At 45.5% G+C, this 72089-nt stretch overlaps 1 protein-coding gene across 1 annotated transcript; it reads left to right on the top strand.

The window, feature by feature from the left end:
- Positions 1 to 32551: 32551 nt before the first annotated feature.
- Positions 32552 to 44404, top strand: LOC144694099 (extracellular calcium-sensing receptor-like). The gene is made up of 6 exons (XM_078564458.1): positions 32552 to 32836; positions 36624 to 36999; positions 37075 to 37460; positions 39351 to 39578; positions 40634 to 40757; positions 43503 to 44404. The coding sequence occupies exons 1-6, from the start codon at positions 32579 to 32581 to the stop codon at positions 44402 to 44404; spliced, it is 2274 nt and encodes a 757-aa protein (XP_078420584.1). The 5' UTR covers positions 32552 to 32578.
- Positions 44405 to 72089: the final 27685 nt, after the last annotated feature.

Raw genomic sequence — 72089 nt, 5'->3', positions numbered from 1 at the left:
GTTGCTGCAATCTTCAATGCTGCAACACTGCTCATTCACAGACTGAGGCATTCTGACATCTGGGTCATACAGGAGGGACCCTCGTCCCCTTGAGGAACAGCCTCTCCACCACCTTCCAAAGTCACCTTATTCCCATTTGTGACCACTATCGCCATGGTCTCACATGCCATTGGATTGCCACTGCAGACCCAAAGACTTATTCCATTTTCGGAGGTTTGGGACCTCCTGCACCCTTTCAGCCAGTGCGCCCCACATTACTTTGTCCAGAAGGTCCTCAGCACCTCATCTGTGAACCTCATGGCACTCAACTTAGATGAATGCCACCACGTTACTCATCCCTGCGCCAAGGGGAAATGTTGTCTTCTGCCCACCTGGTCTATGCCCCTCCTTACAGAATGAAGGGCAATAATATGACCTCTCAATCTCCTGAGTTCGGTGGAAAATGACACAACTGTTTGAAATGGTTCCTCAGCCGTGCAACTATCCAGGTAACAATACATCCACATCAGATACCTCTGCACTCTCCCCACCCCTCTGGTTCTTTACAGGCCATGTGCCATTCATGAGGCCATCTAACCAGCCTGTTTACATGTGCGTTTAATGTTTGGGGCCCATCTTGACTCATTTGGACCTCACCAATGTTCTTCCTTTAAGGGTCTTTAAAGTTGAGCTACTTATGAGGGTGGGGGAGGAAGTGATGAAAGGTTGAAGTGAATGTACACTAACTGATGCACTGTCCTTGTTGTTAATTTCAGCATCACCACCAGAGCGACCGCCCATCCTCAACGTAGCCCCCCCCATCACACCTGAGGGGCAACATGTGCAACTTGTGGCACATCATTTCAGCCAGCCAGGCACCAGCGCAGACACACACACCTTGGTGGGGACTTTACCAAGGGCTAGTGTCCCGGGTCACAGTGGAGAGGGCACATCACGATCGCTGGAGGAGATGGTCGGGGCAGAGAGTGCCGATGGCTCCAGCAGCCGGAGGGCTGCAGGGTACCAGGCACATGCTGAGTCCGGCACTGATGATGTGCCTCTGGAGTTGTCCCCATTGCAGCAGCTGCAGGACAGGCGGCAGGAAGTGTGTTTGCATCTGGCAGGGTTGCATGAGGGAATGGTTCAGTTGCTCTCTGCGACGGAGGAGTGTAGGCAGAGTGCACACGAAGAATCCGCCCTCAGGGCAGAACATCAGGATTCCTTCAGTGAGAGACTGGTGACTCTCATGGAGAGGGGCTTCCACCAAATGGATCAAAATATGATTGGGTTACGCTCTGACCTGCAAGCCCTCACAGCGGTACTGGCCACAGGTGGTGTTTCCCATTGTGGGAGATGTTGTGGACACCAAGCGCCGGCACTCGGTGCCCATGCATCTGCGGTGAGCAGGGAGGTAGATTTGGACCTCACGCCAGTGCAGCAGCTGCCTGTCGTCACTGTGAGCTCCTGTCATGGTGCTCCGGATGAGGGCAGCAGCTCCTCCGCCCCTCTGCCAGTCAACGTTGCTTCCGTTGAGGCTGCGACAACTGGGGAGGTGCCAGTTCAGGAACTGGCCACTCCCTCCCAGGCTCCACGGGCCAGAAGACGCCCGCCAAGGTTATCTAGGCCAACAGGACAGCAGAGTCAGCAGGCTGCCTCACAAGCCACTCCGAGCGATGGGGCGGCACCTAGACGTAGCGCCCGGAAACAAAAACATAAGGCACCTTAGGCACTCCCCGGGTATGTCACTGGTGATTTTGTGTTGGCCTTAGAATAGGGACCCCTTTTTGTAACATTCTCGAATAATCATGTGGGCTTTAATTGTGGACAGAATAAAGTCCACCTTTGTCACCATGGCTGAGCGTCTTTTCATTGTGGTGCTTTTTTCATTTTCACATAATTATCATGAGTGTTAGAGTGAAGATTGATGTTTCTGTACTAAGGCCTTATTTGCAGCTGATCAGTTGGAAGTGGTAGCACCTAAGTGCCACGTGTGGAAGTTCCAGGCAATGCTGCTCCTGCTGATCCATGTGTGTGGAGCTAGCTGAAGGTTCTTTGGATTCAAGTGTCCCGGGTGTCCCTGCCTCCTTGGTGTAGTAGCGGGTCAGCGTGCTGCCCCTCATCATCACCCTGTGCTTCCTCATCCTCCGAGGCACTGCTGGATTCATCATGTGCAGCCTCATCCAGGGCGTAAGGGCTTCATCGTCAACTGCATCCTCCCTTTCCAGCGCAAGATTGTGCAGAGCGCAGCATGCTACCACTATCACAGAGACGCGATCTGGGGGGTACTGGAGTGCGACCCCTGAGCGTTCCAGGCAACGGAAGCGCATCTTGAGAAGAACGATGGTTCTCTCCACCACAACCCTTGTGGTGCCCTGGCTCCTATTGTACCGATGCTCAGCTTCTGTTCTTGGACGGAGTACTGGCGTCATGAGCCACCTTCGCAGGGGATAGCCCTTGTCACCCAGCAGCCATCCACTGGAGCACTGAAGAGCCCCGGCACCTGAGAGTGTCTGAGGATGTAGGCGTCATGGGAGCTGCCTGGGAACCTTGCACAGACTTGTAGAATCAGCATCTTGTGATCACACACTATCTGCACGTTCATGGAGTGGAAGCCCTTCCTGTTGACGAAGGCACCGGTCTCACCTGCTGGTGCCTTGATGGTCACATGTGTACAGTCTATAGCACCCTGGACGCGGGGGAAGCCAGCAATGGCCGCGAAGCCTCTGGTTCGCTGTGCCTGACTTGTCTGGTTGCAGTGGAAGTGGATGAAGGTGGATACCTGTCTGAACAGAGCGTCTGTAACCTGCTTGACACAAGTGTGGACAGCTGATTGGGAGACACCGCAAAGATCACCCACCGAGCCCTGGAAGGAGCCAGAGGCATGGAAGTGGAGGGTAACTGTGAGCTTCAGAGCTGCTGGCATGGGGTGTCCGCCCACACAGTTAGGGGAGATCTCAGGGCCAATCATCTGACAGATATAGTTGACTGTCTCTCTTGAGACTCGGAGCCTCCTTCGGCACTGCACCTCAGTCATGTTGAGGTAGCTGCTTCGCCGCCTGTATACCCTGCAGCAGGATAGAGGCTTCTTCTGCGGCCCCTTCCACCTTGGACAACCTCTTGGCTCTGCGCCCTTTGTGCCTGCGCCTGGACACCCAAAGGTGCCTCCCTTGGAGGCTGATTGTCCAACCCTGGCCTCCTCCTGATTCTATCCCTCCCGTCCTCCTCAGGGGAGCTGCCTCCACCGGAGAGGTCAGAACCCATAGCCCCAGGCTAAATGGAGGCCTCCGGAAAGCTGCAAGGCAGAAAAAGAATGCTGTCTGCAGAATGCTTTCACTTTACACAAAAACCTCTTGGACATCGATGAGAACTACTAACAACCACACAGGTATGTTTTAAACACTTTCATCGATTATAACTTATTGAAAAACATGAACAACCCCTCTGAGTCCACATATCCCGACATAGCAAAAGTTTTCTTAAATAGTCTCCTACCCGCCTTCCCGTTGGGCCTGTGCGCTGACCCGAAGTTCGCACGGGCCCCTCAAAATCGTACACAATTGGCAAGTTAAGGGGCTTAACGAGCCCTTCAATTAATGGCAGGCAAACTGATCGTGCCCGCCCACCGAAATATCGCGATGGCACGCGCTGACGTGTGGGCTACGCCATCCGCACGTCAGACGGAAAATTCTGGCCATTGGGTGAATTAAAAATTCATCAGGAGGAGGTATTAGGCAGACCAGTTGTGCTTAAAGCTGATAAGCCAGCGGGGCCAAGTGAAACGCATCCAAGGATATTGAGGGAAGTAAGGTTGGAAAGTGCAAACTGGAGGCACTGGCCACAATGATACAAACCTTCTTAGATACAGGGGTGATATCAAAGGACTGGAGAATTGCAAATGCTACATCATTGCTCAAAAAAAGGGTGTAAGGATAAGCCCAGCAACTACAGACCAGTTAGTTTAACCCCTGTAGTGGGGAAGGGGATTTCAGCCTCTCCCATCAACCGGTACGGATCACAGCTTCATCACTTCATCAAATCCTGACATTTACAGTGAGTCTTGTGCAGCCTTATCTAGCTCATGCTCATTAAGTGAAACTCTATTTTCTATTTTCCAAGCACCAGCAGATCAAGGCCTCCCAAGCCAGCCCAGCACCACCAGTGCGAGCCTCAGACTTCATCTGAGGAGGAAGCACCAGAGGAACCATCCCTGCGCTTACATGCACCCTCCATCAGCTCAGAGACACACACGTTGGTGGGGCACAGCTGTAGATTAGCCTCGGGCACTTTCTGGGGAACACCTCACTGACACCTCCCCGCAGCAGTCAGAAGCAGTGACAGCCAAGATCTCCGGCACTCGGAGGGCTGCTGGAGACCAGCCACCTGCTCGGTCCGAGTCAGACAATGAGCCTCCGGAAGCAGCCGCCAAATCAATGAATGAGATGCAACGACAGGCGGCAGAACATCAGGCAGAGATTCGACAATCACTCAGCAGACTAGAGTGAACGATGGAGGAGTCCATCCGCGTTCTGTCTGAGGTTGTGGCTACAACATGCGAGCGCCTCGAGGTCACCGTGGGAAGGCTGACGACCACCATGGAGACCTTGGTCCAGTGGGTCTTGCAGGATTTGTGCTCGGCCAAGCACTCCATGGCCACACACCCTGGTGGGCACCATCAGGATGTAGGTGACATAAGGGCAAGGCACCTTGACCTCCCTCCAGGTGCACCATCTCCTCCAGGGGTCAGGGCGGGACTGTGGGCATCCACAGGGAGGATGAACATCCCGGGGGCCTCCTCTCAGGACACTCCAATGTTGTGCAGCGCTCACAGCTCCCTCTGCCTGTGACCCCATCCACTCCAGCTTCTCTGGCTGCCGAGGGTGCTTCTGCCCCTGAGCAGGTGACCCTTATCAGGCTGGGGCTCTCCAGGTCTCGGGCTACCAGAGGATGTCTGCCAATGTCATCGCAGACATCAGGACGTAGCAGTCAGCAGGCTGCCCCCACCTCTGCTGTGGATATCGGGGCTGCACCCAGATGTAGTGCTAGAGCTAAGGAAGTTAAGAAAAATTGATGTCACTTTTGGGCCATGGGTATGCTAGACATGTAACTAAATTGCACTTTTGTTAAGACATTTGTTGGCTATGTGAAGGCGCTTTGATTTTGTACTTTGGAATCCTCTTTTTTCGAAGTTTAGCCTTCCTCCCCCTCAGTGATAGTTGTCCACTGTGAGATTCACATTCCTGTGGTGCCAACCTCAGTTGAACTAGTATCTGCACCCCTTGTGTGAAGTCAGGGAGATGTGCTTCAATCTTTATTGGAAGTGTGTGATGTAAGCCTTTCTAACCCTCTTCCTCAAGGACACCATTGAGTGAGGGCAGCTGATCAGTACTGATATCCTAGCAGCATTTGTGTCTCCTCAGTGGTAGTGACAGAAGAAAAGACACGCACGGGGGGAGGAGATCCCTAGGCAAGTCCACATCTCAGTTGCAGCAGTATTTAGATGTCGGCAAATCTCTTGCATCGATCTTGTTCCTCATTGGCTCTCAGTTTCCAGACTGAGCTCACTCACAGGGCTCCACGGACCAAAGCAAAGATCATGGCCTGGCGATTCAGGAGGCAAGTGTGAATGCGGTTCTCGTTCTCGCTGCAAGTGGGTGGAAATGCCCTGAATTGAAAGAAAAAGGCATTGGGTGCTAGGAGAGATGTGGCCATATTCCCTCACTTGACTTTACTCTTCCTGGAATCTATCAGTGATTATCATATCACGGGCATGTCTCCCACGTCCTCCTTCCTCCATGCTGTGATTGTGCTCATACTGACCCTCAGCAGCCTCCTGAGGTTCTTGGGCCTCTGGATCTTCATCCTCCGATGAGCTCTCACCCCCTTCCAGGTCATCCTCTGGCAAAAAGGATCACCTTTTTGCATAGCCAGATTGTGAAGGGAGCAACACATTGCGATGATGCAAGAAACCCTCTCGGGAGTGTATTGGAATGAACCACCTGAGTTGTCCAAGCATCTGAAACACATCTTCAGAAGCTCTATACTCTATAAGGGAGCATGTGGAGCTGTGACCAGCATTGTGCCTCTCCTCGCAACGACCCTGAGGGCGATGCACTGGTGTCATCAGCTAGCATTTCAGTGGGTACCCCTTATCCCCAAGCAGCCATCCCTGCAGATGTAGTGGCCCCTCGAAAATCTCATGCACCTGGGAGTGATTCAGGATGTGCTTCCGGTGATCATACACCAGTTGTACATTGATGGTTTAGAATCGCCTTTGCGGTTTATAAATATTAGGGCCTGCTGCCATAGAGCCCGTATAGCCACATGGGTGCACCCTGCACTCTAGGGAAGCCTGAGATGGCGGCAAAGCTGGTGAATCTCACAGCCTGGCTATTTTTGTCCGGAGCAAACCTGACATAATGATTGGCCTTCCTGTAAAGGGCATCTGTGACCTTTATGCATTGGTGTGTTGCAGACTGAGAGGTGGCATACAGGTCGCCTGTTCATCCTTGGAAAGAACCAGAGGCCAAGAAATAGAGTGCTGTAGTCACCTTCAAAGCCACTGGCAGAGGACACTCCCCAACTCCACGTGACACCAGGTCTTCACGAAGAATGTGGCATATGTGATGTACCAGATCTCGGGAAAAGCGCAGATGTGAACAGCATTGCCTCACACTCATTTGTAAATAGGAGACTCCGGCCAATGTTTTGGCTGATGACCTTCATATGAAATCTGGTTCTGAGGTCATTGTTTACTGCTATTTCATGCTATTACCTGACCAAAACAAGTAAAACTTGGCACCGAGCTCCCTTGTCTGGGATTCAAGGCACTATTGTTTACTGTGGATCTTTATCTGGGTCTCTGTCAACTTTTGGAACCCACACACGGATGGTCTGTACTCAAAACCTGTTTGAGTTTCTACTGACCATTTAGTTCCTTTCAAACATTTGGGATCAAAATTAATTTGGTCAATGAAGATCCTGACCTTTGTTTACCACTGTGTCACCTCTCAGCTGCTTATAATCGGGGCATATCACAAGCAAGGTCAAAAATATAGTTCAGAATAAGCACTGTGATATCACAACTAGTGAAAACTCTAATTTATAATCAGTTAATTGTGGTATTTAAGTTAGCTTCCATTAATTAGCAACAAAATCCAAATTTGCGATTTCCCAGGATTCTCACAATGGCATTATAAGAGTGAATGAAGTCAAGGAGAGCATTAAAATCCAGGGTAAAGTTAAAACTTGCAGCTCCAGCATAAAACCACCATTGTGAATCAGCCATTTGATATAGAATTTGTACAAATATAATTTCCATTGAAAGGAAAATTGGGCATTTTCTATAAGAAGTGGCTAATCAGCAACTCCAGTCTTATGACCAGGAAGCATTTATAAATCCGCCCTGACTAGACAAAGTATAAGGGATTTTTCAACAAAAGAGAGGAACAATATATATAGCTCTAAGTTTAATTTATATTTGTATTTTGTGTGTTAAGAACGGTGAAACTTGGTTTTAGTTTCACTTAGAGGTTTTTGTGAGCTGGGTGCCAGGAAGCCTGGGCCCTGTTTGTGTATATGCATTTTCAATGAGGCTTTACAACTCTTGAAGTGAAGAGATGCGTTACCAAGGGTTTAGTAGTTTGATGAAGTTAAAAAAAACATAAAGTAGGAGAAAACTGTGCTGTTGCCTAGAGACCAAGGATTCAGAGATACACACAGAGACAGGGAAACAAAGAAAGGGCTGTGAGTTAGTGTTTGCATACCAGAGAGGGAAGGCAGAGGGTCTAATCTCTCTAATAAGAAATCCTGGAAGCCTGCTGGGGAACTGAGTTTAGGGAACTGATGTGTTTACTCTGAAGTTGAAGTAATAGTGAGTTTAGATTGCAGCTTTTGGATGTCACAGAGAGAGAAACCAGCTGAAGAAAATAATCTAATGAATGTTCAGAAGACCCCTGGACAAAAACTGTTTGAAACTGAGTTAACCCAAGCAAGAAACCTTGGCGTTGAGATAGTGAGAAATCTTCACTGGGGTTTTGTGCCTGTCAAGGTTGCTGGGATAAAAGGAATAATGTGAGTTTCAAATCATTTTCTGGCATCTGTATTGAAATCTTTCCAAATTTTTTGTCTAGTGTAATATAATTCATATTTCTTGTTTAATAAATGTTTTATTCTTTGTGTTTAAAGTACACTGGCAGATTTCTTGTGAAGGTGTTCAGTAACTGACTTCCATAGTTTCTAAAAAAGAAAGAAAGTTAGGATCTGTCAGGTTTCAACTGGGACCTGACTTGTTCAGTATTAACATCAGCTGGAATCATAACACTTGCTCCTGGGCTTTATCCCAACTCCAAGCCCTTTCTGTTTGGAGAAATGCCTGTGGGATGCAAAGCTCCAGTGGACTCAGCTCATGTTGGATTGAATGGAATAAAAATGTCTTTTTTTAATGAATTAATTCATTGGATGTGGCTGTCGCTGGCTAGGCCAGCATATATTGCCCATTCCTAATTGCCGTTGAGAAGGTGGTGTTGAGCTGCCTTATGGAACCTCTGCAGTCCATGTGGTGTAGGTACACCCACAGTGCTGTTAGGACGGGAGTTCCAGGATTTTGACCCAGCGACGGTGAGGGAACAAGATATTAAGTCAGGATGGTGTGAGGCTTGGAGGGGAATTTGCAAGCGGGGGCATTCCCATACATCTGTTGCCCTTGTCCTTCTAAGTGGTAGAGGTCGCGGGTTTGGAAGGTGCTGTCGAAGATGCTTTAGTGAGTTACTGCAGTGCATCTTGTAGATGGTGCACATTGCTGTGTGTTAATGGTGGAGTGAATGCTTAAGGAGGTGGATAGGGTGCCAGTCAAGCGGGCTGCATTTTCCTGCATGATGTCGAGCTTCTTGAATGTTGTTGGAGCTGCACTCATCCAGGGAAATGGAGAGTATTCCATCACACTCCTGGCTTGTGCTTTGTGGATGATGGACAGGCTTTGGGGAGTCAGAAGGTGAGTTATTCATCACACAATTCCTAGCCTCTGACCTGCTCTTGCAGCCAAAGTATCTATATGTCTCGTCCAGTTCAATTTCTGGTCAATGATAACCCCCAGGATGTTGATTGTGGGGGATTCTGCAATGATGATGCCATTGAATGTCAAGCGGAGATTGTTAGATTCTCTTTTGTTGGAGATGGTCATTGCCTGGCACTTGTGCAGCATGAAGGTTACTTGCCCCTGATTTATCAGTCCCAAGCCTAAAGTCGTCCAGGTCTTGCTGCATATGGACAAGGATCTGCCTCAGTTTCTGAGGAGTTGGGATTGGTGCTGAGCATTGTGCTATCATCAGCGAACATCCACAGTTCTGCTTTTACGATGGAAGGAAGGTCAATGATGAAGCAGCTGAAGATTGTGGGCTTAGGACATCACCCTGAGGAACTCCTGCAGCAATGTACTGGGACTGAGATGATTGATCTCCAACAACCACAGCCATCTTCCTTTGTGCTAGGTGTGACTCCAACCAGCGGAGAGTTTTCCGCTGATTCCCATCGATTTTCAGTTTTGCTAGGGTTCCTTGATGCCACACTTGATCAAATGCTGCCTTGATGTTAAGGGGAGTCACTCTCATCTGACCTCTTGAGTTCAGTTCTTTTGTCGTTGTTTGGACCCCTGGTTGTAATGAAGTCAGGGGCCGACTGGCCATGGCAGAACCCAAACTGAGCATTAGTGAGCAGTTTATTGCTGTGTAAGTGCATTTTGATAGCACTGATGATGAACTGTTCCATTACTTTGCTGATGATCAGTAGTGGGGCAGTAATTGGCCGGATTGAATTTGCCCTGCTTTTTGTGGTCATTACATACCTGGGCAATTTTCCACACTGTCAGGTAAATGGCAGTTTTTTGGCTGTACTGGAACACCTTGGCTAGGGGTGCAGATTGTTCTGGAGCATAAACCTTCAGTACCATTGCTGTAATGTTGACAGGGCCCATAGCCTTTGCAGTATCCAGTGCCTTTAGCTGTTTTTTGATGTGAGAAATGGATGTTTTAAAAAATATTTTTGGGGAATGTTGTGTTAGTCTGTGGAAAAGTCTGTGCGTGTGTGCCTGTGTGTATTTGCGTTTGTGTGTGTGTATGTGTATGTGTGTGTGTGCACATGTGTGTGTGTGTAAGTATGATTTAATTAACATGGGGAAATATTAATAGGAGACAGGTTGCCTGAGTGGTTTAAAACATGAAGAGGATAGAGGTGTTAGGCTGAGGTACAAGTAAATAGGTTGGTTCTAACACTTGCATTTTTAGATAAGTGGAGAGTTTATTTGAATATCAAAGGGGAGTCAGAGGTACCAAGAAACATATTTTCATTTTGCAGGAGTTCCATAGGTAAATAGAAGAGGGGATATTATATTTTAGGCAAAGCAAACACAAAATGGAAACATGAACGGTCTTATATTTGGAAGGATTTGAGTTTCAAAGAGGTGTGAGTACAATGGAACCTGAGATGAATGGAAAAAATATATTTTAAAGTTAATGTGGTCAGCTTAGGATAGCTGGAGCTGTTTTGAGGTACAGTGGCTGGAGCTGCAGAACCAGTTGAGCTGGAGCTGTGTGGGAGCTGCTGGAGCGGTTAGATCTGGGCTCAGAGAAGGTGCAGTTTGAATCAACCACCCAGTCAAGCCAGAGAAGCCTTGGACTGCAACGTGCAGTCTTGTTTTGAAGTCTTGGTTTTCCATAGCAGAGTGGAAGAGAGTTAAAGGTCATGTGGTGTGCCTCGATTGAAGCTACAGCAGTTTGCCTTGGGTAATATTACTAGGTTTTATAGTTAAACATTAATAAGGGAATCGTGCCTGGAATGTGTTTACTTGTGAGTCTGACCAAGTAGAACGTTTTTTGGGGGAATGTTTTGTAAGGCTAAGTTTAACTGTGTAACTGTAATCTTGTGTGCTTAAGTTTTCTTTTACTCTTGTTAATAAAACTTTTACTTTTAATTTTAAAATCCCAAAAGCATGACTGGATTCTTGCTGCTGAGATCAGTACGTCTTCTTCTCATTTTCAGAATGAATAAAAAGGATATGGCCCATAAGCCAAGTTTCCCTCTGGGATTTGGTTTGCTCAGCAATTAATATCGGCTGTGGTCTTAACACTTGATATCATGTAGAGTGAATCCATTTGGCTGAAGACTGGAACCTGTGATGCTGAGGATCTCAGGATGAGGCCGAAATGGATCACTTACTCTACATTTATGGCTGAAGATGGTTGCAAATGTTTCAGCCTTCTCTTTTGCACTGATGTGCTGGGCTCTCCAATCATTGAGGGTGGGGATATTTGTGAAGCATCCTCCTCCTGTTGGTTGTGTAACTGACCACCACCATTCACAACAGGGTGTGGCAAGACTGCAGAGCTTAGTTATGATACATTGGTTGTGGGATCAATATATCATAACTAAGCCCTGCATCGAGGGGAGGCAGTGGCGTAGTGGTATTGCCACTGGTCTAGTAGTTCAGAGACCCAGGGTAATGCTCTGGGGACCCAGGTTTGAAACCCACCATGGCAGAATTCAATAAAAAAAAATCTGGAATTAAAAAAGTCTAATGATGACTGATGATTGTTGTAAAAACCCATCTAGTTCACTAATGTCCTTTAGGGACAGAAATTAAGGACAGCCAGCTGTCTTTATCTGGTCTGGCCTACATGCGACTCTAGACCCACAGCAATGCGGTTGACTTCTAAATGGCCTAGCAAGCCACTCAGTTCTCAAGGGCAATTAGGGATGGGCAATAAATGCTGGCCCAGCCAGTGAGTCCCCATCCCATGAACAAATAAAAAGAAATCACCGGAGAAAGTACTAGCTCTGTCTATTGATCCTGTTGTAGCCCTGTGCTGCAGCTTCACCGGGTCGACACCTCATTTTAGGTATGCCTGGTGCTGCTCCTGCACTCTTCATTGAACTAGAGTTGATCCCCTGGCTTGACAGTAATGGCAGAGTGGGGGATATGCTGGGCCATGAGGTTGCAGATTGTGGTTGAGTGCAATACTGCTGCTGCTGATGGCACCTCACAGATGTCCAGTTTTGATTTGCTACATCTGTTCAAAATCTATCCCATTTAGTATGGTGGTAGCACCACACAACATGATGGAGGGTATCCTCAATGTGAAGACAGGAAATTGTCTCCACAAAGACTGTGTGGTCACTCCTACCAATAATATCATGGACAGATGCATCTATGATAGATAGATTAATGAGGACGAGGTCAAGTAGGTTTATCCCTCTTGTTGATTCCCTCATCACAGGTAGGATTGAACCTGTGGTGTCTCATTCCTGCTGGTAGCAAATTGTTGCTAGAGAATTCTTAAATTTAAAATTTATATTTTTAATTTGTCTTTGTACTTATCCTTTCTGTCTCTTTTATCACTCTTTCTGAATCCAATCTTTCTTTTCCTCTTTATTCTATCTGATTTGACTCTAATTCACTCTATTTCTTTCTCCATCGTTCCTCTTTGCCTTTCTCAATCCTTGTTGAGAAGGACAATCTCACTGTTTCTGACTTGCCCTAACCCTGACATCGCCAGCTCACATTTCCAAAAATTTGCAGAGCAAAGCAATTTTGAATTGAAGGGTGAGAGAAAAATTCTAACTGACTGGGTCTTCCACAAGCTACTCTGCTGCAGTAGAGTTTGGGCTAGTGTTTGGCTTGGAGGCGATGGTGTAGGTCATGCATGCCATGTGTGTTCCTACCCCAACATACACCACAGACATTCAGAAAACAAAGATGCAGCTATGTTAACTATGGCTCATAACCCACCAGTAGAAAATAGCTTTTGAACCTTGTTTGAAGCTGGGAAAATGCTATGTGCCTCTGACCTCATCCTGGAGGCTCATGTCACACAGGAGGAGAAGGCAGATAAGAACAGATGGGAAGTAAACAGAGGCCTGCTCAAAGTTCGGAGAGGAGAGGAAGCCAAACAAACTGCTGATATGATTAGTCAACAACTCCATTATTGTATCATGCGACTATTAGCAAAGTAGAAGGCAAACTAGACAGATCTTGGTCTTAATTCATCCAGCAATTTAATTCACCTTCCTATAACTCTTGTGCAATTTTCTCTGAGGTATGCAGAAAGTTGAGTGTGTCACACAAAAATGTGACAAACACAAAATCTCTTAGCTTAACATCAAAATGAAGATATAGATAGACTTTACAATTGAAACAAAGAACTAACTAATTGAGTGAGTATTCATGTGATACCCTTTATGATTCTGCAATGCATAAAATGTGTATTGAGATTTGCTAAGAATAACTAAGAATCTCCTAGTCCAAAAATTATTGATCAAAAAAATACTTTGAGATGGATTAACAAAGTGATAACACGTATGCAAGTAGTTTTTCTTTTCTTTCTTATTATATCTTATCTTAAATTATATCACAAATGAAGCGACTGCTTCTGTAAAAGCACACTCGTAAATATGAAGTGAAAAGTAAAAATCCTGCTAATTCAAGTAAAGTGAATTAACAGAACAAGTTCACTTAATGCGACATAGAGGAATTGAATTGTGTCCCACCCAGTCCAGTGCACTGGCCCTCAGGGCATATATCCCTTTATATCATTTATGTTTTATTTTAATGTAATTATGTCTCCACTTTGCTGCCAAACAGTTGAGTGAGTGCATCATTGGCAACAACAAAGCCTCAGGTGTCATTGCTGGTAGCATAGAAGCTCTAAGTAAAGTCTGATTATTGCACAGTCATTTAGCATCTGAGTCACTCTCAGAACAAAAGGATATGCTGGAACCTGGTTTCCATTTTGTTAATTGTCTTTCCACTTGATAAAGCATGTGATTTAAATTAATGAAATCTGTGCAAAAATCCACAGGATCTGTCAACTATACTTTACATTTCCCAATTTATGAAACATAAGTTACCAAGACAATAAAGTCGATACAATATTAATACAATACAATATTAATACAATACAATACAATATTAATACAATGCAATATTAATACAATACAGTACAATATTAATACAATGCAATATTATTAATACAATACAATACAATATTAATAAAATGCAATATTAATACAATACAATACAATATTAATACAATACAATATTAATACAATACAATATTAATACAATACAATACAATATTAATACACTGCCATTGTGCATTACTTTTGTAATGGTAGAACTCGGTTATGCAGGAAACGTCAGGATCTGAGACTTTTATACTTATACTTTCTCCTGGTATAATCCCCAACATGAATTCCATTTTAACATAGAACCCATGCGTTAAATAACTTTTAAAGTGAATCCCCTTATTTATTTGGTCTCAACTATTAACTGTTTTAAAGAGACAAATGTGAATTTCTTGTCTTCAAATTGCCAGTTTATTGAAAATGAATTTGTGGCTCTGTACAAATTTTAGAAGAAAGATTTCTATATAAACGCAATAAAAATTTCTACTCCCTCCCGACTGTATACCAATGTGTTGCCACCTCTGGTGGGTCTATCCTGCGGTGTTACAGGACATACCCAGGGATGATGATGGTAGTATCTGGCTCAATGTCTGTAAGGTATGATCCCATGAGTATTTTATTTTATTCATTTATGGGATGTGGGCATCACTGGCTAGGACAGCATTTATTACCCATCCCTAATTGCCCTTGAGAAGGTGGTGGTGAGCTGCCTTCTTGAACCGCTGCAGCCCCTGTGGTGTAGTCACACCCACAGTGCTTTTAGCGAAGGAATTCCAAGATTTTGACCCAGCGACAGTAAAGAAACGGTGATATATTTCCAAGTCAGGATGGTGAGTGGCTTGGAGGGGAACTTGCAACTGGTGGTGTTCCCATGTGTCTGCTACCCTTGTCCTTCTAAATGGTACTGGTCGTGGGTTTGGAAGTTGCTGCCTAAGAAGCTTTTGTGAATTTCTGCAATGCATCCTGTAGATGGTACACACTGCTGCCACTGTTTGTTGGTGGTGGAGGGCGTGAATGTTTGTGGATGAGGTGCCAATCAAGCTTTGTCCTGAATGTTGTCAAGCTTCTTGAGTGTTGTTGGAGCTACCCTCATGCAGGCAAGCGGAGAGTATTCCATCACACCCCCGACTTGTGCCTTGTAGATGGTGGACAGGCTTCGGGGAGTCAGGAGGTGAGTTACTCGTCGCCGGGTTTCCAGCCTCTTGTAACCACATTATTTATATGGCTGGTCCAGTTCAGTTTCTGGTCAACCCTCAGGATGTTGATAGTATAACTAAGTCAGGCTGTTGCTTGACTAGTCTGTGGGACAACTCTCCCAATTTTGGTACAAGTACCCCTGCTGTTAGTAAGGAGGACCTGGCAGGTTCGACAGGGCTTGGTTTTCCATTGTTGGTTCCAGTGTCTAGGTTGATTCCAGGTGGTCTGTCCCGTTTCATTCTTTTTGTAAATTTTGTAGAGGTTTGATACAACTGATTGGCATGCTAGGCCATTTCAGAGGGCATTTTAAAGCCAACCCCATTGCTATGGGTCTGGAGTCACATGAAGGCCAGACCAGGTAAGGACGACAGATTTCCTTCCCTGAAGGACATTAGTGGACCAGATGGGTTTTTACAATAACCGACAATGGTTTCCAGGTCACTTTTACTGAGACCAGTTTTAAATACCAACTTTTATTAATTTAATTTCAATTCCACCAGCTGCCTTGGTGGAACTTGAACCCGTGTATCCAGAATATTAGCCTGGGCCTCTGGATTACTAGTCCACTGACATTACCACTCACCCACCCCCTCTTAAATTTATGCATATACAGTGAATGCATATACAGTTAAGCATTGGTAAATAGACAGAATACAGTGAATGCATATACAGTTAAGCATTGGTAAATAGACAGAATATATTAACTTGTTAAAACCATAAGTGAGTTCAGTTAAAGCAAGACCTTTGTCCTAAACGAGCACACAAAAAACAATTAACGGGCAGAGAAATGCCATTTTATCAAAGTACAGTCAATTCCTCATCTATTGCAGATTTAGAACTGTGACCTCAGCGTCAGGCTGTTTGACTTTGATGATATGCGGGGAAGAAAGCTCCTATGTTCTAAGATCTGTCAGAGCTAGTGAGAATACATAGTGCTGTTTGACAGGAGTCATCCTCTAAAGTGGGAAGGTATCAGGAGCATCACCTGCTGTCACCTTACAAGAACAGACTGATGCGTAAACACTTAAGTGCCATGTATACTAGAGCAGGACAAAGGCAGGGTATGTATTCAACATGATACCACAATGAGATCACAGATAGACAGGGAAGAAAAAGCTTATCCTAGCTTATCTATCCATGTAAAGCCTACAAACCTCCATCTTGACATCAGTCTTTGATTTGCGTTTCATGAGCATGAATCTGTGTTGTTAGCTTGCCGTTCTACTCTGTTTGCATTGCAATAGCTCAACAGATTTACCGTTTCTATGATAAAAACGGAAAATGCTGGAAACATTCAGCGGGTCTAGCAGCACCTGTGGAAAGAGGAACAGAGTTAGCGGTTCAGGTCGATGAACTTTCATCAGAACAGGGAAACATTAGAAATGTAATAGGTTTTGAACAAGCGAAAGTTGTTGGCGCAGAGAGGGTGGGTAAAGAACAAAAGGGAAGGACTGTGATAGGGGGTGGGGGTAGGGTGGGGGCGTGGGGGAGAGAGGAGAGATTAAATTACAGAAGAATTGATGGTACAGGGCCAAAGGGGGTGGTAGATGAGAAGATGAGAATTGCAGTCTGTTGAACAGAAGGCAATCCAAAAGAAAAACGAAGGAAATGAGTCACTAGCAAAAGGCTAATTTTAAAATGTTGCCTCTGAATAGGGCTGTATTAAGCTATTGTCGAACATTAATAGAGGAAAAGAGTTTTGTTTTTCCATTTCTATGCTGTTTCCTATCCTATGTTCTTCTATAAGGACATTTCCCGGTTGCCGCTTTTCGTGTTTCCTCTAGCTTGCATCATGACTCACTCTCTGAACAGTCTCGTTGCTCTTCTCTAGACCACCTTAAGGGCTTTCACCCTCCTGTAGCGGCGATCAGATCCAGGCTAAAGTATTCAAGGTGTTCTCTGACGACACCAACGTCCCTCCCTGACTAACTCTACACCTAGAGACGGGTAGGGAGTTTTGACAATTGGGGTTAGTACACGAGAAGGACATTTAGAATATCAAAAGCTGTATTTTCACTATTGAGGTTGGTTGGTAGCTCCAGTTGGGAAATTTTCCGAGGGTGATGTGGAGTGGGGTTGGCTCTCAGCTGCCCACCTCTGCCCTGTCCTGATGCCAGGTCTCTCGATCAGGCACTGAGTGCATTTTAATGAGGGTCTACCCCCCCTCCACCACCAGAAGCCCACAAGCAACCCTGACTGCTTGTTGTGCACCCCACGTGGCAAGCCCGCCCTGAATGCCACTTGGTTAATACCAGCGATGGTGGGATGAGACCCTTGAGTGGACATTAAGGACCTCAATAGGCAGCGGGGTGGGAAGGTGGATCCTCCTGCCACAAGCTGAAGCAGGTTGGAGGTGGGAGGCTGGCACTACCCCCACCTACCACCCTCCTGCCTGATTAAATGACCCCCTGCCACCACATTCACCACAGGAGAGGGCACAAGGTCCTGGCCTTGCTATCTAAATGGAAATTATTGTTTTCGAACAAGTTTTCTGGATTTCCTTGCTCTATATTGTCTGATAGGATAGAAATTATGATCAGCAAAATTCATGTACCAACGCTTAACGCATTTGTGGTATGTCCCTTTCTACACTACATGTGTGCAATTACTAACAAGTAAATGAGTTCATACCTGTGAAAAAAGCACCCATAGGAATGTGGCACAAGTTTTTGCTTAACTTATTCTCAGGATATGGATGTCATTGGCAAGGCTGAAATTTGTCTACCTATTTGCCCTTCTTCTGGAACCATTGCAGCTCATGTGGTGAAGGGGGCTCCCAAAATGTCAACTTGGCTGATCGGAATGTCTGCTCTGCTACTTTGCGCACTATACCACCACCTGGTGGTCATCTCTTGTCAAAGCCGAGTAGCTCATTCTCTCCTTACAGACAACTCATTCCTACACGGTACCAAGCATCAGCCTTGTGGGTGATCACTGTCTCCAGAACTTTTCACTTGTGCTTTGGTGGCCAGAACGGGGCACAGTATTCAAAGATTGACCAGGTTACTGTGAAATTGGAGTATGAGGATGTGAAATTAGACATGGGCAGGGGCAGGGGCACAAATGATGGGGGATTGTACTGAGCCCCTATAACATACCCGGCTTGATATTCAGCCCTATTGGCTTCAACAGATGGAATACCAGGCATGCCTTATAACAGATCAAAGCAATTCCACCTGCTTGGAGTTCCAGCCCATGTCCAATTGCAAAACCAATTACTTTTTCAATTAGTGCTGCACCATTTTAGAATCTATTATTCGGCATTTATTTTGTTTGTTGGTTCTTGCTCTGAAGTCCTCCGTAAATCAGCTGCTGTTTATTGACACTGAAATATTTTATACATTTTATATATTTTGAACACCTTGATTTAATAAGTCTTTGATTCAATATAGTTTAAGGTGAAATTAAAATGCATAGAGCTTTATAGTGCTTTAAATGCCGCATGGGGTGATTAATGAGTTCTTACTTGCAACTGCCTCGGGCACCATATAATGAATCATTTGTCTTTCCATTAACTGTAGATTGACAGTAACGCTGTTTAATTGCTCATTAAATTAGCAATGTATTGTTTTAATTGCACTTTATTACAAGTTTAAAACACAGGTCTGTGGTTTTACAAATATATTGACCTGAAACAACACTGGAAAATACCCAATATCCTACTCAGAGCCAGGAACTCAAGTGTCTGAAAGACTTAAAAGGTCATTCCAATTGTTGAGGAATAAAATACTCTTTTCAGTACCACTGATAATTCACCTTGTCAATCAATCTAGCTCCGTCAGTAACAAATAATAGCCATTCCTTTATGGTGGCTGGGTCAAAATCTTGAAACTCCCTACTGAACAGAAGTGCAGGAGTACTTTGTCACATGGACTGCAGCAGTTCAAGAAGGCTCCTCACCACCACCTGCTGAAGGGCAATTAGGGATGGGCAATAAATGCTGGTATTGCCAGTGTTGCCCACATCCCATGAATAGATAACAAAAAAAAAAGAATGTATCTCCTGTAGAATATTTCTCATACTTGCCTGGTCACTCCATCAGATTATTTAATGTTTTGTTTTTTAGTCTAAGACTGACCTGAGACTGGTAGGCACAAGGTGAACAGAACTTAATCTTGATGAGGGGGGTAGTCTTACCCACCAGTTAGAGAACCAATGGGAGTCCCATGTTTCCTCTACTGAGGAAGGGCCAATGGAATTAAGAGTCTGTCAGGCACTTAACTGGCTCAGCACCCCCAGGCCTTCCCTGGGATTTAGGGCCCTAGGGACAGAAAGCCCAACCCCTGAGAGCTGCCAGCCAATCAGAGGCTGTCGGCTCTCATTTGCCAACAGTGCCACAGGGAATGCTGCCTGCGCCAGTTAAGCACACACGGAGAGGCCTAGGATCACTGAGAGGCCCAGGTCGCAAGTGAGTGAGGGCAGGATGGGGGTCACGGTGAGGGGAGTTACCTGCTCGGGGTGGGACAGTCCTCGAAGGAAAGGGCAGGAGTGTGGCTCTCTGTGGGCCCCAATTCCCAATGCTTTGCCCCTCGATCAGGCACAGTGTGTCTTGAGGGGACCCTCCCTGGGAGGCCCTAAGCAAACCCAAAACACCTGGCTCCGGTGGGTGGGGGTTGGGGTGGGGGGGTGGTGGGGGTGCACTTTAAATTCTGCTCAATGTCTTTCACTGGTAGCAGCTCATTTGAGCTCCAGGCTGTGAATTACATACTAACAACCAAAAGTGTTTTCTGCACACACGCTTTCTCATGCATGTGCAAGATCCCACCATGGCAGCTGGTGGAATTTAAATGCAATTAATAAAATCTGGAATATAAACCTAGTCTCAGTAATGGTGACCATGAAACTATCATCAATTGTCGTAAAAACCCATCTGGTTCACTAATGTCCTTTAGGGAAGGAAATCTGCCATCCTTACCTGGTCTGGCCTACATGTGACTCCAGACCCACAGCAATGTGGTTGACTCTTAACTGCCCCTCTGAAATGGCCCAGCAAGGCACTTAGTTTAAGGGCAATTAGGGATGGGCAAAAGATGTTGGCCTTGCCAGCAACACCCACACCCCATGAAAGAATAAAATTAGTCAGCAATTTTGAGAGTGTGGCAGGATGGATGGAATTATAAGTTTGGCTGATGGTGTAAAACGAATGACATCAAATTAGTCAACTATCATACAGCTTGCCTGATTTCCATCTCAACTGAAGTTAATGAAAGGGAACATTGGATGAGGTGTTCAATGGGAAATCAGGTAGATTCTACAATGGAAGGTTAATCTGCTCCCCAGGCGGTGACGGTGAAAATGACTCTCATTTTCTAATGTGATCTCATGTGTTTCAGATTCAGATCATCACCTGATCAGAACAGTCACATTCCCAAATGCAGGAACCTTCATATGGATTACCTTCATCCTGCCATTGGTCACTGTAGCTTCAGCTGTCTTGGCCCTAAGCGCTGGAATTCCCTCTTTAAACCTCTCCACCTCTCTATACCTCTCTCATCCTTAAAGTTGCTCCTTAGAACCTACCTCTTTGAACAAGCTTTCAGTCATCTGTTGTAATATTGTCTTATGCAGTTTGTTGTCAAATTTTTAGGCTTCTGTTTTCTATCGTGAAAATGCAAAATGAATGCAAATTCCTTTTGTTGTGATTATCAGTAACTTGTGGTCAGGGACCCTATCAGTTTTTAACCAATAAAATGAATTGGCAGAAAATCATGAAAGTACATTCAGGATTTCCCATTGTGTACTCCTGGCGGGTGTGGCTCCACAGGGGTTTTGGAAAGCCTTCCTTGTGCCGTTAATGTTTCAATATGAAGTTGACCATCCCCCACCAGGATGGTCTGAGGGCCCTGAGCTTCTTCCTTGAACAGAGGCCCCAACAATCCCCATCCACCACTACTCTCCTCCGTCTGGCTGAACTTGTTCTCACACTGAACAATTTCTCCTTTAACTCCTCTCACTTCCTCCAAATAAAAGGTGTGGCTATGGGTACCCGCATGGGCCCCAGCTATGCCTGTCTCTTTATGGGGTATGTGGAACATTCCTTGTTCCAGTCCTACTCCGGCCCCCTCCCACAACTCTTTCTCCGGTACATCGATGATTACTTCGGTGCTGCTTCATGCTCTCGTCGGGACCTGGAAAAATTTATTAATTTTGCTTCCAATCTCCACCCCTCCATCATCTTCACATGGTCCATCTCTGACACTTCTCTTCCCTTCCTTGACCTCTCTGTCTCAATTTCTGATGATAGACTGTCCACCAATATCCATTACAAGCCTACCGACTCCCACAGCTACCTCGACTACAGCTCCTCACACCCCGCTTCCTGTAAAGACTCCATCCCATTCTCTCAGTTCCTTCGCCTCCGTCGCATCTGTTCTGATGACGCTACCTTCAAAAACAGCTCCTCTGACATGTCCTCCTTCTTCCTTAACCGAGGTTTTCCATCCACGGTCGTTGACAGGGCCCTCAACCGTGTCCGGCCCATATCCCGCGCATCCTCCCTCACGCCTTCTCCTCCTTCCCAGAAACATGATAGGGTCCCCCTTGTCCTCACTTATCACCCCACCAGCCTCCGCATTCAAAGGATCATCCTCCGCCATTTCCGCCAACTCCAGCATGATGCCACCACCAAACACATCTTCCCTTCACCCCCCTTGACGGCATTCCGTAGGGTTCGTTCCCTCCGGGACACCCTGGTCCACTCCTCCATCACCCCCTACTCCTCAACCCCCACTTATGGCACCTCCCCATGCCCACGCAGAAGATGCAACACCTGCCCCTTCACTTCCTCTCTCCTCACCGTCCAAGGGCCCAAACACTCATTTCAAGTGAAGCAGCATTTCACTTGCATTTCCCCTAACTTAGTCTACTGCATTCGTTGCTCCCAATGCGGTCTCCTCTACATTGGAGAGACCAAACGCAAACTGGGCGACCGTTTTGCGGAACACCTGCGGTCTGTCCGCAAGAAAGACCCAAACCTCCCTGTCGCTTGCCATTTTAACACTTCACCCTGTTCTCTTGCCAACATGTCTGTCCTTGACTTGCTGCATTGTTCCAGTGAAGCCCAACGCAAACTGGAGGAACAGCACCTCATCTTCCGACTAGGCACTTTACAGCCCTCTGGGCTGAATATTGAATTCAACAACTTTAGATCTTAAACTCCCCCTCCCCCCATCCCCACCCCGTTTCTTTTCCCCCCCCACCCGCTTTTTTTTCAATAATTTATATAAATTCTTCTTTCCCCACCTATTTCCATTATTTTTAAATCTAAAACTAAAACCTTTAGTCTTTCCACCCCACCCCCACTAGAGCTGTACTTTGAATATCCTGTTTTCCATTCTTAATTAGCACTTTTCTCAGACAAAGACCACCACCTTCAACACCTCTTTGACCCTTTTGTCTGTGACATCTTTTGATTATTATCTGCTCACACCACACCCTCAATGTGTCTCTTTCACCCCCCCCCCTCCCCCCCCCACCCACCTTAAACCAATCTATATTTCTCCCTTGTTGAAACTATGCTGCAGTTCTGCCGAAGGGCCATGGAGGCTCGAAACGTTGACTGATTTCTTCTCCGCCGATGCTGCCAGACTTGCTGAGTTTTTCCAGGTAATTCTGTTTTTGTTTTGTTTTGAAACTTCTTCGCAGTAATTCAGAAGAGGATGTATAACTTCAATGTAACCGCCTTGTCTTTTATCTGTCCACATTCCGAGGATCGGCCCGCACTATGAACAATCTTCCTCCACCGGTGCCCTCATTGTCTGTCCCATAGAGAGGCCAGTCCACATTCTCATATTATCCATCCATGCCATCTTGGGTCTTCCTTGTGCATGTTTTCCAGATGTTTTCCCAGGAATTACCTCTTTTTCCAAACACTGCCCTCCTGTTCACATCAAATGTTCAAAACGTGTGAGCTCCCTTGATATCACTGCCTCAAACAAGTTCCTCCTAACGCCAGCTTCCTTGGGCACCCACTCGTTTATCTGCTTGACCATCCATGACACACGTAATACATGTCTGAGCCCCTTTCATTTCAAATGCTCTCATTCGAGCCTTGTCACTCTTTTTGATGGTCTAGCTTTCATTGTCACTGGCCTCACACAATGAAATTATATTGATATAGACTCTTTGTTTTTTTTCATGTGATGTGGGTGTCGCTGGCAAGGCCAGCATTTGTTGCCCATCTCTAATTGCACTTGAGAAGGTGCAAGAACTGGATTAAAGTCAGAAACTGCACAATTGGGTGGGTAGCAACTCTCTTCTGGAAATATAGCTATGACCATAAATAATATTTTTATTCTTATCATTTCTGCTGTTATTTCTCAATGGGCAGAATTTTATGTTGCTGTGCCAGCGGGTTTGTAGTTGGGGAGTGAGCATAACATTTCTCGGATGGTCTTCCCATCAGGTTACTGCCTTCCTCGCCCTCTCTTCAATTCTGCACTTGCCCTGACTGAGTCCTTTAAGTGCCAATTAATGACCACTTAAGGGCTTTTTCCCACCCAGGCCTCAATTTGCAGGCTGGTGGGGGGGAGTTCTGGGACAGGTGGAAGTCCAAAAATTAACCGGGTTCCGGCCTCAGGTTGGAAGGGGTGGTGGGGGGAGATGCCACCATCAGCAGCCTCCTTTTAACATCAAGTGCCCTCCCCGGAAGGCCCATTCCCTGCAGGTCCTCCCTCACCTCCCCGGCCTCTCCACCAACACCCCACATCTCTCCGCCCACCCCTTGGGCCTCACCTCCCCCCTTGCCCTGAGACCCCCAAAAATTACCTGGTCTTGAGCTCCCGCCACTTAGACTCTGGTGACTGCATCAATCCCAGTCCTGTTCACTGCAGCTTCGAGTGCTGCAGGGACTTCCTCCTCCTTCTTCTTCTTAGGCAATCCCTCAGGACCGAGGATGAATGTCTTCCACTCTGGGGTTGTGGGCCCTGAGGTGACTAAATGCTGGATCTGCACACTCTGCCACAGGTGGGGCAGGTAGTGTTTGATGAGGCGAGTGGGTGGGATGCTCAGATTTTGGGACGCTCCCTCCGTTGTTTCCACTTGGCCTCCACCTGGGCCTGTTGAAGATGCTCGAAATGTTTGGCACCTTTGCGGATACTTCTTCTCCAGTTTGGGCAGTCTTGAGCAAGCATCATGGCAAGTCTCTACCAGGAGGGCAGAGGAAACATTTCAGGGACATCCTCACAAAGCCTCCCTGAAAAAATGCAACACCCCCACCAACATTGTGCGAACCTCTTGCAGGACAAGAGAGTTGTTGGCCAATCAGATTGGCCAGCAGCTCTCAGAGGCATGAATTCCTCCCTGGTGAAGGGTGGAAGTCCCGTCTCCAGCCAATGAGTGCTCATTGGAGTGTGAAATAGCTGCGGGGCAGCCAATATGGGCAGGAATATGTTTGCTGCCAAGAGTTGTCAATCTCTGGAATTGTCTTCCTCAGAAGGCGGTGGAGGCAGAGTCTTTGAATATTTTTAAGGCAGAGCTAGATTGATTCCCGATAAACAAGGGGGTGAAAGGTCATCGGGGTAGCCAGGAATGTGTAGTTGAGGTTAAAATCACATCAGCCATGATCTTATTGAATGGCGAAGCAGGCTCAAAGGACTGAGTGAGCTACTCCAGCTCCTAATTCATATGTATGTTCATATGACTCCTGGGATGGTGGGAAAGAAAGCTCCACCAACTGAAAAGTCCTAGCTAAAGACCTCTACAGATCAAAGCAACCTTACCAATCGAATGATGAACAGCGTAAATTGACATTTATTTATTTTGATCAGCAATAGATGTAACATCTCCAGGCTACAGGTATCTGTACAAACAATTTCCCTGATTGATAGGAAGTGACATAAAAATAAATTGAATGCATGTTAAAAACAACTGCTGTAGGTTCAAGTACATTTATTAATTGTATTTTATTGTGTTGCATCATATTGTTGTGGAGTATCCAAAAGATTCTCGACACAAAGTCAACTGTAGGTAGAGTCAAACAGCAGTTTTATTCAGTACAAGTGTCCACACAGGGGAAGTGCACTTTCAGAATGCTCTAAAAGGCAATTCAAAGTTACATGGTTTCTGTTGGTTATATATGCCATCTTTGGGATAACTCATCATTAACTCACAATGCTCTTATCTTGTACATCTAACTCATCACATCCATAATTACAAATGAGTTTACAACATAAACACAGAATGACATGTTCATACCTGTGCAGTTACAGAGGAATTTGTAAAACAATCACTGAATGACCCGACATTTAGCACAAACAAAGTCCACAGTTCATTCCAAAACATAAACTTTGCTAATCTATCCTGGTGTTTTGCTGCTGTGCCAAATCATCTACCCTTCAGGGAAGGTTCTATTATATTGGAAAATAGTAAATATAACTCCTTTATTCAAAAAGGGAGAGAGACAGAAAGCAGGAAACTAGACCAGTTAGCCTAACATCTGTCAAAGGGAAAATGTTAGACACTCTTATTAAAGATGTTATAGCAGGGCACTTAGAAAAATTCAAGGCAATCAGGGGGAGTCAAAATGGTTTTGTAAAAGGGAAATCACTTTTAACCAATTTATTGGAGTTCGTTGAAGGAGCCGCATGTGCTGTGGATAAAGGGGAACCGGTGGAGGTACTGTAAGTAAATTGTACTTAAGGTTTCTAGAAGGTATTTGATAAAGTGCCACATCAAAGGCTATTGCAGAAAATAAAACCTCATGGTGTAGGGGGTAAAATATTAGAGGGTAAAATATTGGCATGGATAGAAGAGTGGCTAGCTAGCAGAAAGCAGGGAGTTGGCATAAATGGGTCTTTTTCTGGTTGGCAGGAGGTGACAAGTGATTTGCCACAGGGATCACTGCTGGGGCCTCAACATTTTACTGTTTATATAAATAATTTGCATGAAGGGACCGAAGGAATGGTGGCTAAATTTCCCCACGGCACAAAGATAGGTAGGAAAGTAAATTGTGAGGAGGGCATAAGGAGGCTACAAAGGGACATAGATAGGTTAAGTGAGTGGGCAAAGATCTGGAAAATTGAGTATAATGTGGGCAAATGTGAAATTGTTCATTTAGGCAGGAAGAATAAAAAAGAAGCTTACTATCTAAATGGTGAGAGAATGCAGAGCTCTGAGATTCAGAGGGATCTGGGTATCCTAATGCATGAATCTCAAAAGGTTGTTAAGCTCCAATAGTTGTTTAGAAATGAAGACCAAAACCAAGACCGACTCCTTCAGACAGAATTTTATTGCTTGTCATAAAACTCTCCACAGGGAGAACTAGTCTCAGCTGTTATCTCTTTTATACAACCAAATAGGCATTTAGTTAAACAACCTAATAATTAGCAATTGAACTTCTTTAACTGGTTCCTTCCCTAACAAAGGTTAGTATGTAGGTACAGCAGGTAATTAGGAAAGCTAACAGAATGTTATCATTTATTGTGAGGGGAATTGATTACAAAAATAGGGAGGTTATGTTTCAGTTGTACAGGGCATTGGTGAGACCACATCTGGAATACTGTGTACAGTACTGGCCTCCTTATTTAAAGAAAGTTGTAACTGCACTAGAAGCAGTTCAGAAAAGGTTTACTAGACTAATTTGAGGAATGGGTGGGTTGTCTTATGAGGAAAGGCTGGACAAGGTTAGGCTTGTATCCATTGGAATTTAGAAGAGTAAGAGGCAACTTAATTGAAACCTTTAAAATCCTGAGGGGTCTTGACAGGGCATAATGGAGAGGAAGTTTCCTCTTGTGGGAGAATCTAGAACTCGCGGTCACTGTTCAAAAATAAGGAGTCACTCATTTATGACGGAGATGAGGAGGAATTTTTTTCTCTGAGGGTTGTGAGCCTTTGGAACTCTCTTCCTCAAAAGGTGATGGAACCAGAGCCTTTGAATATTTTTAAGGCAGCGCTAGATAAATTCTTGATTAACAAGGGGGTGAAAGGTTATCAGGGGTAGGCAGGAATGTGGGGTTGAGGTTACATTCAGGTCAGTCATGATCTTATTGAATGGTGGAGCAGGTTCGAAGGGCTGAGTGGCCTACTCCTGCTCGTAATTCGTATGTTTGTATGTACATATCTGATCTTGACCCTGAATTTAAGCAATTCAGTTTATGACAGTATAATTAGACCATTCATCAACTTATTTTATTCTGGCCCGAAGGTCACAAAGGTTCACTTTCCTTAACTTCTTTCTTGAAATAGCAGGCATGTCCTAACATTTCCGGTAGCACATCAGTCCTACACTAATGCATGAGAGATTGCTCCAGGGAACTTTTCCCTAGAAGAAAAAAATGAAATAGACATTGCTATTTTTCCAAATACATGTATCATCCTTATGCCTTAATATAGATAGTGCCCTGGCTTGAGATTAGGTAGACTTTAATTGTGCTTTCTTTATGTGCTGGTTATTCTCAAGGGTGATGAGGGTTATATTTCCTTCACCTGGCTATGGGGAAATGCCACTTCTTTCTTTGCATTTAGCGCTAACCGTTTCTCTATATAAATGGGAAAGATCCCATCCTCACAGGCAGGTGAAGACAAGATGACAGTGCCTTTGTTTCCAGCCTCGTTTTCTTTATTGCTCTCAGCTCTTGCAGTAGCAGAGCCCAGCTGCAAGCTAAGAGCAAAGTTTAATCTCTCTTCAGTCTTTGAGGATGGAGATGTGATCCTGGCCGGCTTGTTTCCAGTTCATTACCGAATAATTCCACCAGATTCGTCCTTCCGAGTGAAGGCAGTAACACCGCAGTGTGAGGGGTAAGTCTGGACTTGACTGTACCACCTGTGAACTCAAGCATTTCCTAGGATTGTACAATTAACATTTCCCTAGTTTCCTATCTAGTGCTCACAAGGTTCTCCAGTTAAATGTTTTGATTAACTTTTGTATTTAATATTTTTACAAAATGAATAAAATTGCTTAGAGACATATTGAACCAATTAGCAGGTAATTTAGTTTTACATTTTCTATCAATTTATTATGATCTGAATTAAATGAACAAAAGGACATAAACCACTGATTCCAAGATCACTTACTTACAGAATTCCTCAGTGAAGTAGTTTAGCCAAACCATTAAACTGTGTAAACATACTTGGACTGCACCTACTTTAAACTAACAGTGAAAAAGTCAAGGCGAGTGTTAAGCATTCCTAGAACAACAAGGCCAAGTGGAATTTCTCACGACTAACCATATTAAGCCAATGTTTCTCCCTCCAGTGCTTCTGTGTGCAATCCACAGTCTATCAGACAATGTACTGTCTATTAGATGATGCTTATTCTAGTAGAAAATGCAATATCTGTTAGGTAATTAGAACTCACAGATTTATAATAATTGGCAAAGGACTGGAGACAACGTGAGGAAACATTTTTTTACACAGATCTGAAATGATGGTGGAAACAGATGCAATATTAACATTCAAAAAAGAATTGGGATAAATTTAAAGGTAATGAATTTACAGTGCTATGGAGAAAAAACAAGTGAAATACAATACTGGCATTATAGACTGAATGCCTTCCTTCAATGCTGAATCCGCCTATGATTCCATGATTTTTTTCAGTAATACAATGTCTATTAGTTTACACAATGTCTATTAAATATGGCACAGTCTGTTAGATAATGGCAAGTTTGTTAGATAATAGAAAATCTGTTAGAGAATGCAGCGTCTGTTGTGGTATTGAGCAATACAAATCAAGAAGCTTTGATTCCTGCTGATTTCAGCAAAGGCATTGGTCAGTTTTTTTACCTTTGTCCTTTTGCCCTTGGACCAGGCAGAGGAAAATCAGCCAAGATTCCCCACTGCTGACAGCAATCTAAAGAGTCCTGGAAATTGTGCGTGTTGAGATTGGCTAAGAACAGAGCCTGGTTCCGGTATTATGCTCTCCACAGTCAGAAAATGTGCTGCCTTTTAACTGCTCTGGCTCACACATGAAGGAGTCCATCATGTCAAGAATCAGGCATGGCGCAGTGGGCAGCACGTTCACCTCTGAGCCAGAAAGTTGTGCATTCAAGACTCATTCCTGACACATCAAGGATCATCAGATGAGGCCATATGGGAGAAGTAAAAAAACACAAAGGGGACAAATATGCTGTTGGGTGTATACTATAGGCCCCCAAACAGTCAGGGAGAGATAGAGGAACAAATATGTAATCAACTTCCAAAGAATACCCTTTCACCTGCATCAGTTTACAATTTTACATTTACAGGACAGTATACCCTGTGGCCTTTCTGAGATTGTAAGCTTACTGCCAATGCACCAATTTATCACTTCACTCCAAACGAAATCCCTTCCATTCCAGAAGCTCTCATAACATTTAAGAAATATTTACATATTCACTTGCGTTGCCATAGCCTCCAGGGCTATGGGCCAAGTGCTGGAAAATGGGATTAGTGTACTCAGATCTTTGTTGACCAGCGCAAACACAATGGGCCAAATGGCCTCCTGTGCAATAAACGCCTATGAGCCTGAGTAGATAACCTCGGCTGACACTTCAGTGCCAGCGCTGAGAAAGTGCTGCACTTTCGGAGGGCCTGATTTTTGGATGTTAAAGACCCCATGGCACGATTTAAAGAAGAGCGGGGAAGGTCTCATGATATCCTAGCAAACATTTACCTGTCAAACTACATTGCTAAAACAAGCAGTTTAATTTTTGATTGCTGTAGGAGAGGCTTTGCCGGTTGAAAGTTGGCTGCTGTGTTTCCTCCATTACAACAGTGACTACACTTCTAAAGCATTCCCTTGGCTGCAAAGTGCTTTGGAACATCCTGAGATGGTGAAAGGTGCTATTTAAATGAGGTACCAAAAGGAATCCTGAGCATATAGAACTGGATCTTAGAGTCAGTGCCTTCAGGAATGGAAGGGATTTCATTTGGAGTGAAGTGATAAATTGGTGCATTGGCAGTAAGCTTACAATCTCAGAAAGGTCACAGGGTATACTGTCCTGTAAATGTAAAATTGTAAACTGGTGCAGGAAAAAGGGTATCCTTTGGAAGTTAGCGCTAGGGTACATTGGGGAAGAGTAGAGAGAAATCTACTCTGCATCTAACCATCCCAGGCAAAGGAATTCTGCTAAGGAAGATAGAAAAACTTGCATTTATATAGCAGCCTCCAGGAGCTCATGACATCCAAAAGAATTTTACAGCCGATGGAGTACTTTTTGAAGTAAAAACAGAAAATACTGGAAATACTCAGCAGGTCACTCAGCACCTGTGGAGAGAGAAAAAGAGTTAATGTTTCAGGTCAGTGACCTTCATCAGAATGGGGAGTGCTTCAAGGTGTAGCAAGGCAGGGAAAGAGGGGAGGGGAGAGAACAAAAGAGAACACCTGTAATGGAACTGAAGGCAGGAAAGATTAAAAGGCAAAAGGGATGATAGTGCAAGGCAAAAAGAGATGGTAATGGAACAAGAAACAAAAGAAGTGTCCATAGGATGTTTAAATGGGGGTAAAAAACAGCATCACTAACAACTACTGCTCAAAAAAGAGGTGACAGGGTCTATGATCTGTAAGTTATTGAACTTAACGTTGTGTTTGGAAGGCTATAAAGTGCCTGAAAGAAGAGGTACTGTTCCTTTAGGTTTCATTCAGCTTCATTAGAACAGAGAGGGAGGCCAAGATCAGAGATTAGAACTGAAGAGTTAATTGACAGGCAAAGACTCTCGAAATGTAATCATTGTTACATTGTAGAAAACACAGCAGTAAATTTGCAGACACTAAGCTCCCACAAACAGCAATGTGGTAACAATCCAATAATCTGTTTTTTTAGTGATGTTAGTTGACGTATAAATATTGGCCAGGACACCTAGTGCTGACCTGTTTATTCTTCCACCAGGCTCCTGGGTCACTGAAGCCTGCTCTGATTTGCCACGTTCCTCTGATCCTCTTATCTAGCTGTCTATTCCTCCACCCTCTTTAGCTGTTTACAAACTGGGGGGGGAAGAATTTCAACAAAAAACAGGGCAGATTTGGGTCAACTTGGCGGTTAAAATCTTAAAAATCAGATTTCCAATGCAAACCCATCTCCAATTTGCCAGCTTCTGGCTTCAACTGAGGTGACAATGTGGGTGGGCAACCAACTTGCTGCAAGGAGATGGGTTGGTGCTTTAAATATGATAATGATACAGCAAGATTCATCGTCATTTTGCTCTTCAAATTAAATTATTGACACTGAGTTTTCCCAAGCCTCGATTCCAGGCCTCTGATACCCCTCAGGCCTCCAATCCTCACTATAAAGCCTCCAATCACTTCCTCTACCGGCCTCTGACCTCCCCCAAGGTTTCCAATTCACTTCTCTCCCCCCAGGCCTGCTAATCCTATTCCTCTCCGGAGCCCCTGGATAAGCAGCACAGCCCCCAGACCACCCTGCTCCACTCACTGATTGGTGCACCTCCCTGGCAATTGATTCCCCCCCACCCCACCTACATTCTGAGATCACCACCCCCTTTCCCCATCCAAGATCCCTGTCCCCAACATGGACTTACCTGATCCTACAGCATTCCCAATTCCTAGTCCGATTGCAAGCCAAGTCTGCCAATTGGGTTGGTTTCTGGGCAGGAAACTGATCGGTGATGGCCTACACACCTTCTGGAGCACAGCATAAGAGGAAACCCCAACTTCCAGGTTCTCCGTGCCACTGACCCAACCACACCTGGCGGGTCAGCTGAGTGAAAATCCAGGCCTTTAACTTTTTTGATTTCTCACGTTATCCCTGACGCTAAGATGTTGTTTGTCATTTGACCATTTCGACTTCTCCATTTTCAATGCATTGCAGCACATTCTATTTATTTTACTGTGGGCTCCCCCACAACCCGGGCTCCCCCCCACCCCCGCAGCCATTTCCCTTCCTTTCATCTGCAACACTTTCAGATGTTTATAAGTACCGACAACCTGAAACATTCCTCCTGTTCTCTTCACAGCTGTTGCCTGACTTATTGCGTCATTTCTCTTTTCCTTTCTTTTCCAGCTTTCTTTTTTTCCCGTCCTACCTCATTTTGGAGTGCTCAATGCTAACTCTGTCCAAAACGAGCGTATATTTTGTTTCCCCAACAATACTAGCGCTCATCTCAAAGAAGAAATCTGATCATGGCCACATTGTTGCTGTGTGAAGGTTGGCAGCCACATTCCTTCATGAACAGTGACTACATTTCAAAAATATTTCATTGGCTATGAAGTCCTTTGGGATGTCCTGTGGTCATGGAGGATGCTAATAAATATAAATCTTCCTTTTTCTTTTCTTTCACAATCAATTACTAAGTAAATTAACTCTGCAGTGGGTTTTCAGCTAGGAATGGAAATGGAAATGAAGCCACTTTGATGTGTGATGTATTCTCAATTCTCAATATTTATGCTCAGGCAGCATGTTAAAAATTCACCCCTTTATCTCTACTTGTTTTGTTCAGTTTGGAATGTGAATTAAACTCCGGTTATTGAACCTCTATCCTCAGCTTTGATTTCAGATCCTTTCGTTGGGTGCAGACAATGATTTTCGCGATTCAGGAAATAAACAAAGATAAAATGCTTCTTCCAAATATAAAACTGGGTTATCAGATTTATGACACCTGTGCGACACACACCCAGTCTCTCAGATCAGCCTTAGCATCTACGAGTGGAGAGGATGAAGAAATATCCAGTCATAACTGTGAGGGATTCTCCTCCTTTCCTGTAATTGTCGGAGACTCAGGATCAACACAGTCCATGATTATACAGAGAACACTGGGCCCTTTCCGAATTCCAATGGTATGTTGTAAGTTTAAGGACTGCAGTCTGACATCCACCCTGAGCAGAAACTTCCTTCAGCTGTCTGAGGCTGAACCAGATTGTTCATAACCCCAATCACACATCTGTACCATCACCAAGATTGCCTATTTCCACATCCATACCATCGCCCCACCCCTACCTTGCCTCAGCTCATCTGTTGGAAAACACCCCCACCCCACCCATGCCTTTGTTACCCCTAAACTTGATCATTTCTATGCTCCCCTGGCTGACCTCCCATCTTCCAAACTCCATAACTTGAGCTCATATATAACTCTAATGCCAGCACCCTAAACTGCACCAAGTCTCATTCATCCATCACCCCAGTACTCGCTGACATACATTGGCTCCAAGTCGACAATGCCTTGATTTTAAAATTGTCACCCTTGTTTTCAAATCCCTCTGTGGCATCGACATCCCTATCTCTGTAATCTCCTCCAGCACCTTAACCCTCTGAGATATCTGTGTTCCTTAATTTTGGCCTCTTGAGCATCCCCCAAATTTCATCATTCCAACATTGGTCATCGTATCTTCTGCCAAGGCCCTAAGCTTTGTAATCCCCTCCCTAAATCTCTTTGCCTTTGTATCTCTCCTACCTCCTAGCAGACGCTCCTTAAAATTTACTCTTTGGCCAAGCTTTGCTCACCTGTCCTAATGTCTCCTTATGTGGCTCAGCATCAAATCTTGTTTCATTTTGCTACTGTGAAGCCCCTAGGGACATGTTACTACATTGGAGGGTCTGTATAAATGCAACTTGTTGTTGCAATCACTAATTTGACGCATAACATGCCATTGGCACTGTGTAATACAGTGTGATAGGATTGCAAGTTGTCAATTTGTCCCAGTTTACCATGATGAGTTGACTACTTTGGCCTTGCCATTAAGAGTCTTGGATGAGTAACGGCCAAGAGGATGTAACACAAATTAAAAAGCAAGCAATGGTTTTCCTTTGGTTTTCCCTTTACTCTCTTACCGATAATCAAGAAGTCACTTCCATCAGAATTGACAGACGTGAAGACAGATTTCACTTCCACCATCCAGAATATAGCCAGTAACAGTACCTTCACAGCATCTTTACAGTGCAGAAGGAGGACATTCAGCCTATTGAGTCTGCACTGGCTCTCTAAAAGAGCTTTCCACCTAGTCCCACTCACCTGCCTTATCCCTGTAACCCTGCACATTCTTTCTTTTCAGGTAGCAATCCAATTCCCTTTTGAATACCTCGATTGAACCTGCCTCCACAACCCAATGGGTGAAAATCTTTTTCCTCAAATCACATTTACTCCTTTTGCCAATTATTTTGAAACTGTTCCCTCTAGGTCTTGATCTTTTGAGTGGGAACAGTTGCTCACTATTTACCCTGTCCTTATATCTCAGCATCTTGAATACCTCAATCAAATCTCCTCTCAGCTGCCTTCTCTCCAAGGAAAAGTGTCCCAACCTCTCCAATATACCCTCATAGTGACAGTTATTTATCCCTGGAATCATTCTTGTGCATCTCCTCTCTACTCTCTCCAATGCCTTCACATCCTTCCTCACGTATGGCGCCCAGAACTGGACACAGTACTCCAGATGAGGCCTAACTAGTGTCTTATACAAGTTCAACATGACCTCCTTACTCTTGTACTCAATGCCCCTATTAATAAAGCCTAAGATACTATATGCTTTATTAACTGCTCTCTCAATATGCTCTACCATCTTCAATGACATATGTACATATACACCGTGGTCCCTCTTTTCCTGTACCTCCTTTAGAGGCTCTCCCTTTATTTTATACTGCCTGATCATATTTTTCCTGCCACAATGAATCACCTCACACTTCTCTGCATTGAACTTCATCTGCTACTTGTCTGCCTAATCCACCAACATGTCTATGTCCTTTTGAAGTCAAGACTATCCCCATCACAGTTGACAACATTTCCAATCTTGATATCATCTGTAAATTTTGAAATCATGCCCTGCACACCACAGTCTAGATCATTAACGTATATCAAGAAGAGCAAGGGTCCCAATACTGACCCCTGGGGGACTCCACTACAAACCTTTCTCCAGTCTGAAAAACAACCACTTATCACTACTCCCTGTTTCCTGTCAATCAGCAAATTTCTTATCCAAGTGCCTACTTTCCCTTTTATTCCGTGACCTAGAATTTTGCTCACAAGTCTGTTGTGTGGCACTATATCAAATGCTTTTTGAAAATCCATATACATCACATCAACAGCGTTTCCCTTATCAGCCTTTTCTGATACCACCTCAAAAACCTCCAGCAAGTTGGTTAAACATGATTTTCCCTTAATGAATCCATGCTGACTTTCCTTAATTACCCTGCACTTATCTAAGTGACTATTAATTTTATCCTGTACTATAGTTTCTAGAAGTTTCCCTACCACTGAGGTCAAACTGCCTGGTCTGTAGTTGCCAGCTTTACCCTTGCACCCCTTTTTGAACAAGGGTGTAACATTCGAAGTTCTCCAGACCCCTGGCTCCTCCCCTGTGTCTAAGGAAGATTGGAAGATTATCACCAGCGACTCTGTAATTTCCACACTCACTTCCCTCGGTACCCTTGGATGCATCTCATCCGGTCCTGGTACAATATCTATTTTAAGTAAAGCTAGCCTTTCCAACATCTCCTTCCTCTCGATTGTAAGTTCTTCTAGTGTATCAGTTACCTCCTCTCTCACCTCGGCTTGGGTAGGATCTTCTTCCTTTGTAAAGGCAGATACAAAGTTCTCATTCAACACCTCTGCTATTTCTCCAGCCTCCATATGTAAATCCCCTTTTTTGTCCCTAATTGACCCTACTCTTTCTTTTACCACCCATTTATTATTTACACGCTTATAGAAGACCTTGGGATTCCCTTTTAAGTTCGCTGCCAGCCTCTTTTCATGCTTTCTCCTTGCTTTTTTTATTAGCTTCTTCACTTCCCTTCTATATTCAGCCTTATTCACCATTGTATTTTCTACCTGACATCTGTCATACGTGCACTTCTTCCTTTTCATCTTTACCTCTATCTCTCCCATCATCCAGGATGCTCTGGATTTATTTGTCCTACCTTCCCCCCTCAAGGAAATATACTTTGACATTGCTTGCAATATTTTTTCTTTGAAGGTGGCCGATTGTTCAGCCACCATCTTTTCTGCCAACATTTGATTCCAACTCACTCGACTCAGATGCATTCTCATCCCCTTGAAGTTGGCTTTCCCCCAATTAATTATCCTTGCTCTGGATTGTTCCCTGTCCTTTTCCATTATTAACCTAAACCTTTTGATACAATGGTCACTGTCCCCTAGAGGCTCTCCGACTGATATTTGATCCACTTGGGCCAACTCATTCCCCAGAACCAGGTCCAAAAGTGCATGTCCTGCCTTTGGACTGGAAACATACTGCAGGTGGGCTCTGCAAAAAGTGGCCAATTTGCTCCTCCTGATGACCACCCAGGCAGTGAAGGTGAAAATAACCCTTCACCCTTACGACTCCAGCATAGGAACAGGTTGAGACGACCCAAGCCTGTTTTGTTTTCAATTAGATTATGACTGACCAGAACCTCAATATTCAAAAGGCCATTGGATAAATACTTGAAAAAGATAAAAAGAAATCTGGGCTGAACGGAAACTGCAGGAAAATGGAACTAACTGAATAACTCTTTCACAGAACAGCACAGGCATGATTGTCCAAATGGCCGCCTTTTGTATTGTACCATTTTGTGCTTTTATAATAGCCAAGAACTTTTCAGTGCTATATTAAAAACGACATTGTTGATTTTCTCCAGGTCAGCTACTTTGCTTCCTGTGCCTGTCTAAGTCACAGGAATAAGTTCCCGGCCTTTTTCAGAACAATGCCAAGCGATGCTCACCAGGCTCAAGGTGTTGCTCGACTGGTGCAGCGGTTCGGCTGGACCTGGGTTGGCTCAATCGTAGGTGATGATGACTATGGCCATAATGCAATTCAAGCATTCAGCGATGAAGTCAGGAAACTTGGTGTCTGCATCGCTTTTACTGAAGTCCTTCCAAAAGTGTACTCCAGGCAAAAGATACTTCAAATAACAGAAACCATTAAGACATCTACCGCGAGGGTCATTGTCATGTTTGCCATTGAGGGAGATGCATACCCTTTAATCAGAGAAGTTGTAAAGCAAAATATCACTGGGAGACAATGGATAGCGAGTGAGGCCTGGGTTACATCTGCTTTGATTGCAACCAAAGGAAATTTCCTATCTTTGAGCGGGACAATAGGATTCGCAATTCACAGAGCAGAGATTCCAGATCTGAGAAGTTTCCTTCTTCAAGTCCATCCTTTCAAAACTCCAAATAATCTCTTTGTGAATGAATTGTGGGAAGCAATGTTTAAATGTTCCCTTGGGACATCAGGTACCATTAAAGGAATTAACACATCAATAATCACTCATGAGCGATGTACAGGCTCAGAGGATTTAAACAATACGTACAGCATATATTCAGATGTGTCTGAACTGAGAGTTTCTTATAATGTGTATAAAGCCATATATACAATAGCTCATGCCCTTCACAATCTGAACTCTTGCAAAAATGGCACTGGGTCACTGCCAAACGACACCTGTGCCAATATTTTCAACTTCAAACCATGGCAGGTAAGAGATTTTGGACTTCTTGAAAAATTCACACAATTTTAAATGTGAGAACATAGAAACATAGAAACTAGGAGCAGGAGTAGGCCATTCGGCCCTTCGAGCCTGCTCCGTCATTCATTATGATCATGGCTGTTCACCCAACTCAATAGCCTGCTCCCTCTTTCTCCCTATATCCTTTGATCCCTTTCACCCCGAGAACTATATCTAACTCTTTCTTGAAAACATAAAATGTTTTGGCCTCGACTACTTTTTGTGGTAGCGAATTCCACAGGCTCACCACTCTCTGAGTGAAGAAATTTCTCCTCATCTCAGTCCTAAATGGTCTACCCCGTATCCTCAGACTGTGACTTCTGGACTCCCCCACCATCGGATTCTTCCTGCATCCACCCTGTCTAGTCCTGTTAGAATTTTATAGGTTTCCATGAGGTCCCCCCTCATTCTTCTGAACTCCAACAAATATAATCCTAACTGACTCAATCTCTCATCATATGTCAGTCCCACCATCCCAGGAATCAGTCTGGTAAACCTTCGCTGCATTCCCTCTATAGCAAGAACATCCTTCCTCAGATAAGGAGACCAAAACTGCACACAATATTCCAGGTGTGGTCTTACCAAGGCCCTGTATAATTGCAGCAAGACATCCCTGCTCCTGTACTCGAATCTTCTGGCTATGATGGGCAACATACCTTTTGCCTTCTTTACCGCCTGCTGCACCTGCATGCTTACCTTCAGCGACTGGTGTATGAGGACACCCAGGTCTCGTTGCATATTCACCTCTCTCAATTTATAGCCATTCAGATAATCTGCCTTCCTGTTTTTGCTACCAAAGTGGATAACCTCACATTTATCATATATAATTTTAGAACATTTCTGTCCAGCTGCTGATATACTTCGTACTCCAAGTTTTGTCCTTTTTCACCAATAACTATGTTATAGCTGTCGAGTTGCCACACCCCTCTTGGCCAATGAGGAACTGAGCAGATCAAACCCAATATCAATGCCTTATCTGTGTTGGCTAAGATCATCTCATCTATGACAGTAACAGGCTGCCAGCCTCAGTCCCTTTGAGGTTAGTGAGGTGAAAAATAATGAGTCAAGATTTCCTGCTTCTAATTTTCACAAGGGATAAACCTCACGTCTGAACATTGTTTAAGGCCAGAATGGCCTTTGCTTTAATGCTGCCCACTGTCAAGTGCTGACATCTAACCTTATGGGATCAAATGTGACACATGGAGGCCAAGTTGTACCATGCTTTTAGAAGAGAAAGGGAGAAAACTGTAAGATGTGGTTAATTAATTGCCTTGTTGCATGTATGTCTGGCTATATGCGCACACATGAAATAGGAGCAGAAGGGGATTATTCAGCCTGCTGCGCCTGCTGCGCCATTCAATAAGATCATGGCTGATTTGTTTGTATTACTAATTCCACATTCCCATCTGCTCCCGATAACCTTTGATTCCCTTGCCTAAGAAGAATCTATCTACCTCTGCCTCAAAGGTATTCAATGACCCCACCTCCACCACCTTCTGAGGCAGAGTTCCAAAGTTGCACAACCCTCTGAGAGAAAAAAAATTCACCCCATCTCTGTCCTAAAAGGGCACCCCTAATTTTAAAACATACGAAACTACCTTGTTGCAACTGTCACACAGAATGGGCAGATTTCCATCTTCACTGCTTGGCCAGGGAAAATCAAATTATATGATTAAATTCTTACATTCATTGACAATGCTGAATAAATGTTAACAGTGTAACACCTGATTTATAATTTATGCAGATACAGTATCTTAGGCACGGGGTATCTTCTAGTTATGTTGCTGCATTTGTAAATACAACATTATGAGTTCTGATGTTTAAGGACAGCCATTAACCTGTGTTCTAATCTTTCCAAAGCTCCTCCATTACCTGAAAGAAGTGAGATACACCACTAAATTAGGGGAAGAGATCTATTTCGATGAGAATGGGGATCCGCTCGCATCATACGATATAATCAACTGGCACAAAAACGCAGATGGTTCCGTTAATTATGTTCAAGTCGGCAGGTTTGATGCTGCTTTAGGTTTGGGGCCCGACCTTCTGATAAATGAAAGAAATATTATTTGGCACAATAATCAAGTGATGGTAAGTTGGATCAATTGTTCATTAGTTCTACAAGCAGCACGTTTTGCTGATAGATATTGGCACTGGGATCGGTAAGAGTGACCATGAAGCTGCCTGAATGTCATAAAACCAACAAGTTCATTAATGTCTTTACCTGGCCTGACCTTTATGTAACTCCAGTCCCACATCAATATGATTGACTCTTAGTTGCTACCTTGAAGGGCTCCAGCAGGACACTTAGCAACTTTTCAGAGTAATTAAGGATGAAAAGTAAATACAACAGTTTGTATTTGTATAACACTTTTTGTAGTATAAAGGGTTAACAGAATGGATATGCTAATCTGAGGTACATGATGACGTAGCATTAACATCAGGCAGTCATGAGCTAGGCACTCTAGGCAGCCGACAGGTAGCCCTGAGGGGAGATGTGCCTTCCCTGTAACACACTATTTACAGTATGTACATAGTTAAGTCAACTAGTTTTTAAGTAAATACCCTGATGCAGCTACAGTTCTTATTAGAATCCTGGTTTTGCATATTCCACACCTTTAACATCCCAATGCACTTCATTGGAGCATTATCAAACAAAATTTGACACTGAGCCTCAGAAGGAGATTTTAGGCCAAAAACATGGTGAAAAAGATAAGTTGTGAGGTACAGCTTAAAGGAGGAGAGGAAGGCAGAGAGGTGAAGAGGTTTGTGGAGGAATTCCCCCAGCCATTAGCGTCTTGACAGCTGAAGGCACAGCAGCCATTGCTGGGTGATGAAAATCAGGGGATGAGCAAGTGGCCAGAATTGGAGGAGTGCAGAGATCACAGAGGGTTGTGTGGCTGGAGGAGGTTACAGAAATAGGGAGGGAGCAAATCCACGAATATATTTGAACACAGGTATGAGGATTTTAAAATAGAGCTGTCGCCAGACCAGTGATCAATTAGGTCAGCGAGCGACGGGTGCTGATAGAATAGGCCGTGCCATCAATCTCTACATCCTGCGAATGACTAAAGACAAAATGTTGATCTTTAATAGATTATGTATGAATTGATCATTGGTGTGTGTTTCTCATTTTTGTAATTTAGGTCCCCCAGTCAGTGTGCACAGATAGTTGTCCTCCTGGCACGAGGAAAGCAGTTCCAAAAGGACAACCACTTTGCTGTTCTGGTTGTTTGCCATGCCCTGATGGTGAAATCAGTAATGACACAGGTAAATGATTAACTCTCCGTAAAACCCGTGTCAGGACTTGGGGGGCTTGCACCCCTTTAAGGCAGGAACAGACATGGCAGCAAAGCTTTGTTGTGAATCGACTTTATTGAGACAAAGCCAGGATACATTTATTAAACCCTCAGATAAACTATGCCAACAAACTGAGGTGGTGGTTTCAGTTTAACTCGGATTATACTATCTGTGTCAAGCTCTGGATGGCAGAGTGCACAAATCGTTTCTCTCACAGTTTTGTTCTTTTGGTATTCAAGCCTCGCTCTCTCTCTCCCTTGTCTCTTGTCTTGTTTGTACCTCTGAATGGTCTCTCTCTCTCTGCTGCACAAAGACAAAATGAGGACATCTTTTATCCTGGCTGTTATTCCATTAAGCCCTCCCTTCATCCCAATCATCTTCAGCCCTGTGTGTGAGAATACTGTCCTTGACCAAGCAGGAATAGTTTATGTGGATGTTGCTAACCTTGCATATTTACGTAAGTGATGCCCTTTGTGTGTATGACTGTGTATTTCAATGTTTTGTGAAGTATGAAACTAGACACTAATACTTTTCTCAATAATAGGTTTATTCACGGAATGCAGCATTACATATGCCTGTTTCCTACCTACCAACCGAATGACCCATCAACCTCTCTTTATACTCTTTTTGAACAATAAATCAATGAAGTAAACTAATTAACAAATAAAAGTGACAGCTCCTTAAAGGGGCACTGTAACAAAATGGCAAAATTTCAACGGAAACTTAAATCAAATGAAGATATAATTTCCGAGCTGATGATATGCTCCAGCCCCTCCGGTGCCCACTGGTCGCAGCAGCCTCTCTTTACAAATGCTATAAGTACTTAATTAAACAATGTCCTTCACTTGTGTATCTTAATTAACATACCATAGACCCCACATAATGTTATTAAATCTCCCTTTTACCTTTTCTGTTTTAAGGGGGACAATCCCAGCTGTAACTGAAGTGAATTTCTCAATTCCTTTCTTTTACTGTTTGGTTTGCTGTGAACTTGGCTTGGACCCTCACTTTTCAAGAAAAACGTATGACAAGATGGTGTGGAAGATGCTACATTTGAGATCCATGTCCCTTTGTGTTGCCAGAATTAGAAAAAAATAGAACCATTATTGTGATAATAAAATAATCTGAATTTTCAATAATATTTAAATGTCGCTATTTTTAATTGAATAATCACCTGGCAATGGACAAAAATGTAAGTAATTGGTCATAACATAGATCCATAGGACCGAAGAGCACAGAATGAGGCCATTTAGCTTATTATGCTTGTGTTGGCTCTTTGGTAGAGCTATCCCAATTAGTTCCATTCCCCTGTTCTTTCCACATAGCCCAATATTTTTTTCCCTTCAATTACTTATCCAACTCTTTTGACTGCTATTATTAAATCTGATTCCACCACCCTTTCAGACAGTGCATTTCAAATTGAAAATACCACCTTCTGTGACTGTGATCATGGTGCATTATCCCTACTTATCCCCCTTGAACACTCTGGAGCCTTTGGCATGGTTGATCATGCCAGCTTCCTCCAATGCCTCTCCTCTGTTATCAGGCTCAGATTGATCTCCCCCTCTTGGTTCTACTCTTACTTGTTCAATCAGCCGCAACAATTCCAAAAATTGCTTCTCTTCCCACCCCTACACCATTACCCCGATTTCTCAAGGATCCATCCTTGGCAGTCTCCTTTTCCTCATCTATATGGTGGGTCTTGGTGACATTATCAGTAGAGAAGGGAGTCATCTTCCTTTAGCACATTAATGACGTCCAACTATAACTGTCCACAGCTTTCCCAACTCTTCCATTGCCTTTGTGTTGACACCCATTCATGGATGAGCTGCAATTTCTTTCTAATGAACATTGAGAAGACCAAAGCCATTGTCTTTCACCATTGCCACAAATTCTGTGCCCCGATACTGTTTCCAACTCTTTTCCAGCCACTGTCGGATGCTAAAGTTGATGGCTCACCATCCTGTTTAACCACAAGCTGAGCTACAGACCCCATAATCTCTCTACTGACTTCTGCCTCCTACACTTTTTTGACTGTCTGTCTCCACCACTATCTCAGTCCTTCTGCTGCTGAAGCATGCTTCCATGGCTTTGACACTTCCAGAGTTGACTATTCCAATGATTTTCCGTACTTTTCTCTCTGTAAACTTCAGCTCATGCAAATATTTTCTGTCTCATCCTGAACTACACCAAGTTTAGTTTATCCCTTTCCTTTGTAATGTACATTGGCTCCAACTCCCCCAATACGTTCAATGTAATGTTCTCACCTTTGAGTTTAGATCGTTCATGGCCTTAGCCTTTCTTATCTCCAAAATCTTTTCTGGCACTAAAACACCCTCCTCACCCCACCACACCTCTTTCCCCCCCTTCTCAGCTCACCGCCCCCCCCACTGGCCAGGCTCAACTCTCCTTTGCTTTAACTCTGACCTCTTGTACACTTCCCTCATCTCTTTGTTCAGCCATTGGCAGCCTTGTCTTGAAGAGCACAAGTCTCACCTTCTTGAATTCCTTCCTTACAACGTCCCAGGCTCTTTTCCTCTCTCTCTCTTCTTTAAGAGCTGTCTTAAAATTCACCTCATTTTAGTCACCCTTCTTCGGGCCTCCTTTCAGCCAAAATCTATTTTTTTCATTAAGCCTCTGCAAAGCATTGTTGTGTGTGTTTTTTTAATGTTAAAGATGTTCTATCAATGCAAACTATTGTTGTTCTATCCTTAGATTCACTAAACTGTATCCCATGTGTGCTGGAAGACTGGCCCAATCCACAACGGAATGAATGTCTCCCTAAAGAAATTGAGTTCCTCTCATTTGAAGAGGCAATGGGAATCACACTGACGACTATGTCCTTGCTCGGAACGGCCAGCACAGTGTCTGTTGCAGGCATCCTCTGGTATTACAGGAAGACTCCGATCGTTCGAGCCAACAATTCCGAACTCAGTTTCCTTCTTCTCTCCTCATTGATGTTGTGTTTCCTGTGCTCACTGACCTTTATTGGCCAACCATCAGTGTGGTCCTGCATGCTGAGGCACACACTGTTTGGGGTCAGTTTTGTTCTCTGCATCTCGTGTGTGCTGGCCAAAACCCTGGTTGTCCTGATGGCGTTTAAAGCCACACTTCCTAACAATAACATGATGAAATGGTTTGGGACTCTGCAGCAAATCCTCAGCGTCCTTCTCTGCACGCTTGTCCAAGTTGTAATCTGTGTTGTCTGGCTTCTTGTGTCCTCACCATTTCCAGTAAAGCAGACCAAATACTACAAAGAGAAGATTATTTTTGAGTGTGATTTGGGCTCAGTGACAGCATTCTGCTGTGTGCTGGGTTATATCGGCTTTCTGTCCTGCATGAGTTTTGTTCTTGCATTCTTAGCTCGAAAGCTGCCAGATAATTTCAATGAGGCCAAGTTCATCACCTTTAGCATGCTGATTTTCTGTGCAGTTTGGTTGACCTTTATCCCGGCCTACGTCAGTTCTCCTGGGAAATACACTGTGGCTGTCGAGATCTTTGCCATTTTGGCATCGAGCTATGGTCTGCTTATCTGCATATTTGCACCAAAATGTTATATAATCCTATTAAAACCAGAAAGAAATACTAAGAAATATCTTATGAATAAAACAGGTTAGGGCAAATCTTACCTACAATCTTAATAATATCTTAATCCTAAAAATAGGTAATTGGAGCCTGATCAGTTATCCGACACAAATTGACTCCGAAGCATGCCAGCTGTCTGCATTGGCCATTTCCTGCTCAAACCTCCACTCAAATTCAATTGCCGGCTGCCAGACATAAATTGTTCCAAAAACCAGTGCAGTCAGGCAATTTTTTGGAATGTAATTATTTGTTTATTTCAAAATATTCCTTGATATATTTAAGAGCGGTAACCTGGTGCCGTTTTATTAATAAGGCTGAAAATGGATTTCTCACAAAAATTAAGCTTTTTTTTACTAAATGCTTTGTCCACCACCTGTGAGCACCCTGATTATAAATGATTGAAATGATTTTAAAAAAGCTACACAGAACCATTTACGAGCTTCATTGGTGAACAGTCAGGTTTTTAGTAAATTAAATTGTTTTTAAATATTGAAAAGTTTTTGAATGGTACCTTTGTGCTGTCACCACTGCACGGTGGGTAAGTTAATCTTAAAACTCATGAGAAGGGCTGCAAACAGGTTCAATTAGCGGGTAAAAGGAGTAACTCACCTCCTGATTCCCCGAAGCCTGTCCACCATCTACAAGGCACAAGTCAGGAGTGTGATGGAATACTCTCCACTTGCCTGGGTGAGTGCAGGTCCAATAAAAGTCAAGAAGTTCAATGCCATGCAGGAATAAGCAGCCCACTTGATTGGCGCCCCATCCACCACCTTAAACATTTGCTCCCTCCACCACCGATGTACATTGGAAGCAGTGTGTGCCATCTACAAGATGCACTGCGTCAAGCCTTCTTTGACAGCACCTTCCAAACCTGTGACCTCTACCACCTAGAAGGACAAGGGCAGCAGATGGATGGGAACACCACCACCTGCAAGTTCCCTTCCAAGCCACTCACCGTCCTGACTTGGAAATATATCACCGTTCCTTCACTGTCGCTGGGTCAAAACCCTGGAACTCCCTTCCTAACAGCACTGTGGGTGTACCTACACCACAGGGACTGCACGTTCAAGGCGGTTCACCACCACCTTCTCAGTGGCAATTAGGGATGGGCTATAAATGCCGGCCTAGCCATTGATGCCCGCATCCCGTGAACAATTAAATTAGAAAAAAACCCCAAAACAATCATCTTGGTGATTGATTCAGTTTGAGGCGTGACCACTCCCAAAACGATGTTTTTTAATCCCGAGCAAAAGATCACGGAAATTTGATTTGTGCTGGATGTAATGTGTACTTGAAAGTCCTTGATCTTTTGATGAGAAACGGAAATTCTATACCTGCAAATCTATTGTAGGATAAGTGACCTTATGATAATATAATGGAGAGAGATGTATGAATAAATTTTCAACTTCCCACCTAGGTGCACAACAGTATTACAGGAAGTTGCCCATTATAGGAATCAGCCGATTTCCATTGCTGTTAACTTCAGTGGAAATAAGGATTGAGTGGTTTATATAACAGGTGGATGATCCATAATAATTATTATTGTACTCTTGGGAGGGAAGTTGAAAATCTCACTCCAGCCTCACGCCACAGGAAAAAAAGACTTGCATTTTTATTGCAAGTTGGTTGATGACCATTGGAAGGCCTTTGCAGCCAATGAAGTACTTTCCCTTCCCTAAAGAACATTAGTGAACCAGATGGGTTGTTTTTCTAAAGTATCAGTGGCTTCCTGTTCACCATTACTGATATTAGTTTTTTATTCCAGATTTTGTTTGAATTTTATTTAATTAATTGGATTTAAATTCTCCAACTGCCATGGTGAGATCTGAACTCATGTCTCTACATCATTAGTCTCAGCTGCTGAATTACTAATCTATCGTGCTACCATACCCGAATACATTCTGGTTTAGGGAACAAGAGAGCAGTTTGGAACTGGCAAAGATCGTTATGTCCAATATGTCCAGCTCATTTGGCGAGCACTTCCACCTCTGCTTAGAATCTCAGGTCATCCCTCAGCTCCTTCTCATGCCAGAAGCATATTTAATTGCACCTCGAATCTGTTCACGCTAACTGCTAACATCGCCTTGGATGTATCACTTCAACCTGCAGATTCCAAATTCTCATAACCACATCAGTGAAAAAGTGTTAACAATTACCACTCAATAAAGACTATCCTGTTGAGATAACTTTGTCTGATGTTTCATTCTTAAGGATAATCTCATTCAGAATGCGTGCGCATTCTGCAAAGGGCAGACTCATTTTCTATTGCACATGTTCCAAGCTCTGAGGGTTTCTGTTGAAGTTACCATTGCCATTATGGAAAAGGGTCACTCCCTTGTTCGCTGTTAGAAGCTGAATTTCCTTATTCCAGTATTTCGATGGTAAGTATTCCTGATCCACTCCCTGGGCTGAAATTTCAATTTTTGATCACTGACTGCAGATGGATCGACACTTGAAAATGCACCTGATTTGCATTGAAGGGTGGACAGGGCGGTGTAAAAAATAGATGCACAGAATCACAGAATGGTTACAGCACAGAAAGAGGCCATTCAGCCCCTTGTGTTTGCACTGGCTCACTGAAGGAGAAATTTACCTCGTGCTGCTCATCCAGCCTCCTCCCCGTTGCCCTGCGCATTCTTTGTTATCAGATAACAACCCAATTCTTTATTAAATACCTCGATTGAACCTGCCTCCACCACATTCTCAGACAACGTATTCCAGATCCCAGCCGCTCGTGGTATAAAAACATCTTTCCTCATGTCTGCAAAACGGGCGGTGTATAAATCAGGCAGTGAGCAAAATGGACGGTGTACAAAATTACCCAGTGTGTAAGACGAGGAGCCAGTCCGCTACTGCAGAATATTAAAAGTGCAAGCGAGCTCCTTGCAACAGTACTACATGGTCTACTCTTCAATATCAGCCTCTCAGTGGATCGATGGTGAGAGAGGAACATCTTCCTCAGTGATAGACTCTGAGGCTCATCCCTCTGCCAACTTCCTCTGCTTCTTGTCAGCTCTGCACTCAGCTCTGTGCAAAATCACCGCATTATTGGTGCCTGCTGGATTAACTAACAGCTAATATATATATTTTATATACAAAAATGGGATGTGGGCATCACTAGCTAGGCCAGCATTCATTACCCATCCCTAATCACCCTTGTGAAAGTGGTGGTGAGCTGCCTTCTTGAACCGCTGCAGTCCATGTGGTGTAGGTACACCCACAGTGCTGTTAGGGAGGGAGTTCCAGGATTTTGACCCAGCGACAGTGAAGGAACGATGATATATTTCCAAGTCAGGATGATGAGTGGCTTGGAGGGGAACTTGCAGGTTGTGGTGTTCCCATGTGTCTGCTGCCTTTGTTCTAACAAAGCCCAAGGAGGCCAATCGCTGTGCTCTAGGCTTGACGTTATATTGTTACTCCTGTGTCAGCGCGAAATGGTTTGGGTGTGCGACATAATTCCAGAGTCAGGTCCGAGGCAGACTTCATAACTCACTGAAGCCAAGGGCAGGATCTTCCCAGGATTTCTTCAGGGCCCTGAAGATCCTGAGGACCAAATAGGGGCCCTGAGCCCACACTAAGCGAGATCTAGACCAGCTCACGATATTCTTGGAGGCAGCTTCCTAATTGGCCACTTCCAAGCTCATTGCCCTACTGAGGACAGGTGATGGGATGTAAATGCTGAGCTTGGGCAGGAGCTGCAGTTCTGAAGTGTGGCAGCCTCAGTGGGAGAGGTGGGCAATGCTGGGGTGGGTTGTCGAATGTGAGTAAGTGTGGAACTGCGTTATAATGACCCTCAGAGGGATCAATTTAATTTAAAAACATTGGAGAATGGTAGAAGGACCCTTAGGGCGGAAACGCCCCAGATTTGCACTAAGTGCAGCTTCAGGTGTGAAAAACAACGGTTTGCCTCCTGGCCGCAATTGTGGGTTTTCATGCCGTATTGTCCCATTCCCGGCATGTCCCGCCTCATTAATGCATTAACGGGATTTGCCCGCCACGCCCTGACCTCAGCGCTTCCTTGCTCCAGGTGCCACATTTAAAGTGCACCAGAGTGCAGCCTATTTCATGTCTTCAGGCCAGGGCTGCTCCAGGCAACAGGTGGCCCTGAAAGCAAAGAAGATGGCAGCCCCCAAATTTAGCGATGCCTCTCTGGGGCACCTGCTTGACCTACTGCAAGGCCACAGTGATTTCCTCTCCGCCAACTCTGGTCACAGGAAGTCCACCAGAGTCACCAATCTGGCCTGGGCGGAGGTGGCAGCGGTGGTCAGCACCACTGGAGCACAGAAGAGGTCAACCACCCAGTGCAGGAAGGGGATAAACACTCTCATCTGTTCCGCCAATATAGTCAACCACCTCATTACTCTCAACTCACACACTCACAAACACATCACACATCCACAGGGACCTCACACCTCAAGGGACAACATCACTAAATCGCGCACACACCCTCACATCTCCATCAGGCTCATATCCTCTGGAGCTCATGTCCTCATCCCGTCCATGGCTGCGCTCACCACACAAACATTCCACGCAGTGCCACGCGTCCTGCACACACACTTTCTCCGCATGTTTTCACGCAGGAGAAACTGGCTCACAACAATGGGGAGAGGTCCCAGACTGGGGGGTGGAGGGGGCAACTTTAGGACCCTCACACACTTTGAGGGGTGTGCCATCGCGCTGACTGGTGAGGATGTAGACTGTGCCTGCGGTGGTGGTGAGGTCGGCGGTGAACACCCACATGAGGATCCTGCACCACAACATCCCTCCCTCAATGCAACCGTGAGTGCTCTCTCGCCTGCTTTTGACTCTGCTGCCATAATCTAATTATCTCTACTTTGGTTCACAGGGAACTTTGCCAAGTGACCAACACCCTCAGCCAGCCAATCCCTCACCTCCATCCAGGTCCTCACCTCCAGCCAAGACGACACCTCCTCCATTGAAGAGCTGGAAATAAACAGCCTGGAAGACTCGTCACAGCGCTTACCCACACCCTCCACCAGCGCAGAGACACATGGGTCGGTGGGGCCTAGATCTAGAGCAGGCTCGGGTTCAGGATCTGGTGGTCACCTCACAGACACGTGTCCGCAGCTGGAAGAGGCAGGTTTAACTGAGCTTCCCTAGCACTCGGAGGGCTGCTGGGAAAGAGAACACTGTGAGGTCCGAGTCAGATGACGAGCCTCTGGATTCGGCCTTCCAACTCATCGTGGAGAGTCAGCAGAAAGAGGGGGAACATCACGCAGAGCTGTTAGAAGCCCTCAACACAGCAGCATGTGAGTCGGACAAGTGCGTCCGCCTGCTCTCTGATGAAGTGGTGCCCACATGTGTGGGCATGGCGGTCTCCATGGGGAGGATGGCGGATGCCATGGAGGTCCTGGTCCAGCAGAATGTGGAGATGCGCGCAGACCTGCACTGCAGCACGGTAGCCATGCATGAGTTCCTGCAGTGGCAATGCGAGAGGGAAATGGGGCAGCTCGACATCCCTAAAGGTGCTCCTTCCCCTCAAAGAGTCAGGTGGGCCCCTTGGACACCCGAAGGGAGGAGGGGCAGCAGCTGGACACCCTGGGTCATCCACTCAGGAATCTCAGAGGCTGCCCGTACCCTCCAAGCCCCCTTTGCCAGTGACCCTCTCAACCTCATCCTCTGGGAGGGAGCAGCTGACACACAGGAGGACAGCCAAAGCAAGCCGGGGCCCTCAAGGCCTTGGTTCTCCAGAGGACACGTGAGAAAATCATCAGAGGCAACAGGGCCAACCATTGCACAAACTGTCTCCACCCCTGCTGCGGATGTCAGGGCAGCAGCTAGAAGAAGTGGTAGGCCTAGAAAAGTTAAGAAATCCTGAATATAAGCTGCCACACGAACACATTTTGTCACTTTATGACCAGGAAATATATTCACTTTCACTGAATAATGTGTAATGTCTTTCAGCTTCATTGACAGGCTTCACAAGTCCTCAAACTGCATACTCCCCCAGCTAGCAGTTCAGCTGCACACTGCCAGACCACAAGTGTAGGAAGAAGTGTGTGTGTGGCAGGGCCATTCAGAGTCTTGTGCAAGCACTCTCCCATGCACTCAGAACCTTCATCCATCACACTCACCCTACTGTCCTGAGAATTTTCAATGCTGCCTGCTGTGGTTCTCTTTTAGTTGTCCATCTGAGCTGACCTGCATATCCACCCACCCACTGATTGCCCTCTATGAGAAATGGATTTTTTTGGGGAATATTGTGTTATTCTGTGAAAAGGCTATGTGTGTCTGTGTGGGCGTATGATTTAATTAAGCTGGGTAGAGATTAATTGGAGACATGTTGTCTGGGGGGTTTAAAACATGAAAAGGATAGTGCTGTTAGGTTGAGGTACAAGTAAATAGGTTAGATCTAATATTTGCATTTTTAGGTAAGTGGAGAGTTTGTTTGAATATCAAAGGGGAGTCAGAGTTATCAAGAGACATTTTTGCATCTTGCAGTAGTTCCATAGGTAATTAGAAAGGGGGTTATTATATTTTATTGACCCCAAAGCAAAGACAAGATGAAAAAGTGAAAGATCTTATATTTGGAAGGACTTGAGTTTCAAAGAGGTGTGAAAACAATGGAACCTGAGATGAAAGGGAAAGTAAAAGTATTTTAGAGTTACTGTGGAGACCTTAGATTGGCTGTAGATGTTTGAGTTGTTGGGTTGTTGAGCTGGAGGTATGAGGTGTAGCAGCTGAAGCTATACTGGATCGGTGGTTGAAAGAGGATGCAGTTTGAATCAACCATCCAGTCAAACCAGAAAAGTCTTGGGCTGCAAAAAGCAATTTTATTCTGAAGTTTGGATTTTCACAGCAGTGTGGAAGAGAGTTACAGGTCATGTGTTTTGCCTTTACTGAAACTACAGCAGTTTGCCTTGGGTAATATTAGTGAATTTAAAAAAAAATTAAACACCTATAAGGGAATGTTGCCTGGAAGGTGTTTACTTGTGAGTCTGACCAAGTTGATAGTCTTTTTTGGGAGTGTGTTTTAAGACTAAGCTTAACTGTATAATTGTAATCTTGTGTGCTTAAGTTTTCTTTTATTCTTGTTAATAAAACTTTTACTTTTAATTTTTAAAATCCCAAAAGCATGACTGGACTTCTTACTGCTGAGATCAGTATGTCTCCTTCTCATTTTCAGAATACGAAAAAAGGGTATGCCCCACAAGCCAAGTTTCCTTTTGGGATTTGGTTTGCACAGCAATTGACATAGGTTATGGCATAACAACTCCCATGCAGCACCTGTGCCCGTCCAACATGAGGCTCTGCTCCCTTTCGATTTTGACAGCCAGGGTTGTGGTCAAGTACCTTGCCAGCTCTCCTGTCCTTTCCCCTCCCCCAGCCACCCATGTCCTTTCCACCCTCACTGTCGACCCCCCTGGCATTACCTTCCACCTCCCCACCATCACCTACCAACTCTTGTTGTTCCAGGACGCCCAAGTGAACATGCATGTTCCCTACCTTCCTGAGTATCGCATACCCTTCCACATTGATGTCCCTGACCTCCTCCTTCCCACCCCCAGGGTCCGTGTCTGCCTCTGTGTCCCCACCAACTACCCTTGCCATCCCTTCTACCACTACTGACTGTCATGAAGCTATTAATGTGTATAATATTTTGGAAAATATTTTTATTTTAAAATAGAGGTTAATCTATGGGGGTATCTAGTCTGGGTGCTTTGATATGTACTAGTTTTGATATGTAAGAGAGATAGCGAGCATTTGCATTTTTTGAATAGAGCATTCAAGAAGTGGGGTGAAAACTTGACACATTTCTGACAGCTACGAAGCAATATGTTTATATTACTAATCAAATTGGTATTATGAAAAGGATTTCATTGTTAAAAGGTGAAGTTCAAAGAGGTTGCTGATACAATGAGAATTAACATTCAATGGGGCTGGTAGGTATAACTTCAGTAGTTTTTGGGTGTGCAGGCAGAGGCAATGTAAGATCAAAAGGCAGCTGTAAGCCTCCAACTGGTCCAACTGGCTCCACAGTGGAAAGAATCTCATTTTGAATTTGTAAGGTGAAAATGCTTTGCCTGGTCTCTGGTTAAGTCTATGGGTGCTGTTGCGTTAATGGAGATTAGTTTGGGGAATTGTTAAAAGTTATGATAGTAGTAATTTGTAGCCATGTGTACATATATTTTAATTTTAATAAATTAATAAAATGTTTCGATTAGTTAATGTAAAGCCTCGAGAACTAATGGTCTGATTCCTGAGTTTAGATTCGCATCTCAAACATAACACTTAAAATTATAGGTTATGACAGTTGTTTAAAGTTTCCCTCTGGGATTTTCTAAATAACTCCACTTTACCAACTGCATTGGGCATAACACCAATGCATGCTCACCCTCTCACCCTATTGGCTCCCTCTGTCCCCTCTCATACTCACCATTCCCTCCTACCATGCCCACCCTCAGTTTTATCCTCAGGAGACAGTCATTGTCTCCACAGACCCTCCCTTGCATGTTCACCTGGAAATCCCCCCTGCCCTTTACTTCCTGCTCTACTCTCACTCCCTCTTCCACCCTTACTCCTTTCTTCACCCTTAATCTCTCCTCCCCCTGGACGCCTTCCTCCCTCTGAGCTCCCTCAAACCCCCCCAGACACCTCCCCACCTCTAAACTCCCTCCTCTCCATGGACACCTTTCCCTCTCCAAACTCCCTCCCTTACATCTTGCTCCCCTCCTACACCTACCTCCCCATTTGCCGTATGCTGGCCCATTAAACCCTCCCCCTCCTCCCACCCTCACCCCCGACACTTTTGTCCTCCCCCGACACCTACCCCCCCGCTCCCAACCGCAACCCCCCCCCCATACCTTTGTCCCCCTGACTCCCAACCTCACCCCACCCTCCCCACTCCATTCACCTTCCTCTCCAAGTCAAACCTAGACCTTCTTCTCCCTCCCACCCAAACACCCCCTCCACTGACCCCCGCCCCCTCCGGTACACCTTCCTCTCCCACTCACAGCTGGACCTTCCTCTCCCCCACCCTCGGCGATCACCCGTAGCAGCCCATGGCCAAGACCGTGATGTCCCGAAGCAGACCCCAGACACCAATGGAGACCTCCCACCTTCCGTGAGCTGCTTCCTGGTGGAGCCGTGTCCATGAGAATCCACCCAGCAAGCGATGCACGTGCTCCCCCCCCCCGGGTCCTGTAGCTGTCGGGCTCCAGGAGTTTCTCCTCCTCGGACGTCCGCGATCTGAGCAAGTCCCTAAAGGTGAGTCCTGATTTCTGCACGTCACACCTGTCCAGGTGTGTCTGGGCCGGCGGGTTTTCCCGCCGGTGTAATGGGTTAATCGGGTGTCGGGGGGGGGGAGGTGGGAGGGGAGCGATTCCGGCCCGGCCTTACTTTGCATCCGATTACCGGGATGCAAATCGGGTTTAACCGGCCTCCAGCGGGATTGGCGTTCCGCACCATCGGATGGTCACGCTGAGGTTTCATGCCGGTGAGAAACCGATTTCTGCCCCTCCCGCCAAATTCCCCCCCCGCCCGCCTGCCCGTCCACCATGACACCAACGGGACCGACGATTCCGCCTTGCACCCCAGCTAATTCTTTTTCTTCATTCTATCCTGGGGTGTGCGTGTCACTGGCCAGACCAGCATTTGTTGCCCATCCCTAACTTCACCTTGAACTGAGTGTCTCACTCGGTGGAGGGCAGTTAAGAGTCAACCACGTTGCAGTGGGCCCGGAGTCACATGTAGGCCAGACCGGGTAAGCACGGCAGATTCCCTTCCCTAAAGGACATTAGTGAACCAGGTGGACTTTTACAACACTTGGTGAGATTATCTTTATATTCCAGATTTATTCACTGAATTTAAATTCTACCAGCTGCCAAGGTGGGATTTGAACCCATGTCCCCAGAGCATTAACCTGGGCCTCTGAACTACTAGCCCAGTTTCATTATCACTACATCACCATCTCTCCCATGGAAGGGAAATAATAAAGGAAAGTATTCCATATACCTTCTTAACCACTTTATCAACCTGTCCTGCTACCTTCCAGCATCTGTGGACATTCACTCCAAGGCCCCTCACTTCCTCCACATGTCTCAGTATCCCCCATTTATTATGTATTCCATTGCCTTGGTTGACCTCCCCAAATTCATCACCTCACACTTCTCCGTGTTGAATTCCATTTGCCACCGGACCAGTCCATTGATATCTTCCTGCATTTGACAGCTACCCTCCTCACTCTCAATCACACAAACCAATTTTGGTGTCACCTGCAAACTTCTTGATCATGACTCCCACCTTTAAGTCCAAGTCGTTAATATATACCACAGCAAGCAGGGGACCTAGTACTGAGCCCGGCAGAACTCCACTGGAAATAGCCATCCAGCCACAGAAACACCCATCAGCCATTACCCTTTGTTTCCTGCCACTGAGCCAATTTTATACCCATCTTGCTACATCCCCCTGGATCTCATGGGCGTTTATTTTTTTAAATCAGTGGGATCTTGTCAAAAGCCTTGCTCTGATCCATGCAGACCACATCAACTGCACTACCATCCTTATGTGGCTCAATGTCAATTATTGCTTGTTCACGCTCCTGTGAAGTGCTTTGGGACGTGTTACTCCATTAAAGGTGCTATATAAATGCAAGTTGTTATTGCATTAAACTACAACATTGCCCAATTTCAGGTATTTGTGAAGCATGGTGCGTTACTAAATTCGTGATAGTTTTTTTTGAACAATGAATGAATCGTAAATATTTCAACTAAACATGTAATGACATATGATAATAATATAAACATTGTGAGGAGTTTTCCATTGAGTTGATGAGGCAGCAACAGATTTTATGGTTTGCTGCACCACCTAGTGGCTGATTTGAGAACTAATGATCTTGCAATTTACCAAATGAATGGGGGGACTTGCCTGTGAAACTGGCAAGGGTTGACATGCTCTGGGTCAATTCTGCCACCCAGTTTCATTGCAAAATGTCTTTGTCCATTAAATAGCCTTCATTGCTAAACAATCAGGCCTGTCCCAAAATCTCTAATAATTAAAAGCAAAATACTGTGGATGCTGGGAATCAAATAATAACGGAAAGTGCTGGAAATTCTCCGCAGGTCTGGCAGCACCTGTGGAGAGAGAAACACAGTTAATGTTTTGAGCCTAAAATTAATCTTCTTCTGGCTCAATGAAAAAGTGACAAATTTGACTCGAAACGTTAGATCTATTTATCCCTCCACAGTTGCTGCCATACCTACTGAGTATTTCCAACACTTTCTGTTTTTATCTCCAACAATTATTTGCTTCAAATTGTTATCTAGTCATTAATTCTTACATTAAATATTGAAGGAAACAGCTTGCTTTTTTAAATTCATTTACAGGATGTGAGCATCGATGGCTGGGCCAGCGTTTATTGCCCATCCCTAATTGCCCTTGAGAAGGTGGTGGTGAGCTGCCTTCTTGAACCGCTGCAGTCCATGTGGTGTAGGTACACCCACAGTGCTGTTAGGGAGGGAGTCCCAGAATTTCAACCCAGTGAGAGTGAAAGAGCAGTGATATATTTCCAAGTCTGGATGGTGAGTGACTTGGGGGGAAACTTTCAGGTGGTGGTGTTCCCATCTACCTGCTGCCCTTGTCCTTCTAGATGGTAGTGGTTGTGGGTTTGGAAGGTGCTAAGGAGCATTGGTATCAAGGGCAGTTACTCTCACCTCACCTCGGGACTTCAGCTGTTATGTCCATGTTTCAACCAAGGCTGAAATGAGGTCAAGGAGCTGAATGGCCCGGGCGGAACCCAAACAAAGCATCAGTGAGCAGGTTATTGCTAAGCAAGTGCCACTTGATAGCACAGTTGATGATCCCTTCCATTACTTTACTGATCATTGAGATTAGACTGATGGGGCCGGGTTGGAGTTGTCCTGCTTTTTGTGTACAGGACATTCCAGGGCAATTTTCCACATAGCCGGGTAGGTACCTAGCTCAGCCTCAAAGCATTTTACTACCACTGAAGTACTTCTGAGTTGTAGCCATTGTTGTAATGCAGGAAATGTGGCAGGTAATTTGTGCACAGCAAGCTCCCATAAACAGGAATGCGATAATGACCGGATAAACTGGATAAATATTGGTCAGAACATCGTGGAGAACTTCCCTACTCTTCTTCAAAATAGCGACATGGGGTCTTTTTATGCCCACCTGGGAGGGCAAGAGGGTCACCGCTTACATGGTGTTCTGATACAGTTTGCCCATGATCTAGCTGACTGGAGCAAGGGGATTGATGGGCTGAATGGGCCACACTTTGCCCTATGTTCCTTTTCCTCTAATTCATTTTGATTCAAGGATTTGCTAGTTTAGATAGAGAAAGACCAGTTCCTCTAGCGAGGGAGTTCAGAACAAGGGGACAGAACATTAAAATTAGGGCCAGGCCTTGAGGCGCAGATGGTGGGTCAGGGTCATTTCACAGGTGAGCTTGTACCCAGGGCAGTAAGGTCCTAGGCTTCCCTACACTTGCTGCTCCTCTTGTCAGCACTAAGAAGCTTCTTGCCTTAAAGGGCCTCCCCTTCTCCCCATGCTAGGCCCTGTTAACTGGAGCAGTCTCTGCGATGGGCAACACTCCCAGTCGGGTCAACACAACATTATGGGATCTCCAAATTGCATGAAACTCCCTCCCGGGTAATGCAAACACCTCCACAGCCTAAAAAGCAGCCCCGGTAAAGTGGCATTGGGCAGCAGGCGAGTACAGATGGGGCGATGAGTCCACACTCCTCCTGGACAAGCTGGGTGAAAATTCTCTCCATTATTTGAGGGGCTGCAGCGGGCGAGTGATGCAGAGCCCACAAACAGTAGTGCAATAATGACCAATCATTGGATTTTAGTGATGCTTGCTTCAGTATAAATATCAGCCCAGGAAACTGGGGAGAAGGCCTCATCTCATCAATAATTTAGGGTTACAATTTCCACATCAGAGACTTGAGTGCATAATCCAGGACTATGCAGACCGCAACTGCTGTCTTGCAGCACAGATAGAGACCGTTCAGCCCATCATGCCTGTGCCCGTTCTTTGAAGGAGTTATCCAATTAATCCCATCGTCTTGCTCTTCCTCCCACAGCCTTGCAAATATTCCCTTGTTCTTGCGCATGGCTTCACTTTTGGTTTGCCTTCATCCCAAATCAAACGGGAAGATTTATTAGCAGAGTTTGAACACCTCTACTCCCAACTATCCTGCCTCAAACCAGCGTCCACTGAAGACGCTGAACCCTCGAAAGTGCGCCTAGCTGATCTAGTGCATGAATATTGCGGGATTCTGAATGACCTGGCTGACTTTCACATGCAACGCGAATTTCTTACAGTGTTGGGAGGCCTTAGGCCCAACCTGGACACACACATCAGTAAACCTGAAAAAGGGATGGGAACAGTCATCCTTAACAAGTGTGACTATATCAACAAAATGCTCGTCCCTCTTAATGACAGGTCCAAATTCATAACCATTGGACCTGCTGCTCAACATGACCGGACAGCTTGCTCAAAAGTAAGCTAAAAAAAAATCGCTTGCTGGGCTTGTGTAAGAGCAATGAGCTGCTGCATGGTATATAGGATGAGGTTCATCCTTAGGACTCGCTGCGTCCGTGTACGTATGGACTGCCCAAGACACACAAAAGTGATGTCCCTCTACGCCCCACCTTATCTATGACTGATTCTGCACATCATGAATTGGCCAAATGGCTGGGTGAATTGTCACAACCAGTGTTGACCAAGTTTTCCACATACACGGTGAAGAATACCTTCACATTTGCGAAGGCCAAACAGGTCATGCATATCGATAGCAACGCTGTGTCCATGTGCTCATTTGACAATGCTAGCCTATTCACCAATGTTCCACTTAAGGAAGCCATACATGTTTGTGCTGCAGCACTATATCATGATGACCTAGAGTCACCGTGAATCAGTATTCATTGAACTTATGAACTCAGCAACCCCTGCAGTTGAGTTGAGTTTTAATGACACCAGGTATGGCCAAATAGATGGTGTTGCCATGGGATTCCCTCTTGGCCCAGCTCTCACAAACATCTTTGTTGGGTTCCATGAGAAACGTGCCTTCGATGGAATGACACCCAACCTCCTACCTCTCACGTATTTCCAACATGTGGATGATATGTTCACTATATTTAAATCCACAGCTGCATGCAAAAATTTCCTTACATGTCTTAATTGGCTCCATCCTTCGCTCAAATGCACCAATCAAATGGAGCATTCAAATGAACTCCCCCTTCCTTGATGTACTGGTTCAGAAATCTGCCAGGGGGTTCACTACCACGGTCTACTGCAGACCTACCTTCACTGGTCAATATGCGCTTGGGATTCTCACAGTTCCACACGCTATAAGATTGGTCTTATTGGCAACCTTGGAAATAGAGCCTGAGCCATTTTTAAAAATTCATTCATGGGATGTGGGCGTCACTGGCTGGGCCAGCATTGATTGGCCATCCTGAGCTGCCCTTGAGAAGGTGATGGTGAGCTGCCTTCTTGAACCGCTGCAGTCCATGTGGTGTGGGTGCACCCACAGTGCTGTTAGGGAGGACGTTCCAGGATTTTGACCCAGTGGCAGTGAAGGAACGGCCGATATATTTCCAAATCAGGATGGTGAGTGATTTGGAGGGGAACTTCCAGTGGGTGGTGTTCCCATCTATCTGCTGCCCTTACCCTTCTAGATGGTAGTGGTCATAGGTTTGAAAGGTGCTGTTGAAGGAGCCTTGGTGAATTCCTGCAGTGCGTCTTGTAGATGGTACACACTGCTGCTACTGTGTGTCGGCAGTGGTGGGAGTGAATGTTTGTGAAAATGGTGCCAATCAAGCGGGCTGCTTTGTCCTGGATGGTGACAAGCTTCTTGAGTGTTGTAGGAGCTGCACTCATCCAGGAAAATGGGGAGTATTCCATCACACTCCTGACTTGTGCCTTGTAGATGGTGGGCAATGGGGAATTCAGTGATGGTAATGCCATTGGACATCAAGGGGCGATGGTTGGATTCCCCCTTGTTGGAGATGGTCATTGCCTGACACTTGTGTGGTGCGAATGTTACTTGCCACTTGTCAGCCCAAGCCTGATTGTCCAGGTCCTGCTGCATTTGGACATGGACTGCTTCAGTACCTGAGGAGTCGCGAATGGTGCTGAACATTGTGCAATCATCAGTGAACATCCCCACTTCTGACCTTATGATGGAAGGAAGGTCATTGATGAAGCAGCTGAAGATGATTGCACTGAGGACACTACTCTGAGCAACTCCTGCAGTGATGTTCTTGAGATGAGATAACTGACCTCCAACAACCACAACTATCTTCCTTTGTGCTAGGCATGACTCCAACCAGCGGAGAGTTTTCCCCCTGATTCCCATTGACTCCAGTTTTGCTAAGGCTCCTTGATGCCACATTTGGTCGAATGTAGCCTTGATGTCAAGGGCAGTCAATCTCACCTCACCTTGGGCGTTCAGATTTTTTGTTAATGTTTGAACCAAGGCTGTAACGAGGTCAGGAGCTGAGTGGCCCTGGCAGAACCCAAACTGGGCATCAGTGAGCAGGTAATTGCTAAGCAAGTGCTGCTTGATAGCACTGTTGATGACCCCTTCCATTACTTTACTGATGATGGAGAGTAGACTGATGGGGCGGTAATTGGCTGGGTTGGATTTGTCCTGCTTTTTGTGTACAGGACATACCTGTACAATATTGTACATAGCCGGGTAGATGTCAATGTTGTAGCTGTACTGGAACAGTTTGGCTAGGGGTGTGGCAAGTTCTGGAGCACAAGTCTTCAGTACTATTGCTGGAATATTGTCAGGGCCCATAGCCTTTGCAGTATCCAGTGCCTTCAGCTGTTTCTTGATATCACATGGAGTGAATACAATTGGCTGAAGACTGGCATCTGTGATGCTGGGGCCCTCCGGAGGAGGCCGAGATGGATCATCCACTCGGCCCTCCTGGCTGAAGATTGTAGCAAATGCTTCAGACTTATCTTTTGCACTGATGTGCTGGGCTCCTAGATCATTGAGGGTGGGGATATTTGTGGAGCCTCCTCCTCCAATGAGTTGTTTACTTGTCCACCTCCATTCATGACTGGATGTTGCAGGACTGCAGAACTTAGATCTGATCTGTTGGTTGTGGGATCATTTAGCTCTGTCTATCACTTGCTACTTATGCTGTTTGGCACGCAAGTAGTCCTGTGTGAGGGCATCACCAGGTTGGCGCCTCATTTTTAGGTATGCCTGGTGCTGCTCCTGGCATGCCCTCCTGCACTCTTCATTGAACCAGGGTTGATCCCTGGCTTGATGGTAATGGTAGAGTGGGGGATATGCCGGGCCATGAGGTTACAAATTGGGGTTGAGTATAATTCTGCTGCTGCTGATAGCCCACAGTATCTCATGGATGCTCAGTCTTGAGCTGCTAGACCTGTTCGAAATCCATCCCATTTAGCACAGTGGTGGTGCCACTCAACATGATGGAGGGTATCCTCAATGTGAAGGTGTGACTTCGTTTCCACAATGACTGTGCGGTGATCACTCCTACCGATACTGTCATGGACAGATGCACCTGCAACAGGCGGGTTGGTGAGGATGAGGTCAAGTGTGTTTTTCCCTCTTGTTGGTTCCCTCACCACCTGCCGCAGACCCAGTCTAGCAGCTATGTCATTTAGGACTCGGCCAGCTCAGTCAGTAGTGGTACTCCCGGGCCACTCTTGGTGATGGACATTGAAGTCCCCCACCCAGAGTACATTCTGCGCCCTTGCCACCCTCAGTGCTTCCTCCAAGTCGCTCATTCCTCAAGGCAATGCCTTGACCAATCAGTGTCAAGCTGCCTGGTTTAAATGTCAAACAATGCTTGGCAGTTAACTGTCAGTCACTATCAGTGGTGCATTCTCCATGGCAACACCACTTGCCAACCAATCAGCACTCTCTTCACATACAGTTTGAATTGTTGTTTTCCCCCTTATATTGGTAGTCTTGCAAGTGTCCTGATGAGTGCCACACAAAAAGCTTAGACATGTCTCTTTTTTCAGCAACATACATTTCCGTTTTGAAAGTTACTACTGAATCCACGTTTCATCACCCATCACAACATCACTGACAGCAATTCCTATCGTTTAACATGTAACTATTCAGGATACTTAAATCATGTCCAGTCCAAAATTTGTTCCCCCAGGTATAACAGGGCTGAATGCAGAGGGAAGCCCTCTCTACCCTGCTACCTCCTTAGTCGAGTTCCTCTGATTGCACTAGTCCAAAATAGGAACAGAAGGAGGCCATTCAGTTCCTCAAGCCTGTTCTGCCATTCCATTTGATCATGTCTGATTTGTATCTTAACTCCATTTACCCATTTCCATTTTCCATAATGCCCAGTAAAAGTTGAAGCCTTCAGTTGCCCCGCCAGCCTCAACAGCTTTTTGAGGGATAGAGTTCGAGGTTTTCACTACTCTTGTGTGAAGAGGTTCCCGATATCAGCCCTGAATGACCTGGCTCTAGTGTTACAGTCCTGCCCCTTTGCTCTGGATTGCCTCACTGGAGCTGTGGGACCTTTTACACCCACCTGAGAGGGCAGACGGGTCCTCGTTTAGGTGGAGTTTAGATACAGTTTGCCCATGATCTAGCTAAATGGAGGAAGGGAATTGGCGGGTTGAATGGCCCACTCCTATTCCTATGTTCCTTTTCCACCTGAGAGAATGGTGGGTGTCTAGACTTCCAAAACAAAAACTGGTGGCACCCCATCCAACCTGATCTCCAGGAACCCCAGTGGAATAAAATGCCTGATTTGGCAGCGGGAACCCGGCGCTCCTGGCCCCAGCGGGTGCATTACATTGAATGAGGGGTGGATATAGTGACCCCCTGAGAGCTGTTAGCCAATCAGAGGACGGCAGCTCTCTAGCACTGACAGCACCACGGGGAGCGGTGGCCAATGCCAGTACTGCACTGGGGCCAGGGATTGTACTGGAGCCCTTGGGGAGATAAATGTGTCAGGATGGGGATCACAGGGAAGGAGGAGCCAGTGACAGGATTGAGGGGTGTAGCTTCCTGCAGGCCTCACCCCCCCAACCCCCTCACACCCACTTCTTGATGATGGGGTCGAGATTGGGCACAGAATGGCTGAGAATGAGGGGCACCTCACATTGTAGGCCATAGGCAAATGTGCAGATAGCCTGCATGGCCAGTTCCCCACCTGCCACTGGTTGAATACACCCTTTTGTGGCCCTTAATTGGTGACTTAAGAGCTTCAGTTGGCTTCCACATGGGAAGACCACCATCCATCCTTCCCGCATGGAGCTTTGGTGGTGGGGGGGATCCCGGAAGTTGGTGGGATCTCCACATCCCCACTGTGCTGGCCCATAAATTCCTATAATCACCTTAAACCCTTCAGTTACAAAGTCCCTTTATCCTCCATACTCAGGGGAATACAAGCCTGGCCTATACAACCTGCCTTAATAAATTAACCCTCCCAGCCCTGGTAACGTTCTTCCAGTATCGTGGCTGTGGTCTCTTGATGTTCAAGTGTCATTTTTCTTCTGAATTTGGATTGTTTTACATCAGATAAACAGCTCCAACCAGTCCATGCTGGTGTTTAGGCTTCACCTGGGCCTTCCCCTATCCTTTCTCATCTAATTCTCTCAGCATCGCCCTCCATTGCTCTCTGTCTCATTTGCTTATCCAGCTTCCCCCTAAATACATTGATACTTCTTGCTACAACCACCCACTGTGGTAATGAGATTCACAGTCAAATCATTCTCTGGGCGAGGGATTTTCTTCTCAATTCCCTTTTGGATTTTTGGTCTTATCTTATATTAATGGCCTCTTGCTTTGCTCTTCCCCACAAGTAGAAACATTCTCTCTGTATCCACTCTATCAAAACAGTCCATAATTTTAAGGACCTGTATAGGTGACCCCTCAGGCACATCCTGTTCATCCCTTCCAGACAGATAAAACCTCATAGTCATTACATCATCCTTTTCCAGTGTCCCACAACCATTCTATAATATGGTGACCAGAAAGTACGCAAGACTCCAAGTGTGTCTTACAAAGGTTTGATACAACTTTGGCATTACTTCCAACTTTTCAATTCTATCCCACCCGATATAAACCCTCGTGTTTTTAACTGGATTTTCGCCACGATGGAGAGGTTCTCCGTCATGGTGAAAATCCCGGAAATGACCGAGAATTCTAAGACCCCGTCACTGAACCCGGCATTTCCCATCTTTGCAGGGGGCAGGACTGGAGTCGGGCTGGGGTTCGTGCATACGCGATTCGTGGAGGCAGCTGGCCCTTTAAATCACCAGCGGCCTCCACTGAAGTGGGATTTTAGAAGAACAGGAGTGTGGAATCTGGAGTGTGCAAATTAGGTCAGGTAAGAGGAGGTCTGATTTTGATGGATGTGTTTGGATGGCTAGGGTCCCTTTGGAGAGGCAAAGCCTGCCTCCCGGCAGGAACCTGGGGCACCTTTGGAAGAGGTAAAGCACATTTTGGGATTGTTAAAAATGAACATGATTATACGCTTTTGATGCACAAACTCATTGGAACTGTCCAGCTGTCAAAGAGCTGTCCAGCTGTCAAGGGACTGTCCAGCTTTCAAGGAACTGTCAAAGAGCTATCCAGCTGTCAAGGGACTGTCCAGCTGTCAAGGAACTGTTGAAGAGCTGCCCAGCTGTCAAGGGACTGTCCAGCTGTCAAGGAACTGTTGAAGAGCTATCCAGCTGTCAAGGAACTGTCTACCTGTCAAGGAACTATTAAAGAGCTGCCCAGCTGCCAAACCTGTCAAAGCTATCCAGCAAGCATCAAACCTATCGAGGAAGTGACAAAACTGTCACACCTGATCAATCTATCCTGAAAGTGTTAAACCTGCCAAAGCTGTCCAAGAAGTGTCAAAGCTCAGGAACTGTCCAAGGATACTGGGTGAGTTGACATAGAGGGGGTAAAGGCAAATGCTGGTGTCTGGGTGAAAGAGTTGGCACTAGTTGGCACTTAATGTTGGCACAGGGAATGTGGGGCTATGAGGGTTGGGTGGGGGCACAGGCTGGTATTGGATGGCACACTCCTGACTTGTGCCTTGTAGATCATGGACAGGCTTTGGGGAGTCAGTAGGTGAGTTACTCATTGTAGAATTCCTAACTTATGGCCTGCTCTTTTTGCCACCCTATTTATATGACTAGTCCAGTTCAGTTTCTGGTCAATGGTAACCTCCAGAGTGTTGATAGTAGGGGATGCAGAGATGGTAATCCATTAAATGTCAATGAGCGATGGTTAGATCCTCTCCTATTGGAGATGGTCATTGCCTGGCACTTGTGTAGCACAAATGTTACTTGCCACTTGTCAGCCAAGCCTGGATAGTGTCCAGTTCTTGCCGCATTTGGACATGGACTGCTTCAATATCTGAGGAGTCGCGAATGGTGCTGAACTTTGTGCAATCATCAGCGAACATCCCCACTTCTGACATAATGGTGGAAGGAAGGTCATTGATGAAGCAGCTGAAGATGGTTGGGCCTAGGACACTACCCTGAGGAACTCCTGCAGTGATATCCTGGAATTGAGATGATTGACCTCTAACGACCACAACATCTTCCTTTGTGCTGGGTATGACTCCAACCAGCAGAGAGTTTTCCCCCTGATTCCCACTGATTCCAGTTTTGCTAGAGCTCCTTGATGCCACACTCTGTCAACTGCTACCTTGATGTCAAGGGCAGTCACTTTCATCTCACCTCTGGAATTCAGCTCTTTTGTCCATGTTTGAACCAAGGCTGTAATGAGGTCAAGAGCTGAGTGACCCTGAGCATCAGTGAGCAGGTTATTGCTAAGCAAGTGCCACTTGATAGCACTGTTGATGACTCCTTCCATCACTTTCCTGATGATGGAGAGTAGACTGATGGGGCGGCAATTGGTCGGGTTGGATTTGTCCTGCTTATTGTGTCCAGGACAAAACTGGGCAAATTTCCATATTGACAGGTAGATGCCAGTGTTGTAGCTTTACTGGAACAGCCAGGCTTGGGCATGGCAAGTTCTGGAGCACAAGTCTTCAGCATTATTTGGTACTTAGCTTCTCATACTGACTATGCAGAACCTCCTTCCTTGACCTGCCCATGTTGTTGGTGCCTACATGGGCCATGATGACTGGATCCTCCCCCTCCCACTGCAATTTCCTCTTCAGCCCTGAGCAGAAGTCCCAAACCCTGGCACTGGGCAGACCTTCTGGACTCTCACTCTTTACTGCAGTGAATAGTGTCAATGCCCCTCACCATACTATCCCCTACTACGACTACATTCCTGTTTGCTGCCCCCACTTGAACGGCTTCCTGTATCACAGTGCCATGGCCAGCCAGCTCATCCACCTTGCAGACCTTGCTTTTGTCCACACAGTTTGTGAGCACCTCAAACCTGTTTCACAATTGCAAAGTCTGGGCTCTTACACTACTGTCTGCTCGGTCCCATTATCTCCTTCACTCACCGTCACATCCTCCTGTCCCTCACTGTTGACTAAAACAGACGACTCTATTCTAAGAGGTGTGACCGTCTTCTAGAACAAAGTGTCCAGTTATTTAGCACCCTCCTTTATGGTGCGAAGTGTCTGCATTTTGGCTTCCAGATCAATAATCCTGATCTTGAATTCCTCTAGTTGCTTACACTTTCTGCAGTCGAGTTTGTCATGGATTGCCTTGGCATCCAAAATAACTCACATTCCACAGCTGCAACGTAACACCTATCCTGCTATTGTTATTTATGTTATTTAGTTAAGTTAATTACTCACTTAATTGACTTAGAATAATTCCTATGCATGCTACACCTCTTTCCCCTGTGCACCAAATTCCCATGTGTACCTAATTCGCTGCTCACTCAGTCTCCGTCTCACTCCGGTGTAGTCCCCTGTCTCGTCACACGCCCCTTACTGATTGTGCGGTTTAAAAAACCTGCCTCTTTTATAGACCCTCTGATGAGTCACTGGCTAGTTTAGCTTCCTGCTACCATAATTAACACCACTTAAACAAACTACTTTAAGTTGATTGAATGATAACTGCCACTCCAGGCAGTTCTCTGTTTAACAAGCTAACATAACTTACTTGAAGATTAGTATTATGTCAGATCTTGCTTTTTAATCTGTAGTTAAAACCTGAAAAGGACTTAGCAGAACTTATCACATGAATCTAATTCGCTACTCACTCAGTCTCTGCCTCACTCCGGTGTAGTCGCCCGTCTCCTGGCGTGTCCCTTACTGTGATACTATGGATATGTGATCATAACTGGATAATTGTTTATCAGTTTTATTGGTTCAGAAATAAATATTGGACAGGACAGGGGTTGGCAACCTTTCTTTACCTGAAGAGCCATTTTATAAAAATTTGCCTAAAATATGAAAATTCAGTGCTTCTAAACCAAATACATGGCAAATTGCCAAGTGTCTCTGGTTGAATGCATAATTTGCATTTAAATAAATAAAAGGCGTATTGAATTTATGTATCAATAGAAAAACATTAAAATTAAACATTAAAATAAAGACCTAACGCTGAATTAACCCTTTTTTAAATCTTTTTCGTGTCGTTTTATAAATTTTTGTTCTTTGTATATCCAGTGTGAATGTTTAGGTTTTATATGTCAATTTGCATGAATTGTGTATAAATTTGTTCAAAACGAAAATATAAACCTGGTGAACCATGTTAATTTAATGGAAAAATAGCTCTTTCCACTTTGAGTGCAAAAAACTAAGAAACTTACATGTAAAACTGAAAGAGTCTTTTCTGCATTTGTATTTTTATAACAAAATTTATGATGTTGTGAATGGGCCACAGCTTTCCTTTACCAAATAGATAGAAAAAGAAACCTATTTCCTCTGTTGGGTGAGTCTAGACCAAGGGGACACAACATTAAAATAAGAATCATTGAATCATCAAATGGTTACAGGACAGGAGGGGGCCATTTGGCCCTTCAAGCTGGTGCCAGTTCTCTGCAAGACCACCTAGTCCCATTCACCTATCTTTTCCCCATTGCTCTGCGAATCCTTTCTCTTCAGACATACCCATTTCTCTTTTGAAAGCCACGAATCAATGTACCTCCACAACACTCAGTGCATCCCAGATGCTAACCACTCACTGTATAAAAAAGCTTTCGCCATTGCTTCTTTTGCCTAAAGTCGCTGACCTCTGGTTCACTATTCATCCACCAGTGGGAACAGTTTCTCCCTATCTACTCTGTCCAGCCCCTCTCACGATTTTGGATGTATCATCTATCTCTATCAAATCTCCTCTCAATCTTCTTTTCATCAAGGACGACACCCCTTTCAAATCCTGCCATGGCAGCTGGTGGAATTTAAATTCAATTATTAAATTTGGAATTATAAAGCTAGTCTCAGTAATGGTGACCATGAAACTATCATCGATTGCAGTAAAGACCCATCTGGTTCACAAATGCCCTTTAGGGAAGGAAATCTGCTGCCCTTGCCTGGTCTGACCTACAAGTGACTCCAGATCCCCAGCAATGTGGTTGACTCCCAGCTGCCCTCTGAAATGTTCAGTTTAAGGGCAATTAGGGATGGGCAATAAATGCAGGCTTCGTTAGTGATGACCACATCCCGTGGAAGAGTAAAAAAAATATTTTGACATTGGTTTGGAAGGACTTAAAATGGAGGAAGAGAAATGGAAAATCAGAATCAGTCTGTTGTTTACAGCAGGTGTCTCTGGCAAAAATAGATCATTATATTTTTAGAAGTCAATTTTCTTTCGATGAACTAATATGTGCACAGATGCCCACTCTTTCTAATTCATCACATTATATTAAAAAAAAATCATTTATTCAGATCACCCTTGGCTCAGGAAATAATAATGCACCAGATGTCTTTGCAAACCTGGTTGCTGTCATTTTCAAAGCTTGTGGGATTATCAGCAGACAAGTGGCGTGCTCACATTCTGGCCCAGCCTGAAGGGTTTGTGGACGTTGACAGGATAACGTGGGACTGTGGAAGGTATGAGGCATTATGACGTCCCCTGACGATTGCAGTAGCTGTCAGCTCAGCCACCTGTTCTCCTGGATACGGCTGCAAACCGGCTGACCCACTCACGCCTTATTAGCAAAGCCAGGTAATAGCTAGCGAGGGCCGATGGCCAAATGTTCATCCCTGAAGGACAGTTTCTGTGTGCGGAAGGACATTTTATAAATACTGCAAAAAACCTTGCTTCACAAATAAAGTTACGGGATCAAGCACTGCTGCAGCTCTGATGTTACTATAAATCACTCTCGGGATGTAGGCATCACTGGCAAACCTGGCATTTATAGCCCGTCCCTACTGGCCCTGAACGAGTGACTTTCTAGGCCACTTTAGAGAGCACTTATGAGTCAACAACATTGAGTGTAGGGGCTGGAGTCAGACGTCGGCCTGGACCAGGTAAGTAGGACAGGTTTATTTCCCCCAAAGGGCATTAATGAACCATTTACAGTGTAGAGTTTTATTGTCAGTTTTACTGAGGGGGGAATCTTCCGCCCCCTGTTGGCAGTGGACATCATGGCAGGCAGGGCGGAGACGATTCGGCAGGAGGGGCAGAAATTGGTTTTGCGCCGGTGTGAAAGCAGAGAGGGACCATCCGGTAGTGTCCACCATCCCGCTGGAGGCCGGCGTGAACCCGATTTACACCCCGGTAATGGGATGCAAAGTAAGGCCCAGCCGGAATCATTCCCCCCCCATGCCTGTTTACCGTTACGATGGCAAGAAAACACACCAGCCCAGGATACATCTGGGCAAGCGAGGCATGCAGAAGTCGGGACTCACCTTGAGGGCCTTGCTCAGATCGCCGGCATTGGGGGAGAAGAAGCTCCTGGAGCCCTACAGCTACCGGACCCGGGGTTGTGGGGGAACATGTGCATCGCTTGCTGGGTGGATTCTCATGGACACGGCTCCGCCAGGAAGCAGCTCCCGGAAGATGAGAGGTCTCTGTTCACGCTTTGGGTCTGCTGCAGAGCATCACGGTTTTGGCCATGGGCTGCTACAGATGATCAGTGAGGGGGTCGGGGGCAAGAAGGTCCAGCTGTGAGTGGGAGAGGAAAGTGTACTGGGGATGGGGGGAGGGGGGTGGGAGGTGCGGTGGGCAGGGGAGTGGGAAAGCAAGATCTAACTGTGACTGGGAGAGGAAGGTATACAAGGGGTGGGTGAGGTCTGGGGGTGGAATGAAGGTGTTGGGGATATGAGGTGGCGGGGGACAAAGGTGTCAGGGTGCGTGACAGTGGGAGTGGGGGATGAGGGTGTCGGGTGTTGAGGTTGGGAGTGGGGAGGAGGGAGTTTGGGGCGGAGGGTGCAATGGGGAGAATGCAGCAAGTGGGGAGGTAGGTGTATGGGGGAGGAAGGTGTAAGGGAGGGAGTTTGGAGGGGGCAAATGTGTCTGGGGAAGGAGGGAGTTCAGATGGGGGAAGGTGTCCGGGGAGGAGGAGGGAGTTCAGAGGGGGGATGTTGTCCGGGGGGAGGGGGGAGTAAGGGTGCAGGAGGGAGTAAGGGTGGAGGAGGGAGTAAGGATGGAGGAGGGAGTAAGGCGGGGGGATGTCTAGGGGAGTGTTCAAGGGAGGGGTCTGTGGAATGAATGACTGCCCCTGGGGAGTGAGCTGAGGGTGGGCATGGTAGGAGGGAACGGTGAGTGTGAGAGGGGGCAGAGGAAGCCGGACGGGTGGGAGAGTGAAAGTGCGTTGATAGCGTCGAGGGACAGCGAGGGTGGTTGGTCGAGGCTCGGAGGCAGACACGGACCCTGGGGGCGGGAAGGAGGATGTTGGGGGCGATCAATGTGGATGGGGGTGGGATTCTCAGGAACGTAGGGAACGTGCACATTCAACTGGACGTCCTGGAAAGACAAGGGTTCGGGTTGGTAGATGATGGTGGGGAGGTGGAAGGTGATGGAATAGTGATGGGGAAATGACATGGTGACTGGGGGAGGGGAAAAGACAGGGGAGTTGATCCAAAACTTAACTATATTGTTTATTCATTCATGGGGTGTGGGTTATGCTGGCTGGGCCAGCATCTATTGCTCTGAAGAAGAGTCATACAGACTCGAAACGTTAACTCTGTTTTTCTCCCTATAGATGCTGTTAGACCTGCTGAGTTTTTTCCAGCATTTTCTGTTTTTGTTTCAGATTTTAAGCATCCACAGTATTTTGCTTTTATTTATTGCCCATCCCTGATTGCCCTTGAGAAGGTGGTGGTGAGCTGCCTTCTTGAACCGCTGCAGTCCCTGCGCTGTAGGTATGCTTACAGGGCTGTTAGGAAGGGAGTTCCAGGATTTTGACCCAGCGACAGTGAAGGAATGGCGATATATTTCCAAGTCAGGATGGTGCGTGACTTGGAGGAGAACTTCCAGGTGGTGGTGTTCCCACGTGCCTGCTGCCTTTGTCCTTCTAGATGGTAGTGGTCGTGGGTTTGGAAGGTGCTGTTGAAGTAGCCTTGGTGAATTTCTGCAGTGCATCTTGTAGATGGTACACACTGCTACTACTGTGCGTCGGTGGTGGAGGGAGTGAATATTTGTGGATGGGGTGCCAATCACATGGGCTGCTTTGTCCTGGATGGTGTCAAGCTTCTTAGGTGATGTGGAAGCTGCATTCATGCAGGCAAGAGGGGAGCATTCCATCACACTCCTGACTTGTGTCTTGTAGATGGTGGGCAGGCTTTGAGGAGTCAGGAGGTGAGTTACTCGTCGCAGGATTCCTAGCCTGTGCCTGCTCTTGTAGCCATAGTATTTTATATGGCTAGTCCAGTTCAGTTTCTGGTCAATGCTGATAGTGGAGGATTCAGTGATGGTAATGCAATTGAACATCAAGGGGCAATGGTTGGATTCCCTCTTGTAGGAGATGGTCATTGCCTGACATTTGTGTGGCACGAATGTTACTTGCCACTTCTCAGCCCAAGCCTGGATATTGTCCAGGTCTTGCTGCATTTGGAATTGGACTGCTTCAGTATCTGAGGATTCGCGAATGGTGCTGAACATTGTGCAATCATTCGTGACCATCCCCACTTCTGACCTTATGATGGAAGGAAGGTCATTGAAGAAGCTGCTGAAGATGGTTGGGCCGAGGACACTATCCTGAGGAACTCCTGCAGTGATGCCCTTGAGCTGAGATGACTGACCCCCAACAACCACACCCATCTTCCTTTGTGCTAGGTATGACTCCAACCAGTGGAGAATTTTCCCCCTGATTCCCATTGGCTCCAGTTTTGCTGGGGTTCCTTGATGCCATACTTGGTCAAATGCAGCCTTGATGTCAAGGGCAGTTGTTCTCACCTCACCTCGGGAGTTCAGCTCTTTTGTTCATTTTTGAGGTCAGGAGCTAAGTGGCCCTGGTGGAACCCAAACTGGGCATCAGTGATCAGGTTATTGATAAGCAAGTGCCGCTTGATAGCATTGTTGATGACCCCTTCCATTACTTTACTGATGATGGAGAGTAGACAGGTGGGAAGGTAATTGGCCGGTTGGATTTGTCCTACTTTTTGTGTACAGGACATACCTGGACAATTTTCCACATGTCCGGCTAAATACCAGTGTTGTAACTCTTTTCGAGTTAAAACAATTAACTAAATTAACAAAATAAGGGTAAATCAAGCACGGCCCCTAAGTCAGGTCAGCTGTAAAACCAAGGACAAAGTTTAAAGGAAACTTACAAACATCAAACCAAAATGTGATTAAAGGGGTCAACAAACCACCCCAGTCCCCGTGGCGCCCACGGGGCACGGAAGGCTTCGAAAGTGCCGGCAGACACCGCGTGCTCCCTCTCCAGGGAC

The sequence above is a fragment of the Cetorhinus maximus genome, chromosome 19 (assembly GCF_964194155.1).
Source record: "Cetorhinus maximus chromosome 19, sCetMax3.hap1.1, whole genome shotgun sequence".
NCBI classification, from domain to species: Eukaryota; Metazoa; Chordata; class Chondrichthyes; order Lamniformes; family Cetorhinidae; genus Cetorhinus; species Cetorhinus maximus.
The sequence above is the reverse complement of the archived record's forward strand: the minus strand, read 5'-3'. Positions and strand labels throughout refer to the sequence as shown.

Coding starts and splice junctions, on each gene's coding strand:
- LOC144694099 (XM_078564458.1), top strand. CDS start 32,579: ATGATTTTCGCGATTCAGGAAATAAACAAAGATAAAATGCTTCTTCCA. Junction 32,837..36,623: donor GCCCTTTCCGAATTCCAATG/GTATGTTGTAAG, acceptor GATTTTCTCCAG/GTCAGCTACTTTGCTTCCTG. Junction 39,579..40,633: donor GGCACAATAATCAAGTGATG/GTAAGTTGGATC, acceptor TTTGTAATTTAG/GTCCCCCAGTCAGTGTGCAC.